Source organism: Numenius arquata, chromosome 14 (assembly GCF_964106895.1).
Source record: "Numenius arquata chromosome 14, bNumArq3.hap1.1, whole genome shotgun sequence".
NCBI classification, from domain to species: Eukaryota; Metazoa; Chordata; class Aves; order Charadriiformes; family Scolopacidae; genus Numenius; species Numenius arquata.
The window spans coordinates 7,916,945-7,987,778 of record NC_133589.1 but is presented as its reverse complement, the minus strand read 5'-3'; the positions used below and the strand labels follow the sequence as shown (position 1 = coordinate 7,987,778).

At 50.4% G+C, this 70,834-nt stretch overlaps 2 protein-coding genes across 3 annotated transcripts; one reads left to right on the top strand and one right to left on the bottom strand.

Moving 5' to 3' along the window:
• Nucleotides 1–27,981: 27,981 nt before the first annotated feature.
• On the bottom strand, nt 27,982–56,403 carry USP31 (ubiquitin specific peptidase 31). 2 transcript variants are annotated; one of them, XM_074158276.1, is made up of 16 exons: nt 55,795–56,403; nt 41,053–41,190; nt 40,476–40,564; nt 39,257–39,349; nt 37,936–38,071; nt 37,268–37,412; nt 36,311–36,494; nt 35,451–35,562; nt 34,766–34,860; nt 34,389–34,466; nt 33,754–33,883; nt 32,879–32,998; nt 32,477–32,702; nt 31,482–31,640; nt 30,624–30,776; nt 27,982–29,525 (listed from the first exon to the last, which is right to left on the bottom strand). In XM_074158276.1, exons 1-16 carry the CDS (start codon nt 56,401–56,403, stop codon nt 27,982–27,984), a joined length of 4,011 nt encoding a protein of 1,336 aa, XP_074014377.1. The 2 variants fall into 2 exon arrangements, with proteins under 2 accessions (XP_074014377.1, XP_074014378.1); XM_074158277.1 differs by lacking the exon at nt 32,879–32,998.
• A 583-nt stretch (nt 56,404–56,986) lies between these two features.
• On the top strand, nt 56,987–69,287 carry SCNN1G (sodium channel epithelial 1 subunit gamma). The gene is made up of 13 exons (XM_074158275.1): nt 56,987–57,017; nt 57,171–57,501; nt 58,604–58,898; nt 59,334–59,527; nt 60,499–60,602; nt 61,070–61,233; nt 64,218–64,316; nt 65,511–65,628; nt 66,122–66,200; nt 66,287–66,344; nt 66,701–66,762; nt 66,953–67,028; nt 67,445–69,287. Exons 1-13 carry the CDS (start codon nt 56,987–56,989, stop codon nt 67,832–67,834), a joined length of 2,001 nt encoding a protein of 666 aa, XP_074014376.1. The 3' UTR covers nt 67,835–69,287.
• The last annotated feature ends 1,547 nt before the right edge of the window (nt 69,288–70,834 follow it).

Genomic DNA, 70,834 nt, shown 5'->3' with positions numbered 1-70,834 from the left:
AGCTTGTCACGGTGTGGCTGTGTGGACCATGCTGGCACATGGAGTCTGGTCCTCCATGCTGCAGGACTGACCACCTGGACATGGCCTCACACTGCTTTTGGTGAAGCAGCAGAGATAGGACACCCTGTCCTTAAACCGCAGTTTTATCATGCCATGGCAGGTCGGGGTTTTCCAGCCTCCATGTGTTGAGGCATCCCCGGACCACCCTGGTGGTCCCCTCTGGGCTGGAACTGACATTCTGTCCAGTGGGAGCTAGTGATGGCCAGGGCCCAGGGAGGTCCCAGCAGCAGTGACCATCAGGAAGTGGTCCCACAGCATCCTTGTGCAGCCCTGCCCCACGGCACAGGCCCCACAGTGGGCAGCCCTGCCCCACGGCACACATCACGCTGCCCTGCCCCACCGCACACCGCCCAGGGCAGGGCAGCCCCTGCTTATCTCCAGGCTGGGATGGGAATATTTCACTCCTCATTTCCTCATCATCTTCTAAATAAATAACAGATAAAGTGGATTACTTGTTCTTTATCTTCACATCTTAGTCCTGCCTGCACGGAGTTCATAAAAGGCGCACTCGGTGCTGCTTCGTTACGCTTTATTTAAGTGAGCCCAGGGAAACAGGAGTCGGGCCATTACTCACGGAATGCCTGAGCACCAGTCCTGGCTCCCTGCACTCTCCTGCACGGGCACTGGAGACCTGGGCACCAGGTGCTGCCCCTGGCCGCTGTGCAGACCTAAACCCACCCTGGCCATGGCACCCCACCACGCTGCACACACTGGCAGCCCCAGCCTGGCAGAGAGCATCCTGCAGCAATGCACAAACTTGCTCCACCCTCGCTCCAGCCTCCTGGGAGCCAGGGGGACATGTCGCCTCCAGACATGGGAGCCCAGAGCAGCACAAAAGAAGCAGGATGCATGAACGGGCAGCGAGATGTCACGCAGCAAGAGACTCAAAAACAGAAAGAAATTGGGCTGGAATAGCCCCACAAGTGAGCCGGGGAGAGCACGAGCCCCACGGCTCACAGGACAGGGCAGGGTCTGCGCTGCCGTCCGAGCTGCTGGAGCCGGGGGAATACAAAGAGCACCCCAGATGCAGCACACTGAGCACAGCCTTCCCCTCCTCCGGCAGTGCAGCTCCCGGCAGAGGAGCCCCACAGCAGCGCGGTGCCCGTGGCAGCCTGCCGGCGATGCCACCGGGACAGGGGCTGCCAGAGGCACAGCAGCCAGCACCTCCAGCAAAGTCCCTGCTGCTCGGTGACCCGCTCCCCGCGGCCGCTCGGTGTTTCATGACAGCTCTTGAGGGCCCTGGGTGGGCTCTGACCTGCCAGCGCTGATCTGAAACAGCAGACCTGCAGGAGATCAAGCCGGCTGCAATAAAACTTTCATTACTGGTGTGTTTGAAAAGCTGTTGTACTGTTTCAGAGAAGAAAGGTAATCAGTCATGGCTTACTAATGCACCCTAATGGGGCTCTTTACGCCTGAAGGACACGTGGGGTCTGTAACGTTTACCGGGGGCTGAGCAACCACGGCAGAGCATGCAGAGGGACGGGACAGCACAGATCCACCATGGCACAGCCACAGCCTCACCACGGCACGGCCCTGCCAGCTCAGCCCACTCGGTGAGCATCCGTGCTGGTGGCCCAGGTCCCTGGGGACATGGGGAGGGTCACGGGGAGGGACAGCTGTTGGCAGTGCACACATGTGTGTCCCTGCCACTCTCCTGTTCTTGGCTGTCTTATCCCCCAGGCATTCTAGCGCAGGACATTATTTGTACCTGTCTTCAAGTATGGCCAGCACGGCTGTGAAAATGTTGGATCTTAAGAAAAATGTGGCATTTAAAGAGCAGCAATAAAGGACTTCAGCAGCCTCCGTGTTCTCACAAGCAAGGAGCTGGCTGGTCCCTTGCACGCCTTCAGTGCTTACCGGCTGGGGAGAACCATGCCTGTTCCCATGCGTGGCAGCCGGCAAGGCGAACGGCCATGAGCACTGGGCTGGGCAGTCCTCCAGCACCTGGCAGGGTGGGTGGCAGACTACATGTTCCAAAACTGCCCAAAAAACTCCCGGCGGAGGAACCGAGTCTGGACAGCAGATGTGAAACTGAGGCCAGGGAGCAGCCCCCAGCCATGGTGTGTCCCAGGCAAGCCCAGCCACAGTGTCCCCCCATCAGCACCGGTGACTGCTCAGAGCTTGGCAGCACCCACAGCTTCCATGGGGAGAGGAGCTGATGCTGCAGCGCGGGGGCTGCGGGCACAAGCCCCTGCTCAGGGCTCCGGGTGCTGGAGACAACAGCAGCCGGGGCAGAGAGCAGCTTCCAGCCAGGTGCTACATCAGCCAGGGACCTCTCCCGTCACCTTGAAACAGGCACTGAAGTGGTGAGGAGGGATGAGACAAGAGCTGCATAAATCTCTCTCTTGCTAGAGCTCTGATAAAAGGGAATATGGTGGTTAATTAAATCCATTCATAATCAGATGGATTTGGGTCTTACTTTGGGCACAGTTTCTGCTGCTTTTGCTACACTCAGAATCATCTTCAGATAGCAGTTTGGGAAAATAAAGCAAACTTGACATTTTCTGCAAATGTGCGCTTTCCCTGGAGAGCTGGTGCGTAACTCAGGGCAGGCAGCACACACACACGCACCCGTGCGAGCCAGGCGATTTACTGCCCTGGAGCAGCACAGACATTACTCACGTCTCTCCTCAGTTCACACAGTTACAGCACTCAGTGCAGGTCCCCCGCGGCACCGCGGCACCAGCCACCGGTGCTCCGGGGACCCCGGCCAGGACAGGGCCACTGCCACCACCACCCGGCTGCAAAACGGCGACAGCGGCAATATTCCCTCCTGCGTTCATCAGCTTCATTTTCTAATCCACTTTCCACTGGCTTTTTAACCAGGGCATCAGGGCTCCATGTGAAACACCGTCCGGAGCCTGTTATTTCTGTGCCACTGCCTCCATCAACCAAACTCTTACTCTCATCAGAGAATGAAATCAGGTTGGTTTGACAGGACTGACTACTTTTCAACCACACTGACAGGCATGAATTTATATTCCCAGGCTCTAATTCTCCCATTAATTGTCTTGCATTAGTTTTTCCACCCATTTGCCCAGGATTAATGTCAGGCTAATTGGACATAGTTGTCCAAGCCATCTCACTCACTTTCTCCGCTGTCTCTTGGTACAACGCGTTCTCCTCCCACCCAACACTATTTTCCTGCTCTTCAGGATCAACAGCAGAGCTCCAAGGGGAGCTGCTTCTCCAGTTTAATGTCTATTTCTCCCCAAAAGCCCCTTGTGCAGGTCTCGGGGACAGGTTCGCTGAGCACAGCTCCAGATGCGTCCCTGCATGTTTCCCTTCATTCTCACCCCCTACTGCACAGGTTCCAGCTTCTGGATGCTTCATTTCCCAGTTTCTCTCTGCATCCAAAAGAAACAATGGTTCTTGTCTTTTATTGGGAAAGGAAATATCCCAATTTTCTTCGAGTTGGAAAAGAGGGAGGTCACGCTGCTTCCTGGCCAATGCCAGCCCTGCAGCCCCATTTCCGATGAGAGGCAGCAAGGGAGGCTCAGGGCAGAGGCTGGAGGAGGCCACAGAGGTGCAGAGTCTGCCCAGGCACTGCCAGTGCTGCCAGTAACTCCACAGCGCTCAGGATGGCTCCAAGAAGCTGCCCACAGGCCGGCTGGGGAGCTCAGCATCCACGCCGCGTCTCCTGCAGCAGAGCGGGAGGTGATGCTGCCAGACCCCAAAGCCACCGGCTAGCAAGACAGGGCAGGGGAGGAGGGGACCCCCAGAACTCGCTCATGGCCCTGGCTGAGTGGGATCTTCTGCAGAAATCCCCTGGGACCACAGGCCCTCCGTGGACGGGATGCCCACGGAGGCATCGGCTGCTCCACAGAGGGCCACCCCAGGCCACCTGGGATAGCCATGAGGGCAGCAGTGTCCCCCATGAAGTGACCGGCAGGCTCAGCACAGCCCAGCCTGTCAGCCCAGCACACCACAGCCCCAGAGGTCTTGCTGAGCTGGTGCTTTGCATGTGCCTTTTTTCCCCCCTTAAAGTCTTATTCCTGAGCATTTAATAGGTAATTTGCATATCACAGATTCATTTTTAAAAACAGTTTTAATGAAGGTGCTCCACTGCGTGTATATGTGCGTGTGTCATCCGTCCGGGCTCACACCATATAAATCACCACTACTTGTGGAAAAGCTAATTAAAGGTAATCATGAAAACCTCATTAGTCCTCATTTACATAAGTTACACAGAGAAATTTCCTAACCTTTAATCCTGGCCGTCACAATCCATTTAGATATCTCCTGCACGTTTAATTCAAAGGCAGAAGCACCACTCCACCCCCTTTGTGCACGTTGCGCCCAGAGCTCTGCTCTCGGCTACTATGAGCCCGGGAGGGCATGGGCTCAGCCGTGCGTCACGGGCGAGCACGAGCATGTCCTGCATCCTGGGGAGAGCACGTCTGCACCACGGTGCCAGCACGTCCTGCCTGCCCTGCATTGCAGGAGAGCATGTCCTGCAGTTCCCAGGACTTGGCCCTGCCCCGGCCACCCTCTGCCCCAAGAAGTGCCCATCACCCCGTGCTTGTGCTGTTACCATGCACCGTCACTCCAGCCCCTATCACCCCCTCCTGGCATGGGGTTCTGCCCACCCCGGCCCCCGACACGACAGCAAGCAGCACTCACTGCTCGGTGGCAGGAGCAGCAACACCGGAGAGAGGAAATTAAAAAAAATAGCCCTGGAGAAAACAAATTTCCACTTCTCTGCACTGCTCTATCATCTTCAACACCAGCCTCACCTTAATAAAGTTCATGCGTGGCAGCGCCAGTGCTCGGTACAGCAGCTGGTGAAGGTGACGGTCACACTGCAAAGGTCCCCACAAGCCACCGTGTGCCACAAGAGCTTCCACCTCCTGCCTGGTAGCCTCCTGCACTCCCGGTACAGAAACACAGCTCAATTAGGACCTGTCGTGCCATAAAAATATTGGAGCATTAAATGTATTAGATAAAACTCCTTCTGCTATTAAAGCAGTAAGCTGTGCAATTTCACCCTGCGATAGGGCTGGATTAAGTTCTTCCCACAAAAGCCTCTTATTGTACGAAAAAGACCATTAGCAACCTATGAAATCAATAGGAAATGCAGCCCTGGTGCTGTAAAACACCAGAATTAGCCACAGCACTGGCAATAGCACCAATTAGGCTGGGGCCACTTTCACAAACTCTCGCAGGAAAGAGCTTTACTGAAATCGGAGGAGTTCTTGCAGTCTCACTGCCAGCCTGGCGACTGGCCGGCAGGAACAAGCCACGAGCCAGGAGAGCTCATCCCAGCAGGAGTGTGCAGCTGGCTGGAGGAGGAGGAGCGGGGCAGCAGCATGGGCAGCAGGAGCTGCCGAGCACATCAGGGTGATGGGGCAAGCGACAGTAGCTGGTGGATGGAAGCCTACAAGATTGAGAAGACCTTGTCATCCTTTTCCCAATGGTCTTTGGGGCTTTTCAGCTTTTTTTGCTGCAGAGATGATCAGAGGGCTGGAGCACCTTGCTGTGAGGACAGGCTGAGAGAGTTGGGGTTGTTCAGCGTGGAGAAGAGTAGACTCCAGGGAGACCTTAGAGCCCCTTCCAGTACCTAAAGGGGTTACAGGAAAGATGGGGAGGGACTTTTTACAGGGGCATGTAGTGATACGACATGGGGTAAAGGCTTCAAACTGGAAGAGGGTAGATTTAGATTAGATCTCAGGAAGAAATTTTTCACTCTGAGGGTGGTGAGACGCTGGCCCAGGTTGCCCAGAGAAGCTGTGGATGCCCCATCCCTGGAGGTGTTCAAGGCCAGGCTGAATGGGGCTTTGAGCAACCTGGTCTGGTGGGAGGTACCCATGGCAGGGGGTTGGAACTCGATGAGCTTTAAGGTCCCTTCCCACCCAAACCATTCTGTGATTCTATGAATTGGGCTGGGAGCTTTTACCCTCAGCTGCTCAGACTCCCACCTGCAAACAGCCACCGCTGCTCCAAAGCCCTCTGCTCCAGGAGCCAAGCTCCCAGTTTCCCTGGGAGCCCCGAGGCCATCACAGCAGGACCTGATGGCATTAGCCAGTGGCAGAGTGGCAGCTGCACCAACACCATCAGGTTATTGCCCGTGCCCTGCCTGCCCCGCAGGGCGCTGGCGTAAGCGTGGGGAGCCATGTCAAATCCCTGCTGTTTGCTAATACCTTCCAAAGACAGTGGGTCTATTTTTCAGTAGCTCAGTCTTGAGCAGAGTTGGGTAAAATGCATCAGAGCAACACAGAAATTTGCAAACCTCATGAAAAAATATTTGTGAAGTGGGATTTTCCTCAATTTCTGCAAAGTAGGCTCATTTGCTATCATTCCCTAAATCAGCACACATGGAAACCGGTGTGGTGGAGACCAACATCATTCTGGTGAGCAGCTCCCACCTTCCCTGTTGTTCCTGCAGCTCTGCACATCCCGCTCAGCTCCTGATCCCGAGCCCACATGCCTGGGGGGCTGCCCTGGGGAAGGACCATGGGGGCGCTGACAGAGAGCACCACACTACAGGTGGCTGTAGCCCAGGGCAGGACCTGGGGTCTGGGGGGGAAAAGTGGACACCATGAGAGGTGACTTCACCCCAGCTGCTCAGCACCGGGGTGGCAGGGGGGGATCCTGGCTGGGCACAGCACTGGGATGCCCTCACAGTGCGGAGAGGAGCAGGACCAGGAATGTTGCCTCGGCTCAGAGCTGTCCCCAGCTGCAAGCACTGGGGGGGACACCAGGCCCTGGTCAAGGTGCACATCCTTCAGGGTTGCCCAAGGACTCACACATCTCCTAGTGAACATGGCCCCACCAGTGCTGATGGGCAGAGGAGCATCAGCTCACAGAAGACCTGGGGTTTGCTTGGGAATGCACCCCACCTTCAGCCATGGCCTTGGATGGACGGATGGACACCCCTGCCACACGCAGGCAGCCAGTGGAGACGGGACTTGGTGGCCAGAGCCAGTCCCACCGCTCCCAGCATGAACTGCCGCCAAACCCATGAGGGGCAGCAGAGACGATTGGACCGTCACATCGGATTAGCTCCTCTGCTCCTCACGCTGACATCTAAGATTACTGGTAATTAGGAGAAAGACAAAGTAAGAGAAGAAACAGAATTGAAAATGGGCTTTTGGTAATTAAGAGCACTGTTTTTTCTGCCGTCAAGGGGCCAGCGAGGGCTCGGGCCGGTCCCCACCAGTGCCCATGCATGGCTCCGTTGGCATAATGAGGGCTGACAGGAGGAGGAGAGCCCCTGCCGACTGCGCTCAGAGCCTCCAGCTCTGGTGACAAGTATTTAAATATTAAACGATCCCTTAAAGTGAATGAGAAGCTCGAAGCTGAATCATCACAGAAAGCAATACATTCCCTCCCTGTGAAGGAGGGAACGAGAGGGCGATCATGCAAGCGCCAGCGGAGACGTGTCTCAGAGCAGCCGGCGTGGAGACTCCCGCTCTCAAGAACGCACAAACCCACCGGGCTCTGCCAGTGTGTTTGCACAGCAGTAATTTAATAGAAACCAATCATGCAAAACAGACACAGTATGAGTTTGGGGATTCATTTCCATATATTACACTGTTCTTCATTGTATTCCCAGCCCCAGCCTGAGCGTCAGTAGCAGGTGGAGAAAACACCAGGCTGGCAGAAAGAGCCGGTGCCTGAGCCAGCCCCAGCTCCAGCAACCACCGAGCCATTCGTGCTCTCCGGCCTGGGGAGACACAAGTTCCCCACAAAGCATCATCACTCTGCTGAGACCTCCTAAACTCATCACTCCCCCCCCACCCCCACTCCCAGTGCTGGTGGGAAGGGGCTGGCAGCTCCCAGTTCCAGCCTGGACGTCAGCTGGTCCCCAGCCCTCACTCTCTACCTGAGCTGGCGTCTCTTGCCGTCCAGCCCCACTAGCACTGGTGCTCATGGTGTCCTGCTGGGCAGAGCTGCCCCTGGGGTCCCTGCCAGCATGAGTGAAGGCTCTGGTGGCAGCTCCCAAACCCCTCCCACCAGCTCAGGAGATGGCCTTGGAGAAGTGTGAAGATTTCAAGCTGAGGCTAAGAAACACTCCTTGTGATTCACCACTGGCACAGAAGAAACAACAGCCCTGCCTGTTGTGCCACCTTTCAATGGGATCACATATCACACTGGGTTTGTGACAAACCCCATGCAGAGAGGAGAGCCTGTCCAGCAGGAAGGAAAATGCTCCTGCGGCCACCTCGCATCCCCAAACCCTTACCTGCGACCCTGGGAACACTGTTCATCGGCTTCACGCTGTCCTGCTGTCATTTATTTCCCCTTGCTTTCCACAGCCCACAGCCTTGCCTGATCCTGTCTTCCTGTAGCACCTCTTGGGGCTATAGCCATTGCCCCCAGGGCCAGTATTTTGGGGTGAAGGCTAATGGAAAGGCTAACACCACACTGGAAGCCCTCGGTGCTGAGCAGTCCGGAAGAGACCAGGCAGACGGGGAGAGCTGGGTCTCAGCACGATGCCGAGCTGTGCAGACCACCCCGCTGGCTTGCTCCAGGTGCCCATCACCATGGCATCAGACCTGGGCAGCAACACGTTGTCAACCTCTGCCCCACGGTGCCTGTACTGTGGGTGCTGGTGCCGAGCAGCAGGGGCATCCTGCACCTCAACAGCTCCCATCATTCAAAAAACATTGCTGCCCCACACAGCATCCTTCCAGCTGCAGCGGGGAGAGGATTCCTCGCCCCCGGGCAGCAGGCAGGACCTCACGCAGCTCCTGCTCCCCGGCCGCAGCTCCGCTCAGCAGCCCTTTGCCACCCCAACTAATTGCTGTTCAGGTACCCTAATAGCGCAGTCAAAGGGTCCAGCTGGCAGGCGGTGGTCCAACATGAAAAGCAACCAGGGGAGTTTGATGTAATATTTATACAGTGCCTCGTCTCGGCGTTTGATGTGGCGGCGCAGCAGGCTGGCTCATGATGTGCGGGTGGGGATAACTCACCCCCCCCCCCGTCCCTGTCCCTATCCCCAAATCCCTGGGGAGCCTGTCCCCAGCCCAGCCCAGGTGCTGCAGTCCCCATAGCGCTGCCGGGTCCTGCCCCCACCCCTGTCCCTGCCTCTGTAGGGTCTTAAAACCAGACCGAGCGGCATCTCCTGCCCCACGGCTCCTCCCCCCCTGGCTGCACTACCAGGGCTGACTGCACCACTCGGGCAGCATCCCCCGGGAGTGCCCGTGCTTTATGGAAACACGATTCAAACATTTTGCCACTTCAGGGAAAAGGGGAATGTATCTGGAAGAAACTTTATGGGAAGAATTTCTAACAGGTTTAACATTTACCCAGTTTCATATCTTCTTTCGCCCCTTTGGGAGAGCTTAATTTCCTGTGAAATTCAGGTTGCAAATGAGTTCGGCTGCTCAGCCAGCCAGGAAAGTGGCTCAAATAAGCGATCTCCCTCCAACTGACCAAGAGTGCCGGCCCCAAGAACATGACACACTGGGACGTGAGCACTGAAGTCCTGAAAGCCTGATAAATGCTTGTGTTAATTTTGATTATAATATTTAAAACCTTGCAGAGTGCACGAGAATCCATCCAACAACGGCACAGAAAGGAAAACATTTACCTCGCCGCTCTGGACAGGACGTCTTTGCTTTGCTGACAGCTCCCCTAATTTAATTATCCTTCCTTCAGCAACTTCTTATCGCCATTTCCCAGGAGGTACGGTTCTTTGGAGGATGTTTTTAGGGGCTCAGTTTTCAGTCGTTCGAATTTAATTGCAACTTGCTTCCATTTGAATGCAGGATGGGGAGCTGCGTGGCCAGGCAGGACCGCAGGCACCTGAGTGGGTGGAAAGCAGCTCCTCTGGAGCAGCCAGGGCTGGATTTCTGCCCAGGCTCCCCCTCCCCACAGAGGACACACGCAGGGGGCCACAGCTACAGCTATGCCCTCAGCCACCCCGAGTCCCCCTGTGGGTATGTTCCCAGGGGAGCACGCTGGGGGCTCTGGGTGCTGCCCTCACCAGTGGTCATCTAGGGTCCGTCTGAGGGGAAGGGACCCTGCCAGCCCTGTCTCAGCTGTGCCCGTGATCCCCCTCGCCAACGGCTCAGAGCCAGGGATTTCACTGAATTCCACTGAATTTTTAGAGTTGGAAGGGACCATAAAGATCATCTAGTCCAACTCCCCTGCCGAAGCAGGATTGCCCAGAGCATGTCAGAGCATGTTACTCAGGACTGCATCCAGGCGGGTCTTGAAAATCTCCAGAGAAGGGGACTCCACAACCTCCCTGGGCAGCCTGTTCCAGGGCTCTGTCACCCTCACCGTAAAGAAGTTTCTTCTCATATTTGAGTGGAACCTCCTATGTTCCAGCTTGTGCCCGTTGCCCCTCGTCCTCTCACTGGCAACCACTGAAAAGAGTCCGGCTCCCTCCTCCTTCAACCCACCCTTCAGATACTTATAAGCACTGATAAGGTCTCCCCTCAGCCTTCTCTTCTCCAGGCTAAAGAGTCCCAGCTCTCTCAGCCTTTCTTCATAAGGGAGATGCTCCAATCCTTGAATCATCCTCGTTGCCCTTTGCTGGACTCTTTCCAGTAGTTCCCTATCCCTCTTGAATTGGGGAGCCCAGAACTGGATGCAGTATTCCAGTTGTGGCCTCACCAGTGCAGAGTAGAGGGGGAGAATGACTTCCCTCGACCTACTAGCCACACTCTTCCCTATGCAGCCCAGGATTCCATTGGCCTTCCTGGCCACAAGAGCACACTGCTTGCTCATTGTCATTTTGCTGTCTACCAGGACCCCCAGATCTTTCTCTTCGGAACTTGTCTCCAGCAGGTCCACACCTAACCTGTACTGGTGCCTAACATTCTTCTTCCCCAGGTGCAGGACCCTACACTTTTCCCTCTTGAACCTCATGAGAGGGATACCACCCTCCCGCAGCCACTCTCCCGCCTGGGGGATGAAAGTCCTCGCTCCAGACTGGGGTTGGTGCTGTGCTTTTCCTCTCTGACCCAGGAAATGTAGCGTGATGCACCACATCAAAACTGAGCTGATGGCCAGCATGGCTATTTATGGGGGTTACAAGCCCACGGAGCAGATCTCCCACAGCAGGACAGTGAGACACTTTGGGTACAACTGCACATGAACACACAGAACATAAGTACCCCCGAAGCTGTTACTGCTCTGCGGTGATGCACTGCACACCCCAAAGCTGGATGTGCCAGGGATGGTGGGCGCCCGATGGTGGTGCCCAGCCCCTCAGGGGCTCGGTGCTCCTGCCAGTGGCAAAGGTGGCCAGGCTGCTGCTTGCCTACCATCCCCACAGCGGCCGCTCCTTTGCCCAGCGCTGATCTGCACCCACCTCCTGCTGGGGTGCCGGCAGTGCCCAGCATCCTGGCACACCGGCTGCGGTGGGGCTGCCAGGGCAGCAGCCTTGAAAGGGAATTTCTAATGACCCCAGCAAAGGGTAATTCATGGCCCCACAACAAACAGATGCAAATACACAAGCGAGAAGGAGAAGTCCCCTGGATTTTTAAAACATTCAGTAACAGCAAGTGAGGGTGATACATTATTTAAAGGCTCTTCTAAGGAAAGAAAATAATTTCAGCTTAGTTAGCTTTTTAGGACAGCGTAAGTAGAGAGCAGGGACAGCGGGGCTGCAAGCAGCAGCACGGGCAGTGGAGCGGGGAGATGCACGGAGCCTCCAGCCGACGGGCACGGGCACTGGGCTGCTCAGCCACGCTGGCACAAGGCACCGTGGGGCTGCCAAGTCCCCAGACCCTGAGATGGCTTTTCCTGAAGTCCCAACCCCCCAAGAGCAGCACAGGACGGCTGCCCCAGACTGCCAGGGGAAGCAGGGTCCAGCCCAGCTCAGACATTGGTGACTCCAGCTGGAGCAAGCAGAGGACGAGGGGACACAGCACCCGGCATGTGGCATCCCCAGGGCCACCTCCATGCAAGGGTGCCAGGATCACGGCAGCTGGTGTTGTGAGGGACCAGCAATGATGGAGGAGAGCAAGGCGTAATGGGCACTGCGGTCCACGAGCGCACTGACGAATTAGGTGTCACTGGGTTTAATCCAGAGTCATTAGCCATGCTGAACACTCGCATATCATTTGTTAAACTAATGGATTGCTGGAGGTCATTCGGTAATAAGAAAGGGAGAGAAGGGTTATTAGTTTTTATCAGACATTAATTGGCCAAAATCGATTACTTATTTGGCATTTGCAGTGTATTAGGGGTGTTCCCCCCCCAACCCCAAAGCACGCCGGCTGGCTGGGCAGAAGGGCAACAGTAGCTCCACGGTGGGTACCACAGCATCACCTGGGCACAGGCCGGCAGCAGTGCAGCTCTGACCTGGGGTTGACATTCGAGACAGAAGCCACCACGAGCAGCTCCCACCCACGCCCTCCCCAGGCTGCAGGACCAGGGACTGACAAGGGGCACCCTGTACCCGTGCAGCCGCCCCACGTGCCTAGGTGCCCCCGTGCCATCCTGCACCCAGGGCTGCATCTTGCCCCTGCCCAGGGCATCGCCACAGGCAGCAGCTCCTGCAGCTGCCCCACATCTGCCGGCGACGTTGGATGTGGCAGGGAGCAACAGAAACAATCTGGGAACAGCTCAGGTGATACCACATTTATCTAACAAGCTTCCAAATGAAAACTAGCATTTGGACTTATTGCATTCTGGCTCAAAATTTGATTACATTTTTCTACAGCTGTAAATCTGCCTTCCTTTCTGCAACATTATTATTAAAGCCAGTATTGAATTGGTGGTGTGATACGTAAAATTTCAATCCTGGCTTTGACATTCCAGGAAGTTAAAAACCAATTACAGTGTGTGCTTTGCCTCGGGACAGAATGAATCATTGAACACAGCCACTTCACCAAGAGAAATTAAAGGTTGAAGCAGCAACATGGGGAAGGTATTAAGTTAAAAATCAAAGGTCAATTAAAGTAAAACTGAGTCTATTTTATTTTTAATATTTTGCTTACATTTTCATTCCTTTCTGATGAACAAGGAGGCAAAATAAACCTGCACTTTTATTTATTTGCTGGGTAATAAATCTGGGCTGAAGTTGGTTTCAGGAGCTAAGAGGAAACATTCAGGTGATAGAACTCCCAACCCAATAACCAGCATTAATCTTGCCGTAACGAAGCCAGCACAGCAATGGGGCGGCACACACGCTCTCCTGCACCAATGGCAGCCGCCATATGGCAGCAAGGGTCCCACCTTGCCTCCGCCTGTGACCACCGACCCACTGTGGCCGCCCATGCAGCAAAGCGAGGGGCACACACAGGAGGTGCCCAGCACCTGGGGGACATGTCCTGCTACCACCACCCCCCCCGAGCCCATAAGGCCCCACTTGGCCCCAGAGCTCAGCTGTGCCACACCGGTACAGGCAGCACCGACTGCAAAACACGGAAAAGAGGGTCAAAGTTGGCACTAAGGTGTGCAAAGAGCTACGTGTCCCACAGCCAGCATCTCCCTTGGGACCACCAAGCCCACCAGGACATGAAGGGAGGGGAGTGCAGCAGGTCTTGGCAAAACCATGCAACATGTTAACTTCTGCTGCTTTGGCTTCGCAGGGGATGCCCTGTACACCCATGGGGGATGCCCCTCACTGCATGTCCTCTGCAGAAGGGAGCAGCTGGGGCATGGGGCTGAGCACAGCATCACACCACGTGTCACATCATGCAGCATCACACCTCAACGGTGTCTTACCACGCACTCACAGTTCTGCTCTTGGCTCCAAGGGGCACCCAGGGTGAGTTTTAAACCCCAAAGCTCCAGCCTGCTCTTTACCAAATGGGGGGGTGGCAGCTCTCCATCCCCATGCATATCATACCGGTGAGATTCCATGCCCCTCAGACCTCTACACAAGAGCAGAGCCAAGCCTTTTCCAGCAGCAGGGCAGGCTGGCACCAGCACAACCCCAGGGTGGCACTAGCCCCAGCTGCGGCTTTGCCAGCCCAGGGCAGACCCGCCACGGGTACCCAGGGTCGGGTGCTGCGCATCCCCAAGGGATGGGGCCGGCAGCGCAGACAGACCGGGCCACGGGCACCTCCCAGCGGCAACGAGACACGCGTGTGTACAGTCAATGCATCCAGTGTGCGGAAAGCACGGAGCAGGCAGCCCCTCCGCAGCCCCCCCAGGCGGGGACAGAGACCCGCGGCCCCCCCCGGCCGGGCAGGCCCCCGCAGGGCTGCCCCACACGGAGGCACTCACCCCCCGGGCAGCTCCACGCGTGTGTGTGGCAGCCCCGGCAGCGAGCGGTGCCGCCAGCCCCACCGTATGAATTGCTTCATCAATAAATAAAGCCGACTTGTGCGCTCCTCGGAGCAGAGAGAGCCCCCGAGAGATGATATCACAGCCCATAAACTCATCCGGCGGCGGGAGTGAATCACCACCAGCCTCCGCTCCCACCCAGGCACGAAATGAGCTCCACGGGCTGCAGCATCCAAAGGCAGCGCAGGGGCAGGATCGGTGCCGGCTCAGCACAGGACCACGCCGTGGCAGATATTTACCGACATCATTAGAGCAGGGAGCGGGGAGGCCGGTTATCTCCTGAGCTGTGGCAGAAGCTGTTGACCCCTCCTGTAAAACAAAAGATAAGTTGTACTTTCCGTTTTCTGCAGCAGTATGTCATTTGCAGATGCCTCTTACGCGTGGACTTTAATAGATAATCCATACCCTTGAAGTGGAGTATATCATCTGCTCATTACCAATGATAAATCATTTGCAAAATATTAAAATGCTTAAAGACTGTCATATGGGTTTCATGAATTGCTTTGCAACACACACACTTCTGCCTATTAAAGGAGAAAATGTATTCATCACGGACCCGGGCAGGGCTATCAAACTCTGCTTTATTTACAGTCTGGAGTACAAAGCTATCGGAGAGGCGCAGCGGTGGAGGGAGAACCACCTCCCGGCCCCGCCATTACTGCCTTTCTAGATAATTTGACCCCAGCTATGGAAACTCATTAAGGTCGTTAGGAAATGCGCCAGTTCTCCAGGGAACCAGCTTCTTTTAGATTAAAAAAGGGAGCAAGAGCGCGTGCGAGCGTTGCTAACTGTGCGGTTTATTCACATCTATACAAGTGTGCTAACCGCAGGGAAAGGGTAATCTAATATATTCTCAGACAATTTAAACTCATTTCAATAAAAAAAGAATTAGACAGAAGCGAATGGCAGGGAGAGCAGATGTTACGGTATTGGTGACACCCAGAAGAACAAGCTGATAGCGACGTGTTAGATGGAGATGCCGCTTTCAGCCCCGGACTGGGCTGGGAGGGAAGGCACAAGGAGGGCTGGGAGTAATGGGATGCCCAGGAAGCAATGCAATCCCGGAGCAGGAGCCAGGCTCCCAGAACGCTGCCTGCTCCCAGAGACCCCACCACGGCCGAGCCTGTGGGGACACCAGCTGCCACAGGTCTGGGAAGCCACAACCAGTCTCAACCTGTTAAGCCACCAGCGTTCATCAAGAGAGGAGAGCAGCAAAGGGGCTGGGGGAGCTGGAGCAAGGACAAGTGAAAGGGTTTGGAGGCTCCCCAGCATCAAAGCCCTCCACTCACAGCAGCACCCCCTGTCCCTGCCATCCCTGTCCCTGCCCACCAATCACCCACAGCAACGAGACCAAGCTCCAGGCAGGGGCCTCCAGCCAGAGCCACATCAGGGACTCAGGTCCTGCGCTATCTGGGGCCACACACCCAGCAGGACCCTCAGCCACAAGGCAAGGAGCACAGGAGACGCCTGGGTTATCCCCCCGCCATCAGGGGTTCCTGCAAACACTCTGGCTTGTTTGGTAAATAACGACTTCGTTATAAATATTCCATAAGCCCAGGAACTGCAGTGCATTAAAAAATGATAAGGTCCCTCCTTCCCAAGCAGCCACTCCTCTGCACCGGGGCCTGGAAGAGGTGTTTAAAATCGGGTGTCAGCTGGGGCCGACAGAGGAATTTGTCGTGGGGCTGATGAATAGTTTGAGAAATATTCAATACCTTCAGGAAGGATCAATTTATCACAGTTTGGCTCAGACCAAGTGGAAACATACAGCCATCCACAGCGCGTTTGTTTATTAAGAAATTCAGGGCATTATGTTAGACATGCAGTTTCTTATTATTTTTTCACCGGATGAAACTAATGTGGAAAAAGGGCCATACGATGCCTTGATAAATTGCTCCAGCAGCCAATAATGTGCTTGTTTTCCAAATTTAAACATCTCCAGTAAAGAGGCAGCAAGACTAGCACCACACAGTCACCGGGACCAAGACTCACCCTGCCCCAGGCAGCCGGTGTCCCGGGGCATTACAGCCTTTGCAAACCCCTGTAGAGGCTTTGTAGGTGCAAGAACAGGGGAGAGGGAGCCCCCGCTTCTGCAGCCACAAAGGCACAGGAAGCTCACGAGGACCAAGGGCTGGCACATCGAGGTGGGCATCCTCTCCCTGAGCTTGGATGTTAACAGGAGGGCACCACAGCTCCCCAAAATCTTCAGGCTCTCCTCTGCATATGACAAAAACCTGCACATAAGTCTCCCCCTGGCAATGGAATGAGCGATTTCATCAGCGACCCAAGCCTACAGCCCCTTGGCGGCCCCCATTAACCATCAGACAGACACTGTGAGTGCCCACCAGTCAGGCAAGGCTTGGGGAGCACTCCCAGGATGCATCCTACCGGCCTCAAAGCTTTCAATTAGGTACATATGTATTTATGAAATATTATGACAATTGAAAGCCTGTTAAGTGTTACAGTAAAAATCCCTATGTGCAAAACGACCGGGGCATCAGCACAGCCTTAACTGCTAAATCCATTTGGTAATCAGGTTAGGCTGCCAGCGAGAGGCTGGTGTCAGCGGGTTTTATTAAAAGCCGGGTTTTTGCTATAAGAGGTACTAGTTTTATGTTACCATAAATTGTCAACAGTTGGTCAGATCCCCACAGAGAAAGGATCGATACCCAGCAGAGGGGAAAAAGTGCTGAGAAAGTAAAAGCGATACTCTAATTAGAACAAAATTTAAGAGTCCAGGGGTACGGATGACAGTGCCTAATATGTTATAATTTATTGACGGCCTCCAAAGATTGGGTTTTGCTCTGGCTCTCGGAGGCAGCCGGGTGTTAATAAATATCCCAACAGACAGCAGCTGCCTGCAGGCAGGGAGCAGGCAGCTCCTTGCACATCCATCCTCCGCACCCTCGATCGGCACAACCAGCAGCCGTCCTCACACGCTGCTGCCACTGGGTCGGGTCCTCCAGACCAACAAGCGGTTTTCTTGGCTCCTCTGGTTTCCTCATCTGCTTGGGGGGGACACTGGTGCCCCCCCAAAGCTGCAGCCCTGCAGGGCAGGCACCTTGCCGGGCTCCAGGGACACGGGGACAAGGCAGAAAGACATGTCCAGTGCTCCCCGAGGACACCCCCACGTCCCCCCGGGGTGTCAGAAATCTGCACCTCATTTTGCAATAATCTAATCCTGGTTTAGCACAGCACTAATCCTGGCCGAGGACCCGAACATCTGCGAGCCCCAGCTCCGCGTCCAGACGCAGCCTCCCCCGCTGACCCAGATTTAATAACAGCGCGAGCCCAAACTTGCCCTCGCTTCATTTCACAGCGCGTGGAGCACCTGCCATCAGACCCTCATAAACAAGGAGGCAATAAAATTTAATCACTCGAAGATCAAAGTTCTCAAGTGTTTTCCAATTGTCCTCTCGCCACCCTCCCAGCTAGGTTAAGGGAACTGCAGCCGGCTCTCTATTTAATAAGTGGCCATAAAAACCCGGCTGGTTTAGAGAAATATTGGCAAATATAATAAACAAAAATATATTAACTCTAATTTTGTGAAGCCTTTGGCTATATTAATATCTCTTTAATGTAATCACCTATAAATAAGTGATGACCCTATGATTTAATATGACATCTGTCATCCCCATTTTCATACAAGACATGAAGTAATTACTCTCTCTGGTATGCAATAAAAGAATGGGTCTCGTACGCTGTGATCTGCCCAGCATAGCCACCAGCTCCTACACCCAGCACCCGGGGGGCTCAGCTCCGTCTCACCATTCCCACCAGGATGGACAGAAACGTGGATGAAAGCTGCACGCACGATCCCGTAGCATGGGTTGGTGGTGTCCACAAGTCCCCCCTTGTCCGAGGGACACATCGGGGCAAGGGCTAACGCAGCATGGCTCGTGGTAAACAGATTAACTTCAATATTTCTATAATTGCAGCTGGGCTATGGGAGATCAGCAACAGCTGGTAACCCATCCACGATTTGGGGACCAAGGAGGGATTCACGGGTGACACCCCAGGCATTAAGCACTGCAGCAGGAGGCACACGGTCTGCACTGACAACCAACGCGTCACTTCAAAGCTCACTGCTGCCTGAGACAGTGCCCCACGCCAACAGCCCCCTGCCCACCTCCCTGTGCCCTTTGGCCGCTGGATGGGCAAGACAAAGCCCAGAGCCCCCAGCTCCACATCGGGGGAGAGCTGGCAAACCGGTTTCTCAGTGCTGGGACCGGTTCTGCCCCAGGAAGAGACAGGCTCCCCTTGAGGAGCCACCATGCTCCCTGCTGGGGACACCAGTTGGCCGCTGCACCAAAACCAGACTTGGGCTTGGCAGTCAGGCCCCCGGGGGACTGCAGACAGGCAGGGAGCAGCATACATCCCCCTGCCTGGGACCTCCCGAGCTGGGAAATGTACCAGCCGGGAGAAGAGGCAGGTCCCAGGCTGCAGCAGGGAGCTGTAACAGCGCCCCAGGAATTCCTGTGGCCCCAGGCCGGGGCAGGATCAGCAGATCCCCTCGCCCTCCCCTGCAGGCACAGGGGCAGACGCAGTGCCCCCCTATCCCAGCCCTCTCTGGAAGTGGTCAGTGGTGCCCCCACACCTCAGGGATGTGCAGCCAGGGCCCCCTCAGGCCACAGCTCTGCAGCTCCCGGAGCTGGGCCGTGGTTCTAGCACTGGCTGCTGGAAAAGCACGGCAATCACAGGCGCCAGCGCTGTCATTTAAGAAAGCTCATTGCAATCAGGAGAAAGGCAGAACAGTCCCTTATATGCATATTTTTTTTTCCCTGTAGCTGGAGCTCCGCTATCTGGGAAGGTGCTGGGCTCCCGGCCAGGCTCCTGCTGGCTCAGCGGGGCAAGGACAAGCCCTGTGGCACGATCCTGCCGGATTCGCCTGAAAGGATAGCGGCTCCTCTCCGGTCCAGCCAGCGCTCTGAGGCAGAGCTGCCCTTTCCCCATTCTCTCCAGAGAGCTGGAGATTACCAGTGCACCATCCAGCTTACTACTGTCCCCAGGGCTAGAGAGGTGACAACATTCTACAGCCCTGAGACAGGAAGGTAACAAGATTTATAGGGAAAAAGCAGCTATTGGAGGCATAAGGAGGCTGGGCTGAGGCTCTTCTTCACACCAAAAGTATATTGCAAGAGTCCCTCACCCCAGAACCGGGCAGAATAGAGCATAAGAGACTCTCCACCTTATCCCCACCCACCTTCTGGAGCAGATTAACCCCACAAGCAGCAGCCTGCAAACAAATCCAATGAAGGGGAAATGCCTGACCATCCCACCCCACACCCTGCAGAGCTGAGTATTTGTTCTAGCAATATAGCAAAGGTGACAACTGAATACCCCACAGCCAGCTACGACTCCGCAATGGGAGTCCACAACCAGAGTCATCCCTCCGCAACCCCCCAAAGAGCCCCACAGACAAGGAGGGCACAGCGTGTGCCAGGCTGCCTTGTCCCAACCGTGCCCTTGGCTGACAGGACCTGCCTGCCCAGCCCAGAGCAGCTCCAGCAGCGATGCCAAGCCTCCAAGCCCGCTCCTCCAGCTGGAGTGGGGCTCTTGTGTATTTGGGCACAAAATAAGTGATGCTGCACCTCAAAGAGCGGGAAGGCAAAAGTATGCACTGGAGGGTGGAAGAGAGACAAGAAGAGGAAAAAACCTTAAAAATCAAAAATTGCATTTAAAGACAAGTTTGTGAAGCATGAGCACCAGCCCCTACTACCCCGATCTGATGGCTCACTCAAGCAGGAAGATCCGAGCCCACACTGGAAATGGCCCCAGGCAGATCCAACCACGTCGTCTTCTATTTTTCCCTCCTGTTCTTGAGCCGATATGACACGCTGGGTTACTAAAGCGTTTCACACCACATTCACCCTCCAGACTGCTGCCCAGGCAGCCCAGCAGCCACGGGCACGGTCACTCAGCTGTGGCTGAGCAGCTCACCCAGCCGAATGTGTCACCCACACAGTCACCCCCAGAGACGGAGAGGTCCTCCCTTCAGCAGCTGGGAGCAAGGACTATCTTCCTCCCACCTTGCTCCATCTTCCTCATCCTCCTTGCTCGGCCAAGGCGCATAGGTGGCAGGAGCAGCCCATCTGCATTCCACGCTCTCCTCCACCGCTGCACACCCTGCTAAATGAAAAACAATATTTAATTAGGATGCAGACCTAGAGGAGCACACAATTAAACACTCAGTTACTATCACTCTTGCACAGTTTAAGCCTCAGTTCAATAACGAACCATTAAAAAAGGCTAATATTGAACCAAACCTCAAGCAGCAGAGCCACACGCTGCATCACTACATCAGCCCGGGGGCAAGGGGCCGGCTGGAGCATGAGCCGGCACAGCACATGAGAGGGGATATGGGGACACTGCTACCAGAGCCTCGCACCCACCAGCAAGGGGAGCACAGCCCCAGTGGCCCTGGGACTCCACAGGGCTTTAGGGACAGGAACAGGGACGTTGAGCCCAGACACAAGGCATGGCTGGGCGGACAGGGGAGACCCCCACCTCTGCCTGGCCAGGAATGAGTCCTTGAACCCCAAGAGCCAGATCACATGCCCCTGCCCACGGGGCTCACGCACCAAACTCACCAGCATAAAAAGGCTCCAGTCCAGGTCCTGCACCCTGCTCTCAGGATGTGCCAGCAGTAGGGACCCCGGCCGAGCACCAGCAGGACTGGGCTGCTGGTCTGTGGAGAGAGAAGCATCAGGGGGGTAAGGTAGGAACCCATCTCCCCCTCCCCAGCACACAGGTTGCATGCCCCAAAACATGTCTCTGGGATTTTATGTCTCAAGAGGAGCACAAAGGAGCCCTGTTCAGGATGCAGAGGACAGTCACTGAGCCCGTGTCCCCCTCCCATGCCACCACGGCTGGGTGGTTAGAGCTGGTGGAGAAGCCCCCCCGTGGTTACCCCAGGCAGACACCAACCCTGCCCCAAGAGATGGTCCCCTCCTGTGGCAGGAGGGCAAGCAGGGCGGCGTGTCCCACCAGCAGAGCAGGGACCACAGCCAGGCTGGAGCGGCCACTGCCACCTCAGCAGGCGATGACGCGGACCTGGAAAAATGCTCAACTCAGGCAGGATGCCTAGTAATAAATTTATTGTATTTTATTACATATTCCCCTTTTTGCACTTAATTCCAATTCCTCATATTCAAACTCTTCTTTCTGAAAGAAAATGATTTTTAACATAAAAATATAAATTCTGCATATTAAAAGTGCATACACCTTGAATAATAAAACATACAAATAAATAATAAAAGGCATTGACACAGTCTCATGCACTTGTCCTCAAATAATTTAAAATTTATGGTACAATGTTCAACCCCAAGTAAAGACAGCCTGCTTTCCAGATTACTGTACAGTTCAAAAACATTAAAATACAGAAGAGAATATCAAAGGTGTGGGCAAGCCCCACGTCCCAGTATCAGTGTACAGTGATGTGACATGCAGTTTTTAGAACTGTAGATATTCCAGTGTAAAATCCGACATTGTGTCCAGAAGACTGCATTTGCAACAGGACTTAAAATTCAATTTTAACCAATGGTGAGGCACAGTTGGTGAGCAAATCTGTACAAATTAATACTTGGAAGGCCACAAGAAAATAATCTAGCTGCTTGTAGCCTGTATTCCCTTGTGTCACCCTACCCAAGGCAATGTAGCACCTAAAAATGGTTTCTTATTGCACTGCACAAATGCCATACAAACCTAACACTAACTTTCTTGCAACGCGTTTGTGCTGCAGGGCCTAGAGTGAAACAGAATTTGTGTTCACACTTAGTTTTAATCTGTGTCTTTTAAAAAAAAACACTATTTGCAGATAAATTGAGTGCTATCGCCTTTAAAAAAATAGAAGACTCCCTAAACCTTTAGACCTAATATAGATATTGTACAAGTCTTCAGAGGTACTTTTATTTTACAAAATAAAGCTCCTAATAGTAAATGCTTTATGGTGCTTTTATAAGAAAACCATGTAGTTCTTTCATCTCACCACAGATTAAAACTAAATTTCAGTTCCCTCCACAGATAACATTAGATACTGCCAAATTATTTTTGGATTAGTAGGCAAATGACAAAGATAAAAAAAAAAAAAAAAAAAGAATAACAGTAAAATTATTTGGAATGTTGTTTCCAAACCCTCTCCGTGCCAGCTGACCAAGGGGGACAGGCAGAAAGCCCATGGGGGGAACAGGGCCAAGAACCTGCCGCTCAGCCCGGCGGCTCTAACCACTGCTGCAAGGTGGCATCTCGCGGGGACAGGGCCAGGCAGCCCCCCAGAGGAATCCCAGGACCCACGCTTCTTGCTAACCAAGCGTGCTGTCGGTGAGACCTCGCCAGCTGCCCACTCTGCCCGGTACGTCCCGTCAGCTGCCACCCCAGCCAGCTCCGCGCTGTGCGTACGACCGCCCCGGTGGGATCTACCATCGAACGGGAGCATGGCTCAGAAACACAACCACCACCACTGTTTTGGAGCATGAAAGGGAAGCCCAGCCACCCCTGTGGGCAGCCTGGGTCCCACGCGGCTCTTCCCAGGAAGGGAGACAGAAGCCCAGTTACCAGTACAGGCAGCACACCGACAACTGGAAACTGCTCCATTAGCACAGAAATTCAATAAAAACTCTTTTTTTGAGTTCTCGTACGGCTACAGGTGACTGCCTCTTCTCACAATGTAGAATGTGTCATTAAAGTTACATGGAAAATGGCAGGCTACATACAGAACACTGGTCAGGTTTTCCCTGTTAAAAAAAAAAAAGAAAAAAAAAACCAATACAATACAGAAAACCAGTTTGTTCTCATTTCAACATTTCCAATTCCTTTGACGTTATGCTGACACTCCAGCCTTGTCAGTAATGCAGAATTCTGCAAAGGAAAGAATCAGAGATGTGCAAACAAAGCAGGGACCCAGGGACATGCTCCTACGCGCTGACACGCAGCTGCACCAGGAAAACAGAAGTACGGATTCAAAGCAGTGCTCCGGAGTCTACCCAGCAGCTTCTGGTACTGAAAGCACGGTCTATGGTTTGTATTAGATGCTTGCATAGTTAGTAAGTGCATGCATTCGGGTACAGCGAGAGAACTGCCATGCAAAACTGCCTTTATTACTGAAGGGGGGGAAAAAAAAAAAATAATGGTTGAATCATGCTCAAGTTTCAGCTTTGGAAAGCAAACAACCTTGCAGCTAAGACAGATGAGGGCACCTACAGTGGACTAAGTGTACTGTAATTAAGCTGCTAATTTTCTAGCCTAAGCATCTTTTTTTTTATTATTTTTATTTAGCCATATCTGGTAAGTTCGAAAGGGTTAACAATTTATACACCCAAAGTGAGACACTTACAAGTTACAGAAAACCGCAGGCACCAAATTGTCTATCAAATGTGATTAATACAAATAAAAGGTGCCTCTTTAATACATGTCATTGAAAATGTGCTTATAATTTGTATACTGCTAAACACTATCCAAAAGACAGCCCAAAAAGGGTAAAAATAATTTCTTTAGGTGACTCCAGCAGGAATCTAGCACTGGAATGAAGGTGCTGCTTTCCTGCGCCCAGAGGGCTGACTCCAGGAACAGGAGCAAGTGTCAGACTAGAGATGCGATGTGAAATACGAGTTACACGTGGTCAATGCAGGTGAGTTCAACCCAAAGTTGATTGGAAACACATCATACAACCCTTCAGAAGGCTTAGAGCCTGCTTTCCCTCGGAGCTCACATGACTGTGTGAGGACTGGGATAGGGCTGGACCTTGACTCTTCACCGCATTTCTCACCAGTGTGAGGCTGCCCTGTAAACCTTTGCTTCCAAATCATCAGCCCTGATGTCCCAAACTCCACCACCCTGAAGCCAGGACAGCTCACCCCGTAGGCAGCCACACCACGGGCCGTTCCACAGGCGCCATGGTTCTGCGTGACTGGCAGAGCGGACCCAGACAGCAGCCTTTCTTGTCCCACTCCAGGCCTTATGTACCACTACCCAGGGGCAGGTGGAGGTCCCTGGCCAGCGATGACCTTCAGAGATGGCAGAACCCACATTCTCCATAGGCACAGATGCTTCTGAAGCCAAACCTGAATTTTAAGAAAAGAGCTGACCATGTACAAAAGGCTGCTTCAGAACAGCCTCACGCCTCCACTGCTTGAAGGATCAATACACAAAGCCAAGGTGGTGTTGGCATCTAGGACTTGGAAGATCCCTCTCTGCAGTGTTCCGTAGTACTGTGCCACATCCCTACATCTGGACAACATGATACACATGGACGGGAATTCCTATGCTTGAAAGCGTTAAGAAACAAGCCTGCTTTAAAGCAAGGAGAGAAGACTGATGTTGCTTTTTCCCCAAATAACTTTAAGTAGGGCCTGCAATAGCCTACACTCAGTTTCAGAAAGATTTATTCTACATCACTGATGACTTTAACAGCAATCACACTTAGTTTTACACCTATAACAAACATCATTGTTTCCTGGACCCATACTCTTCAACTCTCTCCCGTGCAAGGAAGTTCATATACTACTGGAAATCTGCAATACCAAAAAGCAGAGATGCAGAGCGGCAGCAAACAACTGCTTTCCAAACTGCTTTGCTACAAAATTGACACAGCGACAAGAACACGGACTGCACCTTCCGGGTCCTGCACGGGGCATGCTTTGCACATTTTGCCCGGTGTCTGCTTTGCATTCAAGAAGAACTACAGCGCAACCTCATAAGTCAAAACGTTTTGCTTGAGAACACCCTAAGTACAGCCCTCCTGAACCAGAAAACACGTCGCATGCTGGCAGCCCACCAGAGAGGAGCAGCATCTCATCTGCTCTCAGATGAGGACACTATCAGTGCGGTCTCATCTGCCCACTCTGTGCCCATTTGCAAGCGAGGAGCCTGCACCAGAGCTGCTGTTTTCAGAGGGACAGGTAGAAAATCCAGTTTGGGAGCATATGCAGAGTAGACAGTGCCAGAGCAGGCAGCAATTTCCATCAGGAATTATGGGGAATACACAGAAAAAGAGCTAGATTGCGTATCATGGGATGGCAGAGGTTTGACTGCTTTTAACATCAGATACCGGAACACTTGGCACCAGGACCTCCCATTCCCATTTTGTCCAACTGGGAACTCTAATGACCATTCTCATGCCCCAAATACAAACACATTGAACTGGTGTTCAGCTAAAATGCCAATTTGGACATGGCTTCAAAATTTCCTTCAGCTCAGGCATGCAATACAGGAGCAAAACCACCTCAGAAACTACACACTGGCTTCCAGTTTAAACTTATTCAGTGAACAATGGCATGAAAAGAAAATGTCATTTGATAAAAATAATCTTTTACAAATGTCCCATGGTAAAACGCAGAGAAAACTAGGTTCTGTCTATTAAAAGATACCAAGGCAAGTTAGCACTAGCTCCCAGAATTACATTCTTGCTAGAAGAGCTGTTACAAGAGAAGAGCCACCACAGTGCAAGACCTTAATACAGATAAAACCTTAAACAAATACTTCAACATCAACATTTCGAGGAGTAATTTAAGTACTACAATGTGAAGCAAATCTTATCTGCTCTGCTGGATGTAACAAAAAAATAATCCAAGAATAATCCAAGTCATACATTTAAGAAGAAAGTAATGCAATCTTTGCTTCTTGTTGCTGCAATAAATGAGACTGAACAATACCCAGGAGAAGAAATGCATCAAAAAGATGGTTATGTTCAGGTTTAAAAACATATTTCAGGGCACAGAGTCCAGCATATTGTTAAAACACACAGGCTACTGGCATTGCTTCTGGGTTGCATGAAGGTATCTGACTGCAGAACGTCACTGGGACACAGCAAGGGTTGTACTGCAGGTGGGTTCACCATCACACACTGACCAGAGCCCTGTGGCACCCCCAGCTCGGCTCCACACACGTGTTGGCTTTTCTCCAAGGTGTCAGTTACCCCCAAAATACTTCTCCCCAAAGCTCACTGCAGATGCGTGGTGAGCTGAGTAGAAAAAGCGATCACGGAGCAGCAACATGCCCTGTAGACCTGGGGGAAAGGCTTCTTGCAGGGTCATCAGCACATCAGCTCAGGAGAGGGGGTGGAACAGACCAGCTCACAGTCACTACTTAATTAAGGGCTATTTGTTACGGTGACAAAAAAGATGTGCAGATATGTCTGTCCACAAGCTAAGCCTAGAGAAGAAGCTTTACCACCCACGACTGTATGACAGGCAAGGACCTCATTCAGAAGACAAGCGTGCCCAGCACACTGCCCAGCTGCTGCGTGTCGTGACCTACACGACAGACTGCTGCTGTACATAAAGGATATGCAGCACATTAATAAAAACTCATGAAATTTAAAAAAAAAAAAAGATTACACCACACATATATAAAAGGACTTGAGGAATCCACCTTGAAGAGTTTTAAGAGGAATCTTAAAGAACTTGAGCAATCTCCCCTGTAAGAAAGGCATGTAAACAAAGACATCACTAGACGTAGTGTTTTAACCCTGATAGAGACCGTCATCCAAACAAGAATAGGGAGCATTTCGCTAAGAGGCATGTGGTAGCCAGACCCGCCGGGACGGTGAGAAGCATGGCATGCCCAAGGGAGGAACGTAGCAGCACTCTGGAGAATGTGAAAACTGCTCCACAGTATTTTGGTACAGCCCCTCCAACCCACACGAAGAGGCTTGTTCAAAGCATGCTCAGAGAAGGCAGAGAAGACAAGACGACACTTGGCTTATCTAAACATTACTCCTATAAATAACGGATGCTATATTCACACCACTACAATTAAGCATCTGAGCACATTAGGAAACACTTCTTCTCAAGAGTTTGAACAGGGGTCCTAACAGCATCACTGCCATTCAGGTGCATGAAGACAGCTCTCCTACGGCACTGCGACCATCTCCCGCCCAGCACTTCCACAGGTACGAGCTGGCAAGCGGCTGCTGCTTAGTGATTTCTTCTGTTGCTTAGTATAGTGTTTCAGAAGAGAGAAAGCAATTAAAGAGGACAGGGTAGAGGTCACCTTAGGTATGGACAGAGTAAAACTCTTTCATAGATACAGCAACAAAAAAAAAAAAATGCAGGCTACATTTCATGAAAAAAAAACCAAACCATCTTTCTGCTGACGGAATGCAAAAATGAAATCTATTACACAGACACACACACGCATGGACACACAGGTACCTTTCTGTCCATCCACTAATGCTAGTCCCTCCTATACTGGCTGAGTATATACCTGAGAAACAACATTAGTGTTGAAATATTGCCCTTTAGAAAGCTTGAAAAATGGAGGGGAGCAGGGAGAGAGGGTTAAGAGAGAGCATAAAGAAGCGGCAGTCTCTCCAGTTTCTTTCACACCCTCCACAGCTCAGAACAAGGCCATACACCAACATGGACACAGCCTGCTCAGAACAAGACCAAAGGAATATCAGTTCACAGCTCTACAAAGCACACTAGTGTCAGTACAACTGAGTTTCAGATTTCACACTTTGAATCTGAAGAAACTTGTTGCATTTTCTATAAAGACTCCTGTACAAGTGCTATGGGACAGCTGCATTCACGTTCAACAACGACTCCAGCTAGACTACTTGCATCAGTGCTGGCTGCCTGTGGCTATTTGGTTTGATGGCAGAATCAAAAAGGCGCTTTAACAACTTGCAGTTAACTTCTCCTCAAAACATACATTAGGCACATGAACAAAAAAACAAGAGCTCAGAATAAATTAGCTTCTCAGCAGAAGAAAAGACACCTGGATTGCAGCATTTCACTGAGGTTCCAGAGAAGGCCGTACAGACACCTGCATGCTGGAAGGTAATTTTTTCAGCGGCTTGTCAGCAGACTGCTTGCCACTGGAAGGAGGAGACTGGACTCCGGGATCTAGCTGGGAAGACTTGGACTTGCGACTGGATAGCAGAGAATGTTTGTTGGGTGTGGCATCTTTTGGGACAAGTTTTTCTTTTGCAGTAACATTGGCATTGGTTTGAGAGGCTGGTGGGACAACACCTTTCTCCGATTTGTCTTCCAGCACATTTTTACTGCCTGACTTGGAACTGCCACTCCCTGTCTTTTTGGAGAGCATCGTTGTCTTTCCCAGGTCTGCTGACCTCCGGGTCTCCTTCTGCCTTAAGGCCGATTTAAAGAAGGACAATCCTTTCTCTTCTGACTTGCTGTCCCTCTTCAAACCAGAACGCACACTAACATTTGGAGACCGCAGGTTGGCCATAGAGGAGCTCCGCACATGTTTGCTGTCTACTGCCCTGCTGTCACTCCTAGAGTGGCTTATCCGCGGGGAGCTCGTTCTTGAACTGCTGGTAACACTTGTTTTATCTGACCCCAGACTTATCTTAGAGCCCTCTCTGCTTAGGCTTCGGTCTGAAGTCCGGCTCTTCCCAGCAGAAGAGCCCTTAGTCAATGAGCCTGATGGGGTTTTCTTGGCAGCTGTGGAGGATGGAGAAGAACCTGACTTTTGCTTCTGTTGAGCCGATGGGACAGCCACCTCGAGGGGCTTCGTGCTATGGTCCTTCCTAGCCTGAGTGGGAGCAGGAGACCCATGTCGCCCACTGGCCCTAGAGGAGTCCGTCTTACTTCTAGACCGGGAAACTTTCTGGGAACTCCTTAGTGGAGGAGGAGAAGAGCGAGAGACCTTGGTCTCTTGGTTAGATAAGACTGTCCTTCCCTTCCTCAAACTTTTGTCTGGCTCAGAAACCCCCTTGGAACTGTGAACCTTCTTAGGGGTGCCATCTGCCTTCTCTGCAGCCAGCCCTGTCCCACTGGGGGCTTTCACCTCCTTGACTGGAGAGCTATCCACAGAATCACTCTGATCAACAAAGGCGATCTGATTGTTGTTATCAAAAGGGTCCAAAGCAGGGTGATTCCTGTCTGGCTGCACAGAGCTTTTACCATACCCATCTGAAAGATCTGAGCTAGATGTCCTTACAACAGACTCTTCCCTGAATGCCCCTTCCATGACAGCCAAAGGGGCTCTGCGAGCTGTCCTGTGCTCTCGCCGACTGCCATCGCAGGGCTCCAAGTAGCTGCTAGAGAGATTCCTCAGGCTGCCGAAGCAAGAGGTGGAGACTTTGTCATCAGCAGCCTCCCCAATCTTCTCCAGGGTGGAAGCAGAGGTATGTACAGGGGAATCTCCAGAGAAGCGGGATGGAGAGTTGGAGCGCAACTGCAGTTTTGCAGAGAGTGACCACGAGGGCCTGACACCATTTTCACTCACTGCCAGTGGGCTGGTGACAGAAGATCTAGATGACAAGCTCTGACGCTGGACACTCCTTACAAAGGGTCGAGTTGAAAATCCTCCTGCAGAGAAAGCAAGCAACATCCTCAGTATGAAAGCCAAGCCTGCAATCAGTTTATCCCACCCATCCAGAGATGCTATTTCCCTAAGAGAGTTAGACAGCCCACCTACACCACATTGTACACCCATCTCTCCATGCCTGCTGCAGGCACAGCTTCTTGCATAAAAGCTGAATAAGGAATTCAACAACCGTTAGTTGCTAGTGGTCACCCAGAAGTAACTCTCTGAAGCTTAAAACTGGAAAATCCAGGTTTTCCTCTCATCCCTGAGCAGCAGAGACCAAACACAGCTTTTTGCACCTTGGAAGTCTTTGAAACTAGCAACGAGTTCACTAACTGCACCTATGCTCCCAGAAATACCTTTTCCTGTATCAAAGAATATTTTCCCATACCGTCCTGTAAAAGGCAAAGTAGGATTCCTACCTCTTTAGATCAAGCAGTGTATTTGTATTTACAAACACAAACTACAACAATAAGCATTTTAGAAACGTGAATGCCATGGCTAAATCTGACAGATATCACAAGACTGCTGCAGGGACATTACTCTACCCACTTCAAAATGCCCAGACTGACCCCTGAAGCTCCATATTTTCAAAAGTTGTAAGGTATTAGGTGGAGGACCCAGGCAAAGACAGGAACTGAACTGTTATTTGCATACAGAAGTGAATTTGTATATCTTCACACCTCCCTGGGAGCAGTCTACAGCATGGCAGCAGACAAGTGGTACCTACGCTAAGCTCTAGCAATATGTCAGCCTCCCTGCAAATGTGCTGTAGTGAAACCCAGAAAAAAAAAGACAAGCACAAAAAGTTCTTGATTGAAAGGTTTCATTGATGCCATTTCCTTTCTTCAAAAGGCTCCTTAAGGTTCCTGCCCTGCTCTTCTCCATCCTTTCACATCAGAGAAAAGCTCACTTGTGCCAAAAAACATCTGCTCCTACTGACACAGTGTCTGTCTCCCCCAGCTGCTAGAGTTAACTGTCCCTTACGTATGGACATGTAAAATACGTAACTACATATTTTGCAGCTATTTTAGCAGGGATCTTGTAACAGAAAGGCTAGTGGCCCAGTGTCCCCCCTCCACAGCAGTGTTGATACACACCATCATCTTCACTCCTTTCCCCAGTCAGCTCTACCGATTCTGAGAGCGAAGCCAGAGACGTGCGCCGCGATGACGCTGCTGAAGCAATGCTGGGCTGCTTGCTACCAGGAAGACGGCTGACCCAGTGCTCACAGAGAGAGGAGCTTGTGGAGCCTGCAAGGAATCAGGCACAAATATCAGGCCAGTAACACATAGATGCAGAACATAGGAAACCTTGGAAGGCCACTGAGAGTCAGATACAAACTGCACTGGCTTTGACAGACACCTGGAGCTGCCACACACAGCCACAGCATCCAGATACTGCTGGGATAGTAAGTTGTTACTCTTAACGAAATAGTTATAAGTGAAAGACAGAATTGCACTTGTCCCAGTATGCTGTGAATCAAAAGAATCAGCACAGCACACAGGCAGAGGGCAGTCCTTGACCTGCCAAGCGCAAATCCTTTCCTTTCCAAAGGCAAGTTACCAAGCCTGCATCTGCTCCCAGCTCACCCCAGATTCAATCAACACACTCAGCTGCTGGCTGCCTACCCGAGACCAACGGCTCTGCCGCAGGGAACGAGCTAGTCACATTTTTATGCCATGGTTTTGACAAGGGCAGCTCTGAGCACAATTACCTAAGGAGATGGAAGGGGGTTCCCCCATCTCCACAGCCTCTTTGCCACAACTAACCTTACCAGAAGAGGTGGGAGTTTCCCACAGCCTCCGATACAGAGCAGCAGACTGAGACAAGCCTTGCCGAGTTCTGGGACAGAAAGTAGGGGCTTAAGCAGAGCTGGACAGAAAATTCTTCAGAAGGACAAACTACCCATGAAAGACAAACTACAATCACTCCTTGACAATGCCAGCGGGGCTCACCTGCCACGGAGCTGTTAGCAGACCATGATGGGATTGCTGTGCGTCTCTGATAGAAAAGAATATAAGCTGTCTGCTTGCAGACTTCGGTTTCAGAAAGTTGCTGAACATCACTGTCATCAAAGCAGTACCACTGGCCATCAACCGAGTTTTTGCAATATGCTGAGAGAAAATACATTACTATTAGACTTTCCTCACTCCTACTACTCTCAAGGTTTGCTGTATGATAACTTAAACTTATGTGCTATGATAGATTCAGAGGAGAATGAAAGGAACAGATTTATTCATGCAACACATCCTCATCCAGTCTGACTGGCAAGATGGGGGCCTGAGGCCACCAGAATACAATAAAGAAAATCTTGGAATGTGAGCTATTTGTCCAACATTACTGCTCAGAACAGAGCATCATTCGAGGTGGCTCCATTCACCTCACGTTCTGTTACTTTTGGCGGTCTGCCTCCATCAGCGAATCTCCTTCTGACTGAGCCCACCCAGGACAACAAAGAGACATAGATCAGAGGGAAAAACTGGACATATGAAGTCATACAGATCCTAAGAACCATTGAGCAACTTTGTCTACCCCTGGCTGCTCTGGAACAAGCAAAGAGGAGTTCATAAACTGGCTGTGCACATAGGCAACGTGCAAATACTTCATATGTACAACAGCCTCTTGCAACTACAAAAGTTCCGTGTTGAGTGGCCAGAAGCATTTCTGAAACATGAAAGGCCAGTTACATTACTCTGTAGAATAATGAAAAAAAAAAAACAAACAGAGAAAGAAATGCACAGTAAGACATTTGGTGTCAACAGGCATTGCTGCATTCCTCAAAATCATAAAAATTACCCCTCTGGTATTACATAGCCGGACCCTATTAGTTGGGTTAGGTCCTTTTGTCAAGAAAGATGAGGAATTTATGGACACTTGATAGAAAAATACAACTGGGTGTTTTATTTCTGAAAGGGTCCAACATATATGCATAACATTGCAGGATACTTGCCTGTATAGTGTCCCCCTTGCATGGTGCCATGATGATTGCAGACAGCATACAGGTCATAGATATAGTCCTCAGGATCCCTTCCGAGACCGTAAGGTCTCCTCCAGGGTGACCAGTGAGATGGCAGACTCCAGCTGCTCTGACTGCGTTTAACTACATGAGGAGTCATGTCCAAGCCACTCAGGGGGAATTTAACCATGTTTTGAAGTTTCATCCTTCGGTCTCCTTCCTGCATATACAGAGAACAGTATGAACTGCAGTGGCAGTGAGGTCACTGTGCTTGGGGAAAACAAAAACCCAGGAGAGGAATGCATATGGCAGAACAGCAGCTTCTGAAGAGGTGGTCTAGTTAGGTCACTCCCTGGCTGAGGAGGAGTCCTCCAGCATCACTGCAGACATCCTTACCTGTCTAAACCTTTTGAGATGTATAATGAGAACATCAGGTAAGGTCCAGAGGCTCAGTGTGATGCTACCCTGCTGCAGCTGCTTGCAGTGTGGGCATCGCCACGCATCGTCTGGGGCAAGCTACAAGAAAGAGTCATGAGTGGGTATTAGTTTCCAAATTCCAAGACATTACACCACTGTTCCTCTGCTGCCCCACCTCTAGGGCAGACACTGACCCCTGCACCCCATCTACCTCCAGCATTTACAGCAGATTAGAGACCTCTGGCAAAGAAATGCAGATTGCTCACATGTTCCAGGCAGGGGCCAAATCAGACCCATCTCCAGCCTGCCCTGTGACACACCGTCTCGCCTGCTACTTCAACCTCCTCGCACCACGAGCTGAGCTAGAGGAGGAGAGCTGCCATGGCTCTGGAGAACTCGCTCGGCAGTCACTGTGCTGCCGTTTAGGGTTCCCACTCAGTGAGGGCTGCCTTGAGCCCACACCAGCCCTAGTCAGGCTTGGAAACACACAACTGCTCCAAGACAGAGCAGTAAATTCCCATGAAGAATCCAGGTTGTTCTAACACTTTATAATGCACGACAGAAAAAGACATTGCTATTTCACAGGAAGAAAACTGCAGAACAGAGGAGTAAGATCTCGTATCAACATTTTGCGGGCAAAAAATCCAAAAGCAGTACCTCCCACAGCCCTCTCCTCACTGCAGAGAAACTCTCCTAGCAGGACTGGGAACTAGTGTTGTGTTACAAATTTATTCTCCTGTCTCAACAAATCAGTGTTTGCAGAAAACAGCTACTCTGCTGAGTATGGGAGTTCAGGCAGCACATGGAGCAGCCAGATCTTCCAAGTCCTGGCTGCTGTACAGTCTTGTCCCTACCTGTTCCTCTTTGGTGTACAGTTGGAAACACTGAGATAAAGTGCAGGTCTGAGGTTGATGATGAAGCTCTCTCTGCTGGCGGACGCTTTCAGAGTCTGGAATATACTCCTCTTCTGTATTCACAAACAAGCTGCATCAGGGAGACAACACATTTACCAGCACATCCACCCACTCCCCACGCTGCCGAGGAGCTGCTCTGAAGGTACAATCAGTGGCTCTTTCCTGGATTTATCCCATTACAGGTGAGTGACAGCTGTCTGGCAAGAGATCCCGCCAGGGCAACACAGGGGTAAACAGCTTCAGTGGGCACCCATTCCAGTTTATCTCAAGAGAGAAAAAGCTACCCACTGCCCACAAACTTTCTCACACAAATATGATTTGCGGGGGAAGGAGCCACAGGGGATATGCTTACTCCATAATGCAAAATCCCAGCTACAGAGAAAAGGACTCCAACTCAGAGCAAGTCCAGGGCACCCAGCCCCAGTCTGTCCCTGCCAACAAGGGCCAGGGCATGGGCACGGGATGGAGATTTTGAGGGGTCTCACGTTTGCTGAAGGGTGCACAATTCCCACAAGCAAGTCACAAGCATCTCTCTCGAGGTGAATACACTTCAAGGCTTTCTGCCCCATACTTACTAATCTTTAGTTTCTTTGTCCCATTCTACCACTAATTTCACATGAGCAGTTCCCCCCTGTCCACATGACTTCAATGCCCTGGAGAGAGAAGTAGACAAAAGTTAGACCACCTTTCAATCTGAAGCCTACATTATCTTTTACATGCATTTAACTTCTTTCCACTAGCGCTTCGTCCTTCCTCTACTCCCACACAGCTCAAGTTTGCAAAGGAGTAAAAGGAATCCATACAGCAGAGAACATGGCAAAGCTGGCAAACTGCATTTACTTAAGTACATTGATTCCCTTTAGACACCAAGACCGTCCCTTTCTGCACAGCTACACACTGAGTTCCCAGCTGAGAAACCTCTCACCACTCCTGGGAACGAGGACCGACTCACCTTTCCACTGTTGGATGGCAGAGGGGTCGCTCCTCCTGAGGTAGCAAGTACGTTATGCCCACAACACTGACCACTCGCAAGCTGAACGGGCAAACCTACAACAAAGAGAGCAGGAGGCATCTCAATAGCTCAAACCACACTTACCTACGTGCAAACCTGATCTCAGCACTGGCTGACACGTACTTTATCCTAGAATGTGTGTTTTACATGAGAAAGCTCAAGGTCTCAAATAAGCCTACACCAAGCAGCTAACAGAGGGGTGAGGTACAGCAGCTGAGGCTTTGTACCCAACAACTCTTCTACAGTGACCAGGGAAAACACCGCTGGGCTCATCAGAAATACGCAGTTGCTAAGCAAAGGTTTCAGCCTTTCTTTTAGGCCAACACCACCAACCAGTGGATTTCCAGTGCAGACAGCAGCACTAACCTGTCAAGTACATCTTGGGCATAAGGAAGGAAGTAAAGCATGCAATTTCTTCAACTGATTAGTCTAACCTTACCTGTACCTTTCAGCAAATAGACAAAAGAAGTGGAATACCAGGCTCGGACATTATCACACAAAGAAATATTGGGAAACCATGAGTTCAGCACATGCAGCACGTTTATCACTACAAGTAACTGGCTTCCCTTTTAGTTCCCATCACACGGATCTGGAAGTCTCACAACAGATGAGCCATTTGCCTCACCTGCATGCAGGCTGCAGGCCGCAGGAAATACTGCATCTTCTCCAAAATTTCCTTCTGCAGAATATCCCAAGCAATTGTTTTTTCCAAATGTAACACAAAGGGCAAACCAAACCTACAGGAAGAAGTAGCATTTGAGGGAGCAATTAAAAGATTATTCTGTTCAGCAACCAGATTTCCAAACTCTGACAGTGCCACTCTTCTCCTCACTCGGCACCTGCAGAGCTCGGAACGCTTTGGGTGAAACTCCCCAGAAACAAGGCATTTAAAAACTTGTCTTCAGAGGAGAGGTGCTTAGCTTTGAGGAATCTCTCAAAGGATGCACTCAAAGTAATGGCTGCCCATCCAGAGAGCCCTTCTTAATGGGCTGCAGCCCTCCTCTGAGCTCAAGCCACTTGCTTCAAGCTGCAGAGCTTTGCAACTGTCACCTGGCTGGGACAACTTTTGTGAAACAAAGCGGCTGAGAGAGTTCTCAGAGCATGTGGTTGGTACAAATGCCTTTGTCATGGTCGTTTCTCACTTCCCTCCACCCTCTGTTTGCGCTGCAATTAAAAATTCCCATGCATGACAGGATCTGGTCAGATGTGCTTGCTGCTCTCTGAAACCAGGTAGCTCTATAGAGAGGTGGTATGTCCTTCCAACTGGTCTGCATCCACCGCTTTCCAGTAACACTGGACTATTTGGAATTCACCCAATTTAGGAATATTTTGCTGCATTCATTAACGTTTTTTGATCAACATGCTCTTTAGCACTTAATGCAAGCTGTCGCTCCTTCACCTTGTGCTTTCACTACACAGCGAGTAAAACCAAGGTCAATTAAGGAAGCAGCCAGAAGAGTAACTAATTGTGAAGCTGCCAGTCACCTTCTGCTCTGCTGTCCAGTGCACGCCCTGTTACACACCAGCAATACAATCTTGTCGTTTGCTGCTGGTTTAGTAGAGGACTGTTCCAGTTTTCCAGATTTCACTGTTCCTTGAGAGTAAGATATTGTTCGGGAGTGCTCAGTGCCACATTTCAAGTTATTCAGGTTATTGTTCACATGTATTCCTGAAAAATTAGGAGAAAGGAAACATTTTGTTACATCATTTGCCTTTAGTGCCTTGAAGAAACCCCCCTTCAGCTGCAGAGGAGCAGGTCAATACAGAATCAAGACCATTTTTATTACTTGCATGAAGGCTTCAAAGAGCAATTACTTTTCATAGTGACTATTTCCTTACAAAAAGAAATTATACGCAAGCACTCATCTAACTGATTTTTCACAGTAATTTGTACAAGCACTCATAGCTTTGTCTGCCCGCAAGAAAAGCTAAAGTGACAGAAACCCTACTTGTTACTTCCAATAATAAAATTTGCCTTTGATTATGCTGTCTACCCAGGATGCAATTATTCCCTTTCACTGAGAGGGAGATGCAGAGAAGCTGAGGGTTTTGAGCTTTGAAAGAGAAAGCATTTGTTCATTCCTGAGACTGTTTATTCATCACGGGCAATCTGATTTTAAATAACACAATTTCAGTGGCTTCATCTGGTCCCTAGCAGGTCTTTAAATTAAGCCTGACAACAGATTTCACATTAAGCCAGCCTGGCCTGCAGAATCAGCCTCGGGAAGAGGAAGAAAGGAGCATACATTGCTTCTTGATAACCTCCCGGCTGACACCACCATTAAGTCTGCTGGAATGAGTCTGGACAAAGTCAGAGTTGAAATCAATACACCAAAACGTAAACTACTTGTGGGATTTTTATTCTCCGGTATATCCTTTTCCAAAACAAGCCTCCATCACCTAGTCACCAGAGGTGGGCATTAAGCTGAGTTATCGACTTACCTCTCTGACTAAGGATACCCTCGGGCCTAAATATCTCTGGGGTCTCAAAGGCAAATATACAGTCGCTTTCATGAATGGTGTCCAGGTCATCTGTATCGCAGAAGGAACGATGAAACCCATCGTAGTACATCTCCGTCAGCACAATCTAGAGTCAACATAAGCAAACCAGAACCCATTAAACCACCTGTGCCTGGTCCAGCTCATCTTCCCTGTCTCTTGACTTGGATTTTCCTGCTACAGGATGGCATTCCTCAAAAACATCCTGTCATTGGCCAGGAGCGAGAAACGGGGAAAAGGACTGCCATAAAAGAGAAACTGTGGTAAAGGCAGCACATGGAGAGGCTTTTGTGGGATCTGACAGCTTTCCTGAAGTTTTTCCTACAGAGGAATTCCCCACAGGTGCCCGACAGTTCCCTCACTGCCAGCACGCACTAATCGCCATGTGATCAGGCAGAAGGTCTGCACACCCCACTGATGCCTACCCCACATCACTAGGTTTCAAAAAGCCAATGCACAGGGAAAAGCATGATCCAGATTATCACTACCCTCCTTCCCCATTCAACCATGGGCAGCAAATTTCAATTCCTACATATCCAATATGGGATGAAAGCCTCCACACTCCCACACGCTGAAGGCAGAGGACGCGGGTAATGAGACCAGCCCGTTACCTGCTCCGTGGGTATCTTGGTCTCTGATGAGACAGCCTCCCGCAGCCTGGCCACCGTTCCAGAGATGGGCACCGCCACCCCAATCCGCATGCAGTGCGAGCACTTCCCCTGGTACACCACGGTGACATAGAGCGGCCTGCGGAGAGCACAGGAGGCACTGCTGGGGCTGAGCACTTCTTGATACTACCTTGAGCAGAGTCAGCCCAACCCGGGCAGATCCAGCCTGCCCATAAGCTACAGGCCCCTCCCAGCAGTCCGGATCCACCTCACACTAGATTTAGCTCAGGAGCAGCCAGGCCAGTATGTTTGATTTCCAAAGACTCCTTTCTTACTACATGGACTGGGGTTAGTTGCTCCCCACAAGCAGAATGTCTCTTCAAAAAAGTCCCCCAATGTTAAAAATAAAACTCGCTGTAACAAGGCAATCATAATTTTCCAACAAGGATCCTGTAATGCAGCTTAGGACAGGGTGAGGCAGCATTTCAAAGCACTTGGAGAGCTGCTGCTGAGAACAGCTGCTCCAAGTTGCCTCAACGCTCAATCCTGCCACCACCAGCAGGCACAAGTACTACCTCGAGAAGAGAAGACTGGGGCTGCTGGTCTATCAGGGACCCTGCCCTGGGAAGCCTGCTCAGGCTCCACTCGGTGGTGGAGCAGGGACTTGTGAACCAGATGTGACAGTCATACTTAATACATCCTTTCACTACTTTGTTCCACTGCTTCTTGAACCCATATCAAGTTTTCTGCAAGCAAAACATCGGGTGAAGGAGTTGCTTATTTATACAACGGGTAGTTTTGCTGTGCATCTCTATCTTCGCTCTGAACTTTTTATCTGGATCTTATTCTGCCTGGAGCTTTTTTCTTTATTGGCAACAGTTGTCTTTCAAAAAAGCAAAACATTCTGCAGAAATGCTTTTAACTTCACTTTTTGAAATTGGAGTGATCAGTGAGACTGTTCTAAAGAAAGTAGAAAAAAGGTAAAAAAAGTGTTTCATCCTTTCCCCTTTTTAATTTTAGAATGCTATAAATTAAGTCAGAAGCAAAATATTTTGGTTACCTGAATCAAAGATATTTTTTTCTCCCCAAAATTAATTCTATAGGAAGATAAGAGCGGGGGCAGAAGGCCATTCTGAAAGTAGTAAAAGGCTCAATTTTCCAATTTACCTGCAAAGCAAAAAATTAAAGCCCCATATGGTCCTATCTATCTTTTTTAAAGACTTACCATAGAGATTTTGCTGACACCTCTCTTCCTTCTGTAGCAAATTAAACAACACTATATGCATGGGAAACAGCCAACGTTAAGTTCAAGACAGTTACATACCGTGTATGAGGCAAAGGAATTGGCAGAGAGATGCAGAGAAAAGGGTCAAAGGTGTTACTCTGCTTCTGGCAATGAGGGCACGTCAGGGAGGATCTAGTACAAATACCAATAATAGGACAGAGTTATACCTCATTTCATCAGGAATGGATAAATCATCAAATCACAAATAAAAGTCTTTGTATACCATCCTGGCTGCCCCTTTCTACTCTTTTTTTCTCCGTACAGAGAGGCTCTGCACAGAGGCTATATAGACATAGCTGCTGTAAATGATAGCCTCCTGATTTCTAGATCCTTTTAGAGTAATTAGTCTCAGAGTTCATTACAGGGCATGCCAGGAAAAGGCTTCACTCCACTCACTGAATTTGACTTTTAATAAACATCACTGCAAAATTAATAATTCACCAACAGTAGCTCCAACATAGAAGAGCTGAAAGGGTTTTCTCTTTGAGGAGCGGGGAAGTGATGGGAAAGAGACAGAGACAGTCAGCACTGCAGGTGTATGGATCTCTCTTACTCAGAAGGCAAAAGCTCCAGACAACACATCTCTCACATTCAGAATTAACCTGCACCTTACACTGGCCTTGTGGTTTATACCAGGCTTAAGGTTTCTCCTTGGCAAATACTAGGGAGAAAGCCCAGCAATTAAAATTCTTACAGCAGCACAGATACAAGCTATCGAGGAACACTGGAAATCAGGCTGTTTTCTTGTATTAGTTCTGAAATTAGAAAGCTCACTTCCTAGGAACTGTGGGAAACTCATGGGAAAGCCCTGAAGGGACAGTGAAAGATTCAGCTTGGAATTCCCAAGTGCCAGATAACAGGAACTCTGCAAGATGCCTGGGATCCATAACTCCCCATCAGCCTGCAGGCACCTCCAGATCTTGCCACAGGCTCTCGCCTCTGAACAGCCAGGGTAAAAAGCACTGAGTTGTCCTGAGTCTTTGCTCCACTGAGCGCTGACTTGCTTTCAGGATGCACGAGGGCAGGTGAAGAGGTGGTACATATTGTGGATTTTCACAGAAGCTACCAAATTTGAAGTAGTGAAATCGTCTCTCTCCTCTGGAGCAAGATCTTAGTTCAGATTTCATTCAGAAGTAATTTAGAAATAGCTGTTAACACAGAGACACCAGTCTCAACTGTACTGGGAGCTAGCGTCAGGGTAGAATTATACTGGGGTCACCAATGCATGCAATAATGCTTCAAAATTTACAAAATATACCTGTACTGGGCTTGAAAGAGTTCCTGCACAAAAGTACTACTGATTGGAAAGGCTGGTCCCTCGAGCAGCACGTCATCCTCCAGCGGTGGCTAAAAGAGAAGAATAAACCCTAGAAGCACACCCAGGCGTAGAGGTGCACCAGAGACGGCTCCAGTATTCCTAGTTGAATTTGTGCCCTCCTTGCCCAAAACCACCAGAAAAAGGTCACAAGATTTTTAAATCACAAGTGTGCTCTGCTCACAGGAGTGGTTACGCAGGAAGGCAGTAGCCAGGGCAGTCCAAGGAAAGGCATGGATCTCCCACCAGATGATGTGCCTGGCAGTCCCTCCCCTGTAACACCTCCAGCTCTGGCAGAGCAGTATGTGACCATTCACAAACCATTCCATTGGGGAACACTTGCCAGGGACCAGCAAAACAGCTAGTTACATTCACAGGGCCAGAAACAAACAGTATTTTAACCCACCCTCTTGTTCCATACAAAGTATCAGAGTTGAGAAGCCGACAGGGAGATGTAATTTAAAAAGAAAGACTGCATGCAAAGTTACAGCTACTCTCCCACGCCAGCAAAATCCCTTACCTTGAGCGGAGGCATGCCACTGAAATTCACCACATTGTTCAGATCTTCGTGGACTCTGTCTAGAAGCCAAAGCAGGAACTCCTGCGCATCGTGCTGGGCATTCCCACGGTACTGCATAGCATTCTTGGACACAATGTTCTGCAGAGAGACAGAGATGGTGTCCAGAATCGAGCTTTTCCCTTTACCAAGCCCCCACAAAGAGACGGGCAGAGTTGACAGCACAATCAAAACCAGGGGCTGCCGACAACTCTAGGGGGTCACTGCCTTCCCATAGCACCTAGGGACAGGCCCGGAGGTACCGTCGCATGTGGGACCCTACACTCACCTTGATTTAGAGAATAAGCTGATGCCTTGCTGGGCAGAGAAACTGCCTCCTGCTCTCAGAACAGACCCGAGGCATTACAGCAGTGGCTATGGAGGAACTGTATCATCATTTAAACAGAAATGTTTATAGCAAACTTGGGACTCATTAGATAAGATGAACACCGAAACAATCAACCTACAATACCTTCACGTAAGCCAAGAGCAAGGCAAGCTCACTTCAATCCACTGACGACAGGCAGCATTTCCCATGCTAACACAGAGAGAAGGGTATTTTTAATCACACCTATCCATGTACCGCAGGGTCTGAAACTGTTCAATTCCCCAAATCTAAGATATCTATTATTGAAGAGAGATACTTCAAATATCTATTACTTATCTATTAATATCTATTTATTTAAATTTAAATATTTATATATTTAAATAGTATTTATCTTATAAGATAAATCTATTTAACCTATTTATTTAAAATCTATTTATTACTTCAAAACAAGTATTTAAACTGAAGCAAAATAAGTCTCCTAACATCCACTCACGCTCTCTAGCTCATTGCTGCTTTGATGAGGTAACGGATTTCCCAAAACCTAGATGCAGAATGCTCAGCACTACTATACATACACAATTCCAGGAATCAGCCAAGATCAGTACATCAAAACTGCAGATGCTTCTACAAACTGATCACCCCAATAATATGCAGAAAGGGCAAACTTACTTTGCATCATACACCTTCTTTAGCACACAAGCAGTACATTCACCATGTAATTATCTCCACTGGGTATCAGGTACACACGATGCACAATTTGGTCACCCTATGTACCATCCTCTATTGCCACTAACCGAAACAGAAAACTTGCTTAGGACAGACCACTGAGCAGGAGGAAAAGCTCATCGTACACAGTTATGAAGGACTGTCCCAGCCAGGGGCGCAGCGTTCCCTCCAGCTGAAGCAAGCACAAGGAACCGAAGTGTCACAGAGCAACCAGCACCAGAGCAGCACGGTACCCGATGGGTGCTGTTGGACCACTGAACTCCAGACAAGGCAGGACTCAGGTGTGATGTGCACAACTGGCACTACATACACGCTAAGAGCCTGGGGAATGCATCTAATCTACTCTTGAATTTCCAGAAAAGCTGTCTCAGAAGGACATAAGAACACTCAAGGGATTTCCTCAAACCTGTTTTTCTTCCGGACACAAACAGGAAGGACTTGAAGCTCACCAGCAACCAAAATCTGCTTTTTGCAGATTTATCCTTGCTCTGCAGACACCTTTCATAATGTTGAAGCTTGCACTGAGCCCCTCAGCCAGGCCACACACCCCCCTTCCTCAGGACAACATCTCCTCCTCCTCCTCGAAAAGCCAACGCGAGGCACACCAGGGTTTACTATGGCACGGGTTGTTTCTCACCAACAACCAACATGAGGAAACTCTCTGCTCCAGCTCTCTGATCTCACTTTTACCTCCACAATAAAACCCGAATGGCCAGCCAACACTCATCACTGTGCACCAGGAGAGATGGCACAGGCTCTGGAGGACAGGAACCTGGCAGCAGTATCTGCATTCAGCAGGAAGAGTCTCTGGAGTAACATGCTGTGGTAGGCTGACCCCAGCAGCTGAGCCAGGGTTCCCTCCTGAGCAGCAGACGCCAGCACTGCTGTAGAAAAGCCAGTATGTCTTTTTCCAAGGAGGCATCAGGCTGCAGCCAGGAGAGTGAGCCTGCTCCTCCCGCCGCTCAAGATACAGGCAGGACCTTCAATCTAACACATGGTCATGGGCCAGCCACCCCCATGCTCCCACTCCACCAATTTTAACCACACAGTCAATACCAGGCCTTTCTTTGTAAGAAACAGGCTCATAGCAAAGCCATGAGCACAGCAATTCCCCAACCTCCCCATGCCGCAAGCTACCGGGAAAAACAATCCTGTTTGGGATGTGCCATGTTAGCAGCGCTGCACCTACGTCCTGCGGAGAGACAGAAAGTGCTTACACAGGACTCAACTTGTTTGAACAGGGTCCCCAAGAAGGGGCAGTGGCACCAGCAGAGACCAGCCTGTACCTGCCGGGCGAGAACCCTGTGGGGAGGCTGCAGCAGACCGGCCACCCCGAGAGGGGCCAGGGAGGATGCACACATGCGGTATCAGAGCTCCTCCGTTTCTCTAATCAGACTTTACAACAGATTTGAGAAATGAGGTTGGGCTGCTTGCTTTATCCCTTTAGAAAATGGGGTCACCAGAAGGGGGGGGTGAAAAAGACAGAAAAGGACTGATAAACATATATTCTCTATCCTCTATAATCTGTCCACCTGCCTCAAGGCAGCAAAATAAGAGAAAACAGAAATAATCTGCTCTCATTACATACGTGCAAGCCCTTCTGACAACAGATTTACTGCCCTTGCCCACACAGGGACCAGCACACTCTCACATAAGACCTGTAACACAGTTTTAAACAAGTGAGTGGCCCACGGCAAACACTCGCCAGCCCAGCACACCCCTGCTTGGTGCTCAGTGTAACGTCAGCTTGGGATGCTGCCGTAAGGCGATTCACAGGGGAGCAGCCTACAGGGACTCAAAGATTAGAGAGGACCAGTCTTCTCTCGGTCCTACCTCCTATTAAGCAAAACAACATCCATTGGAAGGAAAATAGTGACAAAACACGATCTAAAAAGTGATCTTAAGCCTCTTCAGGTGTCAGCCTGATACTTCTTCCCCCCCTTCAGCAGAAAGCCTAGTGAATTATTGGTGTTGCACCAATTTATGAAATGTAACACTAACCCATGAAAATACGTACTTGCAGATCCTGGTCTGATGCCTAAACACTTACCGTTCACCCAGCAGACACCAGGACAAGATAGCAACAACCTAAAGAAGCCTAGTTTAGCTGTGATAGAAACCCACCACCCTCGAGTCACACCTAAAGACACAACTTCATCGTTCCACCAGCTGACACTGACTGCAGGTGCTCTTGTAACCAAACCTCTCCTTCCCCTCACTAAACATCCTTCAGCTGAATAACCACAGCACAAGGTCCCACTTCCACTAACTTTATTACAATTCAGTCTTACACCTCTCTTGTTAGATTTACGGAACACCATTTTCTTGATCAGAGCACCATGGATTCTTTTATTTTTAAGAAAGCTCCAGGCTGGCCCATCTTAGGGCGCTCACAAGGCAGCTCCTCGCTGCTGGATACCAGCAGGGCCCAGCAGCAGGTCTCAGACTCAGATCCTGCCTCGAGCAGGGGCATTGGAGCCAGTCATCCGTCCAGCCCCGTGGCACCATGACCTGAGTCTATGGCCCCAGCTAATAGTCAGCCACTGTTGACAGTGTTTAGCGGGTCATCTAGAAACAGGAAAAATTATTATTCCAAAATATCCAAAACATCCGTAGCAAGGCAAGGAGGCTGGTATTCACAGCAGCGTGTTCAGCTGAACACACACAGATAAAGATGTAGGGAAGAATTTAAGACATGCATGTATAGATTTCTTTTGCAAACATTATCTTTGTTCAAAAAAATTACAATGAAAATTAAATTTAGGCCTTTAATTACTGTGTCAAGTTCCAAACTGAAAAATCATTCAACTGAAGTGTGAAGCAGAGATTTTAGTCCAGACTCAAGTGGTTCTCTCGCTACACCTTTTCTCTAGAATTGCTACCTGTGCCTCCGCAGCAACACACAAAGGCACATTGCCTTCTTCATTCATCCTTCCCTCCTACACCCAGCCGAGCACGCCAAGGTGACAATGTCCAGTATACCACCACTGAGGGAGGAGGGCTCCAAAGGCAGTGCAGGTCACAGCAAGACCAAGCCCATTCTTCTCAGCAGTGAGTCGACCAAAGGGGGCCAAGAGAAACAGAGGTGCTAAAACACACACCCCCTCCAGCAGCGTATGGTCCTCTCTGCACTAAGATATAAAAAGGTATGATATCATCAGGCCAGCACTAACGCTTTTCAGTCGGCATGCTAAGAACCGGCTGCTTAATCTGGTCTAGTTTGTTTTAGCGAAGTTAGCCAACAGGTGCTACCAGCGCACTTTAAGACCTAGTCTAGACAGAATTGAAGATAAAAAGGTCTTTAGTTATTGCTAGAAGGAAGTGAATCTGGTATTTCAAGTTAAAAAGGGGGGGCGTTCTGTATGGAAACAGGCAAGCAAGGACTTCGGGAATCCAGGCTAGTGTTTATCGCCTCTCTCCCAGTGTCACCAGCACATCATTCCAGTCTAGACTCCCGCTGGCTTTTACTGACACGCGTTCCTGGTGATGTGTTGTCCTACTGTGAGCTGCGCAAGCCTGTAACACCCTGCAGCAGAGAGAACCCCGGGGATTTGCAACAGCCACGTGTCTTGGGCCGTATCTGTGTCATTCGTCTCCAAAGCACCTCCACGATAGCTGTTCTGGTTTCCTCAACGCTCACATCCTGAGTGGACCAAGGATAAAGAGCTGCCTGTGGAGACAGATCACAAGACGCTGGAAGTGATTCAGGAAGCACTACAAAATATCAGATGCAATTCCCTCACAAGAGGCTCTGCTACAAAAACACTCCAGCAATTGCAGCGCGTTCCCAGTGTTACTCATGCTTCCTGCCATGCCTGCTACAAGAGGGTTTGTTGTTACTTAAACCTCTGCATCTGCTGCTCTTTGAAATGTTATGTGCCTTCCTCTCAGTACACTGCGAGATGCTGGGGCAGCAAAGCAAACAGAGACAGGCAAGGTGTAAAGGAGGAGCAACAGATACACAGTGCGGAACAGTCAGTATTAAGGAACACAATTAAATCCAAGCAAGAGATAAAGGCACTGACTCAAATAAACAATTTAAAAAAAAATACCAGGAGCTCCTAAAGTGCAGACTCCACTCAAGTAGATGGCTTGGCAACCAAATACAGCCCCACACACCTCCCTGTCTCCAAAGCCAGTCCCCTTGCTCAGGCTGCGGGCTGTACAAAGAAGTGGTAGGGACCATAAAGCCCTGTGCAATAAATGGGGGACTGCAACCTCTTGGCAAGCCAGACTGGCATCTCCTGAGCAACTCCAATAACATTTGGTGGGCAACAAGACAAGCAACAACAAGGAAGCATCTCATCTTTAAGGATCATCTGCCCTGAACCTCTTAGCATTTATTTTCCGAGACTCCCCTTCCAGCTTACCAGCTGCCAAGTTGCCACCCAGGGCAGTGGGTCTCCTGCCCTTGCTGTGGGGCACTGCAGGGCTAAGGTGGTTCCACTTAGTCTGTGATGGTGCAATCCAGGTGACATGTGTGCAGCTCAGGCAGCCACCTCAGTTTAGATGAGGCCACAACTGCAACACCCCTTCCCCAAGATGCCTGCTCCACCACCCAGGCTGCATCCAGGCTGCAGAAAAATTACTCTAGATAAGGACAGGTACAAATCAAAACACAACCTCAAACCTTCCTCTTTCGCTCATCAAGTAAGAGAAGACAACACCTTGTTTTGCTGGCCCTGCTTATGCTGAACCCACCGCAGCAACATAACAGCAACTGGCTGCAGATACAGAGTTAAGAAACAATTGGTTTAAAAACAAAGCATAAAGACACATTAAAAACACCACATTTACCACCCCACCCCCCCCATAGCCTTTAATCCTCTGTCCCTAATCTGGCTCCATTAAGCATAGGTGGTACATCTGAACAGACTCCATCCATCACCAGAGGGTATTAAGACAGGCTCAAGAAAGGTTTTGGTGCAGCTGTTTCAGATGTGAGACACCAGGAGCGGGTACAGACTCCTAAGCTCCCTCCCAACACCTTTCCATGACTACACGGATCCGTGCACTTCCAGCCCCTCTCCCAGCTCAGCCCCTGAGAGCCTGGCAGGAGAAGAAATGAATCTTGCCTTCCCCCAGATGTGCGAGCACCAGCACGCAGGCACCCTGAACGGAACCGGCACCATCAAAAGAGATAAGAGGGGGAAAATCATAATTTCATATCGATCGCATACACTTATCTAATCCCCTAATGCAAGCACCCTATAACCAAACAAGTCCCTGTCCGTCTATAAAGCAGATTTACGGCAAAGACGCATTATCATTTTTATCAGTCCACTGAAAGTTTAATAATCGTTCATCTATTGCTCTAAATAGATGCAATAAATAAATCCAAACATAGCTGAACTACTGGCCTCTCCTTTGCTGCTGTTATTGTTTGAGATCACAAAGACAACTAAAGGAAAAATGTCAGTCTGCTACTTTCCAGTGTGCCTCTGGTAGGAAGCAGCTGTGGATAGGTTTTTGTACATGAACGGATGAAGCCAGCTCATTAGAGACCTGACACAATGACATTCGTGAGCAGGAAAGAAAGGCTATTCTTCATCTTTCATTGAACATCATCAAGTTATGTTCAACCAGTTGTTTTTTTTTTTCAAACCCACAGACTCTGTGTTTGGGCAACTTCTACAGCAGACATCTCATGAAGAGTGTTTATGTAAATTATTCCGTCCACTCACACACAGAAACAGCAAATTCCCCCCTCTGAAGTGAGATGGCCTTTTCTGGGGAAAGCAATACCTGGGAAATAGAGCAGTTCAGACCTTCTGTTCTTCCCCAGGCTGGGGACAACACCAAGGCCAGCAGTGATCCTTTGCCCAGGTGAAAATGCCAGCAGGGATGCTGCCAGCAAGGACCATTACGTTCATTCCTAGCCGGCGCCCTGCTGCTGGCTGCTGCCAACAGACCTGCATAGCTTCCAGCACTCGAGACACATCGGCTCAGCTGCTGCAGGCTGCACACAGCAGTAAAAAAGAAAACGAGGACAACTGAGTGCAATGAGTCTCCCCCCTCTACAGAGGCTCACGGCGATGCTGGCTGCCTCCCCGCAGCAGCACTGGCAGAGTGGCACAGCCAGAAACCCACCCTTACTGCCAGGGGCTGGCAGCAGAAAATCACTGGAGCATCTCCCTGTGCACGTAGGGACAGCTGGGTCACAGCTCCCCAAGTTCAGCACCAGCCCGGGGTTCACCCGTCTTTCTCCCGTCCTGCACCAAGGACGAGGCGTTGGTCCAGGTCAGCCGGGAGGTGCTGGGGCTCCAGAGGCAGCACCCCGTGGCAGAGCATGGTGGCTCTGTGGGCAGCCAGCCATCCCTGGGGCCAGAACAGCTTCCTGCACAGCCAGGCCCTTGCGTGCCACAGAGGGGGAAATAAGCACAGCCATTTATTATTACACTTCAAAAAGTGAAAACAAGAGGAGCACGGCAGAGTGCAGCATGCCAGGACCAGAGGGGATGCTCCACCGCGTTTAACAAGCCCAGACAAGACAAGAAGCATTACCCCACCGGCCCCTGCCTGACATGTGTCCTGCACTCTCACCCTTCCAGGCTAAAGCCTTAGTTAATCCTGATTAACCACCTTTCTTCAACATGTAAGGAGAGAGTGAAGTTTGTCAAGACGGCACCTTCCAGGATTGCTGTGTGCGCATGCAGCACTCCCTCCTCCAGGCAGGCTCCAGCAGGCAGAGCCACTGGCAGCTCCCCAACTCAGGGAGCACAGTGGGAGCAGGCAAAGGGCTCGCAGCCAGGGCCAGCACTCGCCAGCCGCCTCTCCCACATAGGAAAGGGATCTAGAAAGGTGGGTGGTTGGGTGTTGTGCTCCTAAACAGACACGGTCTTTGCAGGAGCACAGTCGAAGGCACTGCCGGGAGTCGGTGCCAACTGCTGGCAGTATTCATCCTTATAAACAGCAGAAATACGATTTTGTTCTACAAACTGACTTTGTTTTCTTGCTACGTTAGCAGAGTGATAGGTGGGATTCAAAACAGCGAGGGGTTAAGGAGCAGGGGAATGCCACGAGGGTGAAGCGGTTCAGTAGAGTCAGGAAATGCTGGTGTAGAGGACAGGCTCCAGGGCTGGGCTCGGGACCCCAAGGAGCTCGTGCTCCAGCTACACACTCCTGCCTCTCCCGCTCTCTCCGGGCTTTGCCTCAGGTCCCAAGTCAGAGTACAGGCCCCCGAGATGGGGATCTGATCACCACTGCTCACATGAGCCTCCCCACTCACTTCAAGGATGCTGCAAAACAAAATTAATTTCACTGACACAACCATATGCAAAAGAGTTCATTAAAGCAGTGCATCGCAGCAGTCACGCGTTCAGATGGAAGCACGAAATGGGTTTACTCGCAATCAAGCGTGGCCATTTATAAATGCCAGCGTGCAAAGCAGGGCACTGAGCAACGCACAGATCCAATTAAGCTGCCTAAGAACAAGCATTCCCTCACCCCTTCCACAAGTTGCCAGACATGACATGATTTTCATACCTTTGCCATTTGTGCTTCTGTGGGGGCAGTGTGGAAATACGGACCTCAGAGCTCAGAAGACAGAACACATTTTGGCAACGATGCGCAATCACCCTTCCAGACCCACCAGCCCCCAAGGCCACCTCACAGCAGGGCCATGGAGCTGCTCTACATTGGGGTCCCTTCCCTCTCCTCATCTTCTGGACTCCTGGAGGTGAGCAACTGCATCACTTCTGCTTCCCTTCCAGCAGAATCCCCTCTGCAAACCAGTGTTTGACCTCCAGACTCTGCAGCTCAGCTCTCCGCTCCCCAGCCTTCGATCTGAGTAAGTGCGGCAGAAGTTTGAAGTATAACCCAGAAATCCCCAGAAAAATTTTTGGATTTGACAGGTAAATCAGACTGCTGCTTTAAGGCAACCAGGATCTTGCTGCAGGAAAGCTTTCACAGGAGGTTACGTGAGGGGGAAAAGAGTAAAGAGTGATACGCTTCAATTGTAAGGAAATACACGCAAAGAAAAAGGTAAAACAAACAAGAAAAACCCCAAACCTCCCACACACAATAATGGACTTGCATCTTATTGATCATTAACATTAAAAAAAGAAAAGTCTAACTTGGAAAGACTGCCAAAGACCTTTGTGACCCCTGTGAAGAAGAGAGAAATATGTTCCCATGATGTCAAGAAATGTCACAATAACGATGTAGAAAATTTATAACTTGCTTCTTGTTTCGAGTGTGTCAATTCCAAATCCCAGAGCAGCTCTAGGACATGTCTCCCCATTTCAGTGGCATCACTGGGAGCACCTGGACTGAAGTGGAACAAGCACTTCAAGATCCCATGTTACCTGACCCTACTCAAAGCTCTTTTAAATGAACAAAGGAACTGAAACACCAGGAACCAAGAGATGAGGGACCAGGAGGGAAGGGTGAAGAGTCTTGCACCGCTGCTTTCATATCCCATTCTTCCATCTCTTTGTGCAAAGGGAGGGCAGTCAGCTCTCCGCAGAAATATTTTAGGAATAAGCAGTTGACACTATCCAGAATAAAATAACTGATCGCTGCACTAGGCAGAGCACAAGATAATTAAACATGATCCCATTTCACATATAACTGGCCCCGTTAGCAAAGCACGAGGGCTCTAGTGAGTGGAAGAGCTCGTGGCTAACAGCTCCGAGGCTTCCAATGCCCAAACTGCACCAAGCAACCCCATGCTGAGAAGCCCCGTCGTTTAATCTACAACAGGAGGTAAAGATACTATGTCAACACTTTGCAGGAATTCCTTCATAACACAGAGGAGTTACTTATTAATTCACAAAGAAGTGACCAGCACAGTTGACAGATTGCCTGTCCCAGTTGCAGTGTTTATACCAAGCACACTTCCAAAACACAAGCACCTTGAAACTCTAAGTTACACACAGCTACTATGAAACCTTACACTAAACATGGGTTTAAAAATAAATATAAATGGAAGCAGCACCATTGACCTGACACAGTAATCCCTGCTCTACTAGCAGAAACTCATTCTGGGTTCAGATCTAATTCTGATAATCCAACTTGATCCAGTTCTTATGATTTTACTGTATTTGCTGTACACACTGCAGGTCATAAAAATAAGGCACTCTTCATTTTGTAGGACAAAAGGAAAAAAAAAGAAATCAATGCAGTTCAAGCACACAAAGGGTCTTGTTAAACACTGGACATGCTTCAGTGTGCGGCTGGCTTCGCTACGAAGAAAGCCTCAAAACAGAAAACAGCCTCATCATCCACAGGAGACCAGAACTCCACGGAAGGCAAAAGTTGAGGATTTGGACAAGCATATACAATTTTTCAAGCCAAATTAGCTTAAATAAAAACCCTTCTCACTTAAGACCCCCATCATCACCTCCAAGCGTCACAGACCGATTCCCCATGACAAAGGGTGCTGTGTCCTCACTATCTGACACTCCCAGGAACTTTCAGGCAGAACGGGACAGCTCCGTGCAAAAAAAAAAAACAAGCCGAAGCACAGCTACTGCTTATACAATAGATGTTTGTCACCATTGTCACACCATCACAAAGGGGAAAGAGGAAGCACAAGCTGCAATATTGGCCCCTGTTATGAAAGCAGCAGCTCTGTTTAGACAGGAAAATAAAAACCACTGAGCAATCAGAAGAAAAGGATTTGTTAAAACAAACTGCAAGTGAGACAGGACAAACAGGAAAGTCATCCAAAGCAGAGATAAAAAACCAACATCCATCACCTCCGCCACAGTGCTCCTGTACCATCTCCCGGGAAGGGAGGCACGGGCTCCCTTCTGCTCCCAGCCCCAGGGAACCAAACCCCTCTGCTTCCACATCCCAGTCCACTCCTTCCCTGGCCTCTTCCTATGCTACAGCCTTCTACACCTCCTCCAGCTCTCGTGCAGGTGTGCCTCCCCACTGCCCTCGCCTCCTGCTTGCTCAGCCACAGAAGGCAGAGCACGAGCCCGGGGCAGCGAACACCCCAGTAGCAGGAATAGCAGAGGGTACGCACAGCTTTACACGCAACTTCCACCACAATTCAGTCCCAGAGAGCAAGTGCTCCCACAGCCCTCCTTGGTGCCCTTCCCACAGCAGTGCCCTGCCCCCAGGACAAGCCACTGCTTTAGAGAGCACTCTGCACAGACCCACGTTGCTGACTGGGAAGAAAATCATAGAATTGTCTAGGTTGGAAGAGACCTTTAAGATCATCTTGTCCAACCATCAACCTAACTCTGATAAAAAAAAAAAACACAAACCCAAAACATTACTAAACCATGTCTCTAAGCACTATATCAACCTGTCTTTTAAATACCTCCAGGGATGGTGCCTCAACCACCTCCCTGGGCAGCTCATTCCAATGCTTAATAACCCTTTCAGTGTAAAAATTTTTCCTAATATCCAATCTGAACCTCCCCTGGAGCAACTTGAGGCCATTTCCTCTTGTCCTATCGCCTGTGTCTTGGGAGAAGAGACCTACCCCCGCCTCTCTACAACCTCCTTTCAGGTAGTTGTAGAGAGTGATTATTAAAGATTATTAAAAAAAATTTTCTCATGGCAGAAAGAAACGTCAGGTTTAAAATACAGAAACTGGCAGAGATCCTTGTGTTTCAAGTAGATCGGACCAGAAACAATTTACTAGCTGCTGGCCGGACGAACGCTTCCTCTCCCCTCCCTGTGTATTAGCTTTCTTGCAAGGCTCTCTCTCAGCCCTGCAAATACAAGACAATCCATTTTATACAAACCACTTGTTTTAATTGCAATTTGCTTGTTTTCAGCAGCAGGACTACATGATTCATGAACCCGTGGGATGGGTTATTTCTTGAAGACCGACCTAAAAAGAGAGAAAATACTACCAAGAAAAACCAGCTAAGGGTAAAGAGCATCTAGAAACTCACCCCCTCAAAGGCCTCTGTCCACAAGGACTCAGAGAAACCCTCTCTTAGAAAAGAACTTCCTTTGCCCCAAGAAAAAAGCCTACAGATATAAGAATGAGCAAGAGGATAAGTACTATCCTTTATCCTAAAATACGCTTAGCACCTGCAGATAAGTATTTAGGAATCAGGAAGTGTCAGTGCCAAAAGATGGAAAAAAAAGGCAAAAAAACCCAACACACATGGATTTCTAAGCTCCGTGCTAGATTTTAGCGTGCTGGCTAAAGAGCTTTTTGACTACCAAATAAATATTACTATCAATAGCTATGACTGTTAAAGTGCAGAATAACTCCTGAAAACACTCTTCACCCTTTAAAAAAAAAAAAAAAATTAAAGCAATGAAGATAGGGAATGTTCTACCCTCTATCCAAAACAAGCTTAGGGAGATGTTTTTCTTGTTTTGGGGAGAAGAAGCAGTTTCCAGAGTGAAAATGCCAATCTTTACCTTTCTCAAATCTAAGCCTCTTTACATCTTTAAATTAACTGTGCAAGTCTGCTGCTGAAGAAAATTTTAATTAAGAATACTGAATTTAATAGCAGGTTTGGGCTACTTAACTGTCTTTAGAGGCGTTAATTTACTATTAAAAATAATTGACCCTTGTAAGGAAACAGCCGAGTACTTGACATAATGACAAAGTCCTTTGGAAGAAGACACGGGCTGTTGACATTGCGCAGCAGTGAACAGGACCTACAGAGACAACATCCCCCACAGCAAGATGCTTTTAAAAACCTCCCGGGAACCCGGCAAGTAGAAGATTGATGGGCTCCTGCTACATCAACAAGTAGAAAAGCATTCGCTTACCGTTAGTGACGCCTACAAATAAGCAAAGAAAGTTCCACTATAAAAAAAAAAAAAACCAACACAAAACGAATTTGGAACATGGCCTTAATTTAATCTACAGACCTGTTTCTCTTCCTCCTTCTGTCACTCTTATCTGAACACCCCCACCGCAGGCCTGCATAAACAGCATTGCTTGTCCTAGAAAGTGGTCTGCTTTCCACTTTGATTTTATCAGTTACACTGGCAAACAATAATTCTGCTTTCGCAACCTTTTATTCCTCTTATTACTCAGGAGAAATCCACAATTTCTTCTCCTGCCAGAACGCCTCTAGAGCGGTGAAGGATTACGATAAAGGCGAGTGCCCAGTGCTACTGCCAGGGCTGGATGCACTGAAACTGCAGCTGAGCAGATCGGCTTCCAAGCCCTCCTCCATCAATAAACACTTCTGAAAACATCGGAGTCGCACACGGTCCCTACCCAGCGCCAGGCATCCTCGAGAGAGGGCAGGCGCCTTCGCTCCACAGGCAAACAGCCGGGCTCCCCAGAGAATACCCCCCATACAGCCGTGGTGAGGGTGGATGCAGCTGCCTGGAAACAGGAGAAGCAAAGGGAGGAGGTGCTGGCCGTGTGTCAGTCCAAACAACTGAGGATACCAAAGACCACTGACACTTCACAGGAGCCTCTTGGACATCCCACCATCCAACAGACACCGAAGAAGAACAGATGCTGGTACCCATAGTCTCTACCTGCTCCCGCACCCCATTGGAACTGAAGACAGAGAGCCAGAGAACACGTGAACTAGGCTCTTGCTGTGTTTTCATGCATCTGTGCATCCCCTCTCCAACTCACTCGGCAAGAAAAATTCCCCTAGAGCAAAGCTCTTCAAGTTAATGGTGTGGAAGCTACCACCTACCCTCTCATTCTTTCACACAGTCAAGCAGTTTTATACGCCAAGGAATCACCGTTACAATAAAACTTCACAACACCCTTACTGTTTCGAGAAGCAAGGTAGGCCTGGAGCGCTTTTAAAACAGTTGTGTCTTATTTAATCCCAAAGCATTGCAGGGCGTTTTTAAACCATAGGTGCAACGCCCGTGCCCTCTGTTAAAACAACTTCCCGGGCGGGTGTGCTGCCTGCGGCGGGGCAGGGCAGGAGACGGTCGGGTCAGATCAAACCACGGTACGAGGGCTCCAGCACAGAGAATGCCACGGTATTAAACACCAGTTACTATGAGCAGGAGGTTACGATCCTGCAATGCATTCCCCAAATCAGCCCAAACTCCCAAGTGCTCAGGGAGGTTGGGAATCACACCTCTCAACAGCCTCCTCCTCCTCCCGTGCACGCTCACAGCTCCCGGCTCCAGCGCCGCAACAACAATTAGTCGCAACTTTTCTAAATGCAGCACAACAGAGGTATGAAACAGCAAAATACACACTTTCACCAGTAAAAAGCAGCAGAGGGGTCAGCCAGCTTTCAACACCATCAGGAACAGACGGAGCAGCGGTGCCCCGACTACAGGCACTCGCCCTGGGGACAGCCGGAGAGCCCAAGGGCGACCACCCTGGCCAACGGTGGGGACACGCGAGGCCGTCACTTGGCCCGACTGCGCACAGCTGGGGGTCTGCTTCTCCTGAAGGATGGCGGAGCAGCTCTCCAGAGCTACTGGCGTGCAGTTGGCGAGGACAGAGGGCTTTTCACACCGCACGAGCGCTCGGACCAGCAACAAGGCCCCACCATGCCTGGCACGATGCGTGGAGCCCAGCCTGGAGCCCAGTGGCCAGGTGAGGGGCCCCGAGATGCTGTGCCCATCCCCACACCAAGGAGGAAGGGCACTCCAGGGCCGGTTCCATGCTGCTCCCGGACAGACAAGGCCTGGTCAGCGTAACTACCTCACGCTCGGCCTTCCCGCCTCGAAGAGACGAGGCGGCCATCCCCACCGGCAGCCAGGGCCCCACCAGGCCCGGCCGCCCCGCTCACCTTGAAGTCGCGGCTGTGCTGCGGGGTGTACTCCAGCGTCCAGAGGGCCCGCACCAGCTGCGCCAGCTGCTCGGTGACCTCGCCGGGTGTGGGCGGTGGGCCGTCGGCGGCGGGGCCGGGGGCGGCGGCGGGGGTCGGCCCTCCGCGGAACTGCTCCAGCGCCAGGAACTCGGCGAAGAGCTCGGTGTTGCTGAGGCACTGCAGGATGGCGTTCATGAAGCAGGTGTTGCCGTGGTTGCGCAGCCCCGCCACGCCGGGCACGGCCTCCGGGCCGCCGGCGGGCCGCGGCGGGGGCTCGGGGCTGCGCGGCGGGCCCGGTGGGAAGCAGCTGCCCAGGCCGCCGGCCGCCTGCGGCGGGGGCAGGCGCGGTGCGTGCGGGCCGCGGGGCTCGGGCTCGCTGCTGTAGTGCGAGAGGGTGGAGAGGGTCTTCAGCACTCGGCTCATGAACCCGCCGAGCGACCGCCCGGACGGGGACGAGGCCGGGGCGGCGGCGGGGGACGGGGCCGAGCCCGCGCCGCCGCCCGCCGCCCTCCCGCGAAAGAGCCGCTTGCTGAAGGAGCGCTTCTCCTTGGCGCTGCCGGCCGGCCCGGGGCCGCTCACCCGCGACATGGCTGCGCGGCGCAGCGCGCATCCCACCCCCTTGCGCCCGCCCGGCCGCTCAGCTCAGCCCGCCGGCCGCCGCATCCCTCTCGCCCGCCCGCCCGCCGGGCCGCAGCCGCCGCGGCTCGCCGGCCTCACGGCGCCGCCATGCAGCGGGCGGGGCGGGGCGGGTGGTCACCTGACCGCGCCGCCACCCTAGCGGCGGGCAGGCGACGCCGCCGCGCCGCCATCTTTGTTGCTGGCAGCGTGGCGGCGGGGCGAGTGGGGGCGGCCGGGACCCCGCCCCGCCGCTGTCCCGTCCCCTCCTCGCCCGTGGCACGGCGCGCTGCCAGCCCGCGGGCCGTGCCACCCACGGGGCTCCCGCAGGACCCTGCCCCGGGGGAGGCGGGGGGGAGTGCCGCCTGGACCCGCCTGGACCCGCCGCTCCTGTCAGCCCTGCCGTGGGGCGGCGCTGCGCGGCCGCGGAGCGGGGGGCGGCGGGCGAGCGGGCGGGCGGCGGGGCGGGCAGGGGCGGGGCGGGCAACCGGGGGTAGGGTGGCGGGGCGGCCGCCCGCCGCCCCATCGGCAGCGGCGCCGGGGCCGGGAGAGCAGCATGGCCCCGCCGGACCCGGAGGGCGACCGAGGTGAGGCGGAGACGGGGGGGGGGGTGTTAACGACAACATGCCGGTTGGCGGCTCCGGGGCCCTGTCAGGGCGGGGGCGGCTCCGGCGGTAACGCGGAGGGAGGTCGCCGGGCCCCCCCCGCTGAGGAGCCCGGTCTTCTCTGTCCCTCCGCAGGTGCCACCGGCGCCATGGCCCCCGGGAAGAAGATCACGGCCCGCATCAAGAGGACGCTGCCGGTGAAGGGCCCGCAGGCGCCGACGCTGAGCGAGCTGATGCGGTGGTACTGCCTGAACACCAACACCCACGGCTGCCGCCGCATCGTGGTCTCCCGCGGCCGCCTGCGCAGGTTCATCTGGATCCTGCTGACCCTCAGTGCCGTGGGGCTGATCCTCTGGCAGTGCGCCGAGCTCCTCATGAACTACTACAGCGCCTCGGTCTCCGTCACCGTCCAGTTCCAGAAGCTGCCCTTCCCCGCTGTCACCATCTGCAACATCAACCCCTACAAGTAAGGCACGGGGTGCCGGGTGGCCGGCGGGCGCTGGCAGGGGTGACAGGGTGGTCTCCGGCCACCGGGGGCTCATGGCGAGTTCATCGTCCCCTCGCTAGCCCGGCGCTAAATCTCTTCCCGGGCTGATCCTGCTGCACCGCAGTCCTGTTCGGCAGCAGTCTTTCCCAATCGGGGGTTTTCTCTTTATGGCACTTTGAGTAACGTATCCACCTCTGTGCTGATGCTCTTTAGACGCTTGGGGATTATAATCACACCCTCCACTTGCTGCCTGCTGTGCGAGACTCGGTTGATTTAGTTTCTGGTTGGCTCCGTGGTTCTCTTCACTGAATTATCACTGAATTTCACTGGATTTTTAGAGTTGGAAGGGACCATAAAGATCATCTAGTCCAACTCCCCTGCCGAAGCAGGATTACTCAGAGCATGTCAGAGCATGTTACTCAGGACTGCATCCAGGCAGGTCTTGAAAATCTCCAAAGAAGGGGACTCCACAACCTCCCTGGGCAGCCTGTTCCAGTGCTCTGGCACCCTCACTTCAAATTGTCACCCTCACCTTCAAATTCCCTTTTTCCAAAGACCAAAGTTCCAGGATTATAAATAACACCATCTCCTGAAGAATGGACAGGGAGTATCTGTCACTCCTCTGTGACCCCTTTCTTTTCTTATAGGATGCTCTGACATTATCAATCATCAATACTTTTTCTCCTGCCAAATTATACTTTACATTGATGTCTGTTCTGCTGCCAGTTACTCACCCTGGTCCCTGCAGGCAATCCAGCTCTCTCGAGTCTCTTGGCACAGGTGCAGAAGTTGTGTTTCCACATGCTTTGCCTCCTTGGGCTTGTTAACACAACCTTCAAGGAGCTTGGGAGTCTGTGAGGGCTTTCTCTGTAGTTCAGTCTGCTTTGCTTCCAATACTCGGAGATCTCTCCGAGGGTATCGCTGTGTCTGCCCACTCCCATGTAAACTGATGTGGTATGTGAGGCCACAACAAAGAATTCTGTCCTGAGCGATGAGATTCACAGTGCAGTGGTCAAAACACTGCAGTCAGATGGTGAGATGAGATGGGATGTCACTTTCTATCACATTATCTTCAATACAGGTACAGTTCCATGAAAGACTATTTATCTGAATTGGACAAAGAGACAAAAAAAGCTTTGGAGACTTTCTACGGATTTTCAGAGGGCAAGTCCAAAGTGCGCCGGTCTGTGGATGAGGGGAACAGCACAGGGAGTGACTTCTTCGAACAGATCCCTCTGCTGAAGTTTGAGGACTTCTCAAAGACAGCAACTGACCTTCGCAGTGGCCAAAAGAGGAGAATAGAGGGCAGTGTCTTTCACAAGGATTCATCTATAGTGAACTCCGGGGATTCAAATGATATTATCGGCTTTCAGCTGGTGAGTGTCACTCTTCCTTGGCAGTGAGTTCCTTGTGGGACAGCAAAGGGGTGTTTTGGGTTGGTATCCCTCCAGCCAGTGTATTGCCTGCCGAGGTGGCTTTATAGCAAATAACACTCCCTCCGCTCTTTTGCCCATTCTGCTGTGCCTCCATGGCTGCCTGCAGATTCCTCTCCAGCTCTCTGGAAGAGCAGCACCTTCCTGAAGTCTACTCAGATAGACTTGGTGCCTTCTGTGACCTTTCCTTTGGGCCTGAAACATTTGATCATATCACTTCGCCCTGAATGAAAGGTCTTTGACGCCCCTTTGTCCCCTTGCTGCCACTATTACTTCATTCGTGGATATTACTGTGGAAAAAAAATGGTATCACACATACCTTGTAGAATACATAATTTCATTTCATCTGAGATGCTTTTTCCCCTTTGTAATTGTCAGTGCGATGCAAACAACAGCAGTGAGTGTGCACTTTATACATTCAGTTCTGGTGTTAATGCTATCCAAGAATGGTACAAGCTGCATTATATGAACATCATGGCACAAATTCCCCTGGAGACTAAAGAGAAATTGAGTTATTCTGCTGATGACCTTCTACTGACATGTTTCTTTGATGGCCTATCTTGTGACAAAAGGTCAGTGCACAGAAAATACCTGCCAGCTTAACGACTTATTTCCAAGTACATAATACGTAGGAATTGAATATTTGGTATTTGCTAAATTCCAGCAGGAACCATTTCCATTTTTAAATTAAAGCAAACATTTTTTGCGTCTTCATGGACTTTAATTACATTCTTTAATTTAATTTGTCATAGTGTTCTGCTGTCACATTTCAGATAAACCTATGGTTTTTGGCAGAATCAAATCTACCTGCTTATGATTGTGGCAGTGCAATTCTTGTGTGTCCTGGTAGCGGGATAGTCATCCCTTCATTCTGGGGATAACATCAGAGTTCCCCAGTGGGGATAAGATTGCACTTGTACACAGGTTTAGCAATTTCCCCACTGCTGTGTGCAAGTCAAGCTGCACTGTAACTCTGAATTTAGCAGGTATCGCTGAATCCTTTTTTGCTTGTGTCTGTAATCCTGTAAATGCATAAATAACATCTTTTCTTGGAATGGGGACATTTGCTCGAGTGGGAGGAGGTGTTCACAGGAAAGACATGAATGGGCTTGAATCACGAGGGTGTGTCCTCAGCCTGCCCTGCATGACAGTGGCTATGACATCTTTTCTGAAAAATGAAGATTTGTGTTCCTTTAGACACTTAGCTGTCGAATGAAAGAGGACTGTCCCCTCCACTGCCACCTTCCTGCTGGTTCTGTAAATCCGCTTCCCCACCCCCTCGGCCCCCATTCCCACATGAAAACCTCCTAAACTTTTCATTTCCTGATGCTATTAAACCAGATCACATTTCCATGTAGTTTCAAGATCTTAAGAATAAGACCCACACTTTTCAGCAAAATAAATTGCTCGCCAAAAAATAAAACCAAAACCCCATCCAGACTTGCTGTGTCTCTGCCAAAACAAAAAGCCCGAATTTGCTGATTTTCTCCCACGGTCGGTTAAAACTGCAGAGGGCAATGTAACGATATTTTATTTCTTTCAGGCACTTCACTCGTTTCCATCATCCCCTGCACGGCAATTGCTATACCTTCAACAGTGGGGAGAACGGGACGATCCTGAGCACCTCGACCGGAGGCAGCGAGTACGGTAAGGAAACCGAGTTTGCAGAGGAACTATTAGATAACAAGCGGTTCAGCGAACTGGATCCTACTGGAGAGTGATTGATGTGTTGGCTCTAGATGTGCAAGCTGATTGGGGAAATGCTTGTTTGAACTGGTGCAAACTATTGCCAGAGAATACAAAGATAATATCATTGCATCACTAATGTTTTCCATCTGAAATTACTGCTTCCCAGTTATATAACTTTTTTAAGTAAGCTTCAGCCACGTTCTACAGAGACGTTGTTTGTTTGCTGTACTCGGGGCTGTGGAGGGACACTATTTGCTGCGAGTGTCTCAGTCTAGCACCACAAAGGCTTTGATTGGTTGTCACAGTTCTACTTAAGGCCAGATAATTGGCCTTAAGCCCCTAAAACTGTGCTGCCATCCCTGACCAGAAGAAAATGGCTCTGGCTTCTGGTGTAACGCTGCTCCTGCCTTGTCTCTGTTCCTCAGGGTTGCAGGTTGTTCTGTATATCGATGAAGCAGACTACAACCCTTTCCTGGTGACATCAACAGGAGCCAAGATCATCGTCCATGACCAAGATGAATATCCCTTCATTGAAGATATCGGCACAGAAATTGAGACTGCAGCGGCCACCTCTATAGGGATGCACTTTGTGAGTGACAGCAATCTTGTTTACAGTTGCACAGCGCTGTTTCCTTGAAATAGATGTAAATATGAACCCATACGATGTTTAAATGTAGCCAGTAGCTGGAGGGTATCTAATACCTCACACCTGAGCAGCTGAAACATTCCGAGGAAAATCCTGTGATAGGGCTTTTCTGAACAAAGTTTCCTTTTGCGCAGAGGCTGTAGGAAAACCAGGTCTTTATAAACCAAACAGCTACCGAGATTTTGTTTGTTCTCCCTTTTGTCCAATCCCTTGGCTTTCCAGGAGATTTTGTTTGTTTTGTTTTCCCAGCAAAATCCAAACCACAGAAATGTGTTGTCAAGTGCCCTGTTTCGCTTTAGCAATAAGCAGACGGGTTTGCATCCCACGCAGGTTCCAGGGGCGGAAGAGAGAAGGAGCTTGAGCTGCCGGTAACCCGCGTTAGGGTCAGATCTGTACAGACGACTGCAGCGCAACCCATTTAACTGTTTTGTGGGTGTAAATCGTTTTGCTGGGTTTCTTGCTATCCCAGCTGTAAGGAAAACCTTGTGGGCAGTGACTCTGCCTTTGTCAGCTTAGTGAAGTGCCTTGCCTTTGCTGTCAGCAGGGGCAGGGAGGGCTGCAGCTCCAGATTTCCCCAATTAGTGTAGTGCAGAGGAGGCATTTGACCCAAGGGGCTTCTTTCTGTAGTAGAGAAGTGAAAGCAGTGCCATCTGGCAAGCCAGACTTTCCTCTTTCATCTGGATGGGCTGTTAAGTGAGCATTTTAGTTCTGCCTTTTCTTCACTGATGGTTGAATCAAATGCATCAGGCAGCCTGCTTATCTGTCCTGGCTGGGTGTGCCAGATCTAGATAGTCCACGCATTAGAAAAGACGTTGAAAACAGGGCTGACGGTTTTAAAATGCGCAAATAGTTAGCTATCTTCCAGCTGTCTGGAAAGCTGTGGCAACAACTGCTTGGTCTAACCAGTGGGGATAAATGCTGCCTAACAAACAAAAAGTGACTAGAAGGTATCAGAACCAGAACGGTGTAAAGGAGGCAAAGTCTCACAAGACTATTTCTTTTATAACTATTACACTATACAGGAGAAAGTCACTGCAGGCAGAGTCTCAATATTTAATGTAATATTTTCCTGGCACAGTGGATGTGGACTATTGCATAGTATAAAAACCAAGACTGAGCCTATCTCAGTGGCTGTGCTTCAAAGATTTGGCCTGAGGAAGCAATCTGATTGCATCCTAGCATATCAGCCAAAACAGAAGCTGGACACAATTTCTGGACTCAAAACAAAAGCTGGTGATCACTCTACTGCCAGTAACAAAAGATTCCAGAGACCCTGCCGAGCGGGAGTCACAATTATCAGGACAGGACTGCACCACCGAGGTTCCGGATTAGTCCTTGTACCCACAGCCAAATACACGTAGGAAGACACAGCGGACATGTGCCACTCACAACGCCACTCACTGTAGGCTTGAGCGTGGCAGTGGCTGTTTTCCAAATGCAAGTGTCAGTGTCGGTTATCGCTCATGTATTTCTTCCTTTCTTCTGTGTACTAGGGCTCCCCCCACCCCCTCCAAAAATATTCCAAGATGTTTGGAATGCAAACAAGGCATTGCTTGGTAGGAGTTTCAGTGCTTTAGTTAAATATTTAGTTTGGAAATTATTTCGGTACCTGAAAGAACAAGTAAGCTTTGGTAGGACTATAAGCCACAACAAAAAAAACTCTATAGAAGGGATCTGTCATCTGCTAGAAGATAGAGCAGCAGACCGAGGCAGCTGTCCTGGCACTAAATCGTCTGCAGAGGTTAAAAGCATATTAAAATATGGTTTCATTAGTTTTCAGAATTCATCTCTAATATTGAAATCTTGTATTTCTATGTTCCCTCCAAAGAGAGATTTGAGCATCTTTCTTTTAGAAAGATGACTTTTAGAGCTGACTTGCACCGTACATGCCCGTAGCCTTCTGTTGCTGCAGACAGAAATGGTACTACTGGCTATCAGGTTTGACCTCAGTGGCCCGTAGATCTGTAGTCAGTGTCTTAAAGGTAAGCAGGCATTTCTCAGGTTCCTACTAAATTCATCCTTTGTAGGATCAGCCCCTAATTTTAAACTCTGTAGAGAAAGATAGGTGAATGGGTACTTAAATGGATGACATTTCTTGTGGTTTCAGGCCATTTTCTTTGTTACAAAGTGGATAATTACTGCAGAAAGACAGTCAGAGTTTAGGGCTGAGCAGGGTAAGGCGGTCTGCAGGAAGCAGCCAATGCAGCTGGTGAATTTGAGGGCTCCCAGCCCTGGTTTCAGCAGACCTTACAGGCAGAGCACTTGGCATTTCAGAGCTCTTCTCTGCAGAGATTGCAGAACAGGAAAAGGTGTTAGCATTCGTCAGAGAGGAAGGGTCAAAGCAGTGCCTGGAAAAAGTCCTGAAGGAGATACAAACATTTGATTTAGAGTGATTTTAAAGAGGTGCTGTTGAGCACTAGCGGAGCCTGAAGTGCTGTTTTACCCACAGAGCAGGAGCAGCCAGTGCAACAACTGCTCAGGAAGGTGCGGGTCTTCACAGAAAACCGAAAACAAACAAAAAACACCCAACCAACAACCCCCCTTCCCTCAAAACACAAAAGCGCATCCAGGATAAACGATGCATAGCCTCTAGGACTTTGCAATGAGAGAAAACATACACGCAAATTACTCTGCTTTGAAAAATTCTCACTGTTACAATTGTACCATCTCTGCATTCCTGCAGAGGTTTTCAAGGAGGACAGGAGATAATCCAGCCAGAGCAGTGCTTTGGGAAATGGATATTACAAACAAAAAAAAACCCTTGCTTTGACAAATGATTGACAAATCACTTGAGATGGCAAAAGGTAAACATGCTGTTCAAACCTGCCCCATCACTTACAGTTTCAGAATCTTGATGAACTGCCACTAAGCCCTTTGGTTTCTCTGTGAACTCCAAAAAACAAGATTTGTTCTTTTCTGGTTCTCAGACTCGGTCTCGCAAGCTGAGCAAACCCTACAGTGACTGTACGGAGACTGGTGCTGACATACCAGTAGAAAATCTCTATAACAAGAGCTACTCACTCCAGGTAAATCTGTTATATTTGTTTTATCAGTTGTTTGAAAGGTACCTTCATAAAAAAACTCTACAGTATTCTGTAGTTCAGGATTTGAGATTGTGAACAGTACAGGCACTTTTAACCACTGATGTAAAATACCACAGCACTTTTTAAAATCCAAGTTTTATTCCTAAGTGGTTCATGTTTGAAGTTCCCTTAGGCACCTTGTTAGATAAAGAGAGAACATTAGCTCATTAGGCAATTTTCAAGCAATGTGAGACTGGAAAATATTGGCCAAGTAAATGTTGCAGCTTAGTAACCCTTGAAGCCAGAAATTGTGACCTTTAGGACTCCAAGAATAACAGATACCATCTAATCAGTATCCAGATAGCAGGATGTTTGTTTGCAGAGTAAGTTTCCACTAATTTTGCATGGTTTCTGTAATTGAGTCCTTTTGGAGATTGTCAGTTGTTCTGGCACTCTCCACTTGAAGAATTGTAATGATATTAGCTGCTGTCTACTGCAAAGCCTGTGCCTAGGCTGGATTTTTATTTTATGGGGTATAATACCTGAAACCTGCTGTGATGTATTGCCAGGTAGGATCTCACAGACATTATGTCAGGTTTTTAGTAACAGTACTTCACCGAAACTCAGGACTCACAAGGGCTGGGACTGGGACCAAAAGGCTTGACAACTGAGATTTCAAAAAGAGAAGTTTAGTTCCTGCTTGTTCCAACTGATTAAGTGTTTTAGCACAAAACACAGACTCTACTGCCCTATTAATCCTTACAGCTTCAGGTCTCCAGCACAATTTGGTCAAAGCTGTGAACATTTTCACCAGTGAGTCACTTCCCACACCTAGTTGTTGATTCATGGACCATGTACCAGGGCCGACTGAAAACCTCCTTAGCTGTGGAAAGAGCACCTGCAATGATGAAGCTTTTGATGGCTGTAGGGGAAGTGGGAGCATTCACAGAACCCTCCTTCAGAGAGGATTTTATTCTTATTTCTGGCACCAGAGCTTAAACCCTCCACAGCACTTTCTGCCTGTATTTGTGTTCACTAGCAACAGAGCCTGAAGGCCGAGGGAAACAGGGTTCCCATCTTATTGCTACTGTTGTAAACAGAGGATGTTTTAAGGTGCATTTGAGCTTGGACCTTGGCACTGCAGAAGCGCAGCAGCCTGTGCTTCTTAGACACCACCTCTTCGTTTATCTCCCCCAGATCTGCCTGCACTCCTGCTTTCAGAAGGCCATGGTGGACTCATGTGGCTGTGCCCAGTATGCTCAGCCCTTACCTGCTGGGGCAGAGTACTGCAACTACAAGAAAAACCCCAACTGGAGTAAGTATTCAAACACTTCCCACGTTGCACTTGCCTGAGCCACCCGCTGCCAGCCACATCCCTCCACGGCACTGTCCCCGATCGGCACAGCCCTGCCTGCACCCAGCACCATCCCGGCCACACAGCGTGCTGGGAAGAGGCAAATCTGCCTTAGCCTACTTAAGACCCCATATCACAGAGCCTGAAATTGCCTTTTTTGTTTAGAGTGACTTGTTTCTGACAGTTGTCCTAATTGCTTGTCGTTTGCACACACCACAAAAGCGTGGAGTGGAGGACTTGACCAGGTGAAGCAATTGTTTGTGCCTATAGCAAATGGCAACCACTTCTCAGAGTATTTTGCAATATTTATATGGTAAATCTATTTATCCCCACCATGTAGGTGATGGCCACAAAGGCCACCTACACTCCACCAGCCCCACTCCAGCACAGGTAGCAAAAGATCATTGTTTTTCTTTCCGGCTTCTCATACTCACGTCCTGCTCTCTCCTTGCAGTGTACTGCTACTACAGACTGCACGAAAAGTTTGTGAAGGAGCAGCTGGGCTGCCAGCAAATCTGCAAAGATGCCTGCAGGTAAGTCCGACCCACAACCAGAGGTAAAAATGCTGCGTGTGGGGGGGAGTTCAAGCTCACAACTGACAGCCTGCTTCTTTCTCCAGCTTCAAGGAGTGGGCGCTCACCACCAGCATTGCCCAGTGGCCATCCACCGTGTCAGAGGTCAGTTCCTAATTGTGCTCAGCCCTGATTGCAGCATGGCACAACCAGGCATTAAATAAACCCAGAGGTTCAGTGCAGAAGCAGGGGAATGCTGGGGTATTAGTTAGCACTTCAACGGTGCTCCTCCCAGAGGCTCAGTCTGCACTGTCCAGGTCATGGCTTCCCTTCCAGGACTTCACCATTAAACTAGACTTTGGCCTGTGGCTGGGACATCCCCTTGGGGACAGCTGGCCCATCACACGCGTTCGATTCTGGCACCCAGCTGGTCCAAGGAGGTGTGGAGCTTGAGCTCCCTTTCCAGGGGATTTCTACACAAGCAAACACAGCTATAGCAGTATTTTCTGTATTTTTTCCAGGACTGGATGCTTCGAGTTCTCTCTTGGGACAAAGGGCAAAAAATCAATAAGAAGCTGAACAAGTAAGTCCATTTCTAGCTTGCACCTCAAGCTCAGATATAATCTCAGCAGCCCTAATGATGGCAATTGGGAAAAAAGCTCCCTTAGAGCGGCCCAGCCCTACTGGTCCAACTGGTTATTTGCATAGTTTTTCAGTATGTTTCATGTTATTGTTTTACTAAACCTCAGCCTGCCTTCTGTTTTGCCTCTCAGGACAGACCTCGCAAACCTCATGGTGTTTTACAAAGACCTGAACGAGAGATTCATTTCGGAGAATCCTGCCAACACGGTACGCGAGCACAGCAGATCCCTGCTCAGCCCCAGTAAGACGCGGCTCTTCCTCCCAGCCAGGCTGGAAGCTTTCCTTTGGCCAGGGGAGTGCTCCCATCCAGGCAGGGGCGGGAAACCATCCACGGATGATGCGCCCCAGAGTGCCCAGTCCTGCCCTTTGCAACCCTTTTATCTGGGGCCACTTTTCAAACTGTCCGGTCCCAAGCCCCACACCCTGGTAGCCTGTGGGCTACCGGCGCAGCGCTGAGCTCCTGCTGAAGCAGAGCAGGAGAGGACAACATAGGCAGCAGCAGAAGGGCCCACAGCATTTGGTAGCGGACCCTGGGTGCCCCAGCTTGGCACAGCCTCCCTGGATGCCGTAACGGCATCCAGCACCCGCAGGAGCCAATAACCTTATACTGTCTTCTCTTCCAGCTCGTCATTCTTCTTTCCAACTTCGGAGGGCAGCTGGGCCTTTGGATGAGCTGCTCAGTCGTTTGCGTCATTGAGATCGTCGAGGTCTTCTTCATCGATTCGCTCTCCATCGTAATGCGTCGCCAATGGCAAAAGGCAAAGAAATGGTGGAATGACCGAAAAAGGGCCCAGTTGGGGAAGCCACCGGAGGCCAGCGATCTGGAGAGGCAGGGCCACGATAACCCCGTCTGCATCGACGAGGACCTGCCCACCTTCAACACTGCCCTCCGCCTGCCCCTGCCCCAGGACAACCCCTTGCCCAGGACTCCCCCCCCCAATTACAGCACTTTGCGGCTAGAGACTGCGTTCACAGAGCAGCTGCCCGATACACTAGAGGTTGGGCAACACTGACGCTTATTTATCCACCCATCCAAGTGCCAAAATAAGAGGTGGGTGCTGGACCCACGTGTCCAGGGGTGAAAGGCACGCATCCAAACGAGCACTGAAGGGCTGTTGAGTCAGACCCTTATTCAGGGATTGAACTTGCAGTCAAAGCTTCTCTGAGCAAAGCTCAGACACAAAAGCCAAGGGCTCAGAGACATTAGGAGCTTCAAGCAACATCGATTCTCAAGTTAATCATTGCAGGAGATGGCTGGAGCAGGATGTGGCGCTGAGCTGGGATGTCTTGCCAGACAGAGGCATACATTAGCAACCAACTGCACACACCCCGTTGTAAGTGGGCAGGAATTACTCCACAGCAGAAGATTGATGCCACATTGAGTATTAATGCTAATTGCTCTCTGCTGTGTGGCTTGACTTGTGGGAAAAACCCAGGGCTTTCAGGAATGCAGCATGACATTTGTAGGAAGGGGAATGACAGAGATTTGGGAAGAGCACAAAATGGATAAAAAGAAAGCTCTTGAGTTGAATTTTGATTCCAAAGGTGGCCTGAGGAGCTCTTAGATATTCTGAGGTGAAAAGTTAGGATAGCCATAAATGGGCTTGTAGAGGAAGTCATTACACAGCTTGCATAGGACAACTTAAGTCATCCCAAAAGAATCATCTAAAAAGCACATGAAATCTAATTCGGATAGTAATAATGAAGTGCATGCTCTCCAAGCTTGTTTTGTTTTACATCGCTCAAGCCGTCCATTAAACAAAACCTCAGAGGAGCTCATTAAGCAACGCGTGGCCTTGGCCCCACATGACTTCCCAGAAGAAGGGAGGTGGCTGTTCTTTTCCTGTTCAACCCCAGGCAAGGACTTCCCTCCTGCAGCTGCCCCGTTCCCAGTCCCGCCTGCCTGTGCCGGAGCTGGCGATGCCTGGGGAGGGGACAGAGCTATGCGAGGCTGCAACGGTACATCATCCAACTTGCTTACACCCCCTCCATTCCACTGTGCTTCGTCAACACCCGTGGTTTGCCTCCAAACCGTGCCACTTCCACCAAGCCAGACCCTCCCCATGCTGCAGGCAGGGCAGAGGCTGCCTGTGACCTGCACAGAGCACCCGTGGGGACACCTCCGGAGCACCCAGCTGCAGTGACAGCACCCTTCCCCTTGCTCCTGGTCCTGCACCTGACTCTTTCCTGCCGTAGCCAATTCTTAGCTGCCTAGAGCACACTGTAGATGTTGAGGATGAATTTAGCCTACACCGGGTTGGCTGCTTAGGGATTTGTAGAGCCAGAGTGACTGAGAGTGTGCATGTGTGTGTCTAAGAAAGTCTCTCTTTTCCTTTCTCTACATAAGCTTATTTTATATAGGACAATGAGAATCCAGAAAGGTTCTTTAATGTGCAATAAAACATATTTTAAGTGGATTATTTAAATAGCTGATAAACTGAAAAAAATAAAGATATATTTTTGAGTAACTGCTTTTTTTTTTTTTTTCTTAAATCAGCGATATGCAAGTTACTTCCATGCAGGCATCCCAAGAGACTGTGGGACTTGCTTGTGCCTGCCCTGGGGCTGCCAGGTGCTCAGGACCAATGGGCACCCCAGCCAGGCACCCCGGGCTGCAGAGGAGGGGCTGTGCTGCTGGAGCAGGCTGGGGGGAGCCAGGGGTGCAAGTGGGTGCTTGGTGAAAATGCCTTTCAGAAAGCAGCATTAGCCAGCAAGGTGACCAAACATGCTAGAACCTCAGGCGTCCCTAGACAACTCCACTCCTGGACAGTCCTTCGGGGACCGGAGGAGAAGAGAGAACTGTGTTTGCTCTGACTCAGAGTCCCTTCTCTAACAGACAAAGGCAAGGTGCTCAGAGCAAACCGCCGCTTGTCCCCGTCACCTCTCTATCACAGCACCAACTATTAACAGCACTCATCACACGAGATCTGCCCTACTTGCAGCAGTGGCGAAACAGACCTAGAGGAAAACACTGGGGCAGCCTACAAAAGGCATGTGCACACCAGGGCCACCTCCCCCTTGGCATTACAGGTGTGAGCTGTGGTGACAACAGCAGTGGTGGAAATACCAGCAAACTTCAGAGCTATTTAGTGTCTTACAATAAGCCCCTTCCTTACCAGTTTGTTGCTTCTTTGTGTCAGAGCTGCTTTGGCTCAGTAACACCTGACTACGGACCTTCTTCCAGATGCAGATGGTTGCTAGGGTCAGTTTTGACTCCATCTCTTACAAAGCACAGCCTGCTGTGAACACTGGGGTGGGGGGGAACACACAAAACATCTCCCTGGAAAAAAATCAGGCAAACATTACGAAGTGGGACATACCCACGATTCTTCTGTTCTTCCTCTGTACCTGCGTGGGCAGAGGCGCTCAACAAACTGCAGCTCTCCCCAGGGACTGCAAGGTTTGCTCACTGCTGCCTGCGGGCAGTGCCCGGGAGGGGTTGTAGGATCCCAGCTTGCTGTTGGAACAGGATGGGATGGGACAGCACCTTCCCCACTGCTCAGTACTCCTCTTCCTCTTGCATGACTCAAGTGACCCTGCCCGTGTCCCAGCAGCCCTACAGCACCGGGAGCTGGGTGAAATCAGCAGGCAATAATTATGCAGTCAGCTCCCCCCTCCCTGCCCCAGAAAGGAAGGAAACCCCCCACAGCTGCTGCCCAGAGCATCAACTGCACCTGGGTCCCGCAGCCAGGGAAGGCACCGGCAGCCAGCACAGCTCGGGACAGGCTGAGGGGGCACAGCCTCAGAGGGTGGCCACGTGCCCAATGCCCATCAGTGGCCACTCTTCCCATCGCGGTGACAGCCAGAAGCAGTGTCACAGGGTGGGTCCCAGAGCTTTCCCCGGGCTTGCCCGGGAAGTCGCAGTGCAGACAAAGCCTCGCAGTAAAGCATTCGTTAGAGCAAAGCCAGACCTCGGCGAGAGCTGTAAAGCAGATGACACTTCCACCAGTGGTAATTTTAGAAAGCCTTGTATTTTTAAAGGCTTCCCAGAGCAAAACAAAAGCCTTTTAAAA

Excerpts from the sequence above, each read along its gene's own strand:
- SCNN1G (XM_074158275.1), top strand. The coding sequence starts at position 56,987 with ATGGCCCCGCCGGACCCGGAGGGCGACCGAG. Across the intron at positions 60,603-61,069 it reads GACCGGAGGCAGCGAGTACG|GGTTGCAGGTTGTTCTGTAT; the intron begins GTAAGGAAACCG and ends TCTGTTCCTCAG. Across the intron at positions 66,345-66,700 it reads GGCCATCCACCGTGTCAGAG|GACTGGATGCTTCGAGTTCT; the intron begins GTCAGTTCCTAA and ends TATTTTTTCCAG.
- USP31 (XM_074158276.1), bottom strand. The coding sequence starts at position 56,403 with ATGTCGCGGGTGAGCGGCCCCGGGCCGGCCGGCAGCGCCAAGGAGAAG. Across the intron at positions 38,072-39,256 it reads ATTCCTTTGCCTCATACACG|GCCGCTCTATGTCACCGTGG; the intron begins GTATGTAACTGT and ends TGCTCTCCGCAG. Across the intron at positions 37,413-37,935 it reads CCAAGATACCCACGGAGCAG|ATTGTGCTGACGGAGATGTA; the intron begins GTAACGGGCTGG and ends TGTTGACTCTAG.